Genomic DNA, 72,089 nt, shown 5'->3' on the forward strand with positions numbered 1-72,089 from the left:
ATGGTAGCAGGGGTAGAGGCAAAGAAAAAATATCTAATCCCAATGAGACAACCCCCCAAAACAATTGATTTTGAAGGCCCAAGGAGAACTTGGAATTTTATTGTCTGGGAAGAGGAGGGGATGGAGGATTTGTGTCTAAAGAACAGAAAATGGGTGGCTCTATTCCCAGAGGAGGGTTGATTATACCACTTGGGACTCTGACAGGAGACAGAGATTTTTGTGGGCTTCTGGGTCAGAGACCAAAATCTCTCAATTCAGTGCCCTTGAGGTTGTGCCACCTCCAATGGGGGATACCTGAATGGATGCTTGTGGGAGCTGGACACTCATCAGCATGACCTTGGCAGGTAGGCTGGTTTCCAGGATTGGAGAGATTGACAGTTCAATCTCATTTCAAGTTGTCTTCACTTCAACTTGCTGTTGAACCACCAGCTAACATTCAGTACCAAGGAAATGCACCAGATAAAGATACAAGAGTGGAAACAGATTCCAGAGTCAATGCCATCTGTGTGGAGTGAGGGACCCTCCAGGTTGGAGGAGTAAAGTAATCATGAGCTCCATGCCTTTTGCCATTAGGCTGGGAAAAGGGCCACAGGTGCACTTTAAATGGCCATCAACCATATTATGAAGCAATTCCTTTCTGAATCTCAGTTATCTACTTTTTTGTCAACTGGTTGAAGTGAGACCCAAGAAGACCCCAAAGTGGCTGTGCCAAAGTAAGTGAGGAACTAGCTACTGATTGCAATAGTGGGCACCAAGAGGAGTAATGATAGCAATACTCAAGCACTGACAACCACAGAGGGCTTGCCCTCACTTTTCTGGAATACTTGAAACCTAGGAAAGTTTATAACTCAAGGGAGCAGTAGAGCAACAGGGAGACTGACGAATATTGGAGCCAATGGAGACTCACGGCTGGATTTGATTTGATCCAAGAAAGTAAAGAAATATGTTATCTCTTGGACCTGAGTAATATAGAGTAATTTGTTCTTCCTATAATAATCATTCTACTTTTAGTACTTTATTCTAATGAATTAAACACAATTGTATGAAAAGGTTAGCTATAGGGATGTTCATAATACCACATTACAGTGAAAAGTTGAAAAGATGTGGATTTTCATCAATAGAATACCAGTTAAATACACTTTAGTTCATTTACACAAGGTGGTATACACACTATAAACATGATTTTGTGGAACTATCTTTAATTACTAGGAGAAAGTTAATATATATTTTAAGTGGAAAATAGGTTAAAAACAGTACGCATTTTTGAAAAATAAAACGGAACCAGCTAGATACATATACATCAAAAATGAGTCTGGAACATACATATGAAGGGGTAATAGTAGGAATTTCTAGTTGGTGGAATAATACGTTTTTAAATTTTCGTCCTTTTTACTTTTGTGTTTTTATTCTGATTTCTCTACAATGAATATATGTTGCTTGTAAAACAAGAAAAATACATTTAAAAACAAGAGACAATAGGTATTGGAGAAAAAAGGACAAATCTCACCCCATAGTATTTGACAATATTGAAGAAATGTGGCTTTCATTCACCCTTGGTGATTGCCCCTTCTCCCTTGTTTCTTTGGTAGAACAGCCATTGTTGATGGATTGACAGTGGGTTCTTTCACTTCCTCTAAAATCATATCTTCTTTCAAGTGCTGCCCATGGAGGCTACTCTGAGCTGACTGAGGGGAAGCATTTTCATTAGAAAGATTGCCTCTGTTTCTCAAGGAATAAAAGCAGGAGGCACAACCCCCAAATTTTAATCCGCTTTGTTCTCTCCCTCTTCGGAAGTCCTAGAGCATTTATTTTTACACTGTACAATTTAGCTGGATCGCAGAGCATTTTACATTGGTCTCTAATGGTGTGCAAGCCTTTTCCTCCCGTGGGATTAAACCTCAAATCCAGGCTCCCTCTTCTACATGATTTTTGTGTTGTTAGTCTTTTTCTTATTATTAGTATCATTAACATTGTTGTTGACTGGCTTAGGGAGAATCCCCCAGGAGGTGGAGTTTGAGTTTTGATGAGATTTGGCTTTGGGATTTGATGATCAAACTACATTCAACACACCCAAGGGCAAGTGGAAAATATAACTCAATAATTAAAATCATAGTAAAAGTAATAATGTACATGTGAACCCTGTATAATTGTTTTGGTCTTCCAAGTCATTTTCATAAAAATTCGTTAATCCTCATAGAAAACCAGCAAAGTGAGTAGGGTCAATGCGTAGGAACCTTCTCCATTTCTACAGATGAGAGAAAAAAAAGTACAGAGAAATTGTGACTATCTGAATGATTTACAATGGATCCATAGCAGAACTGAGGCTAGAATGCAGGTTTCTTGCTTTCAGAACTGAAACTGTTTTCCTATCGGTACAAAACCACACTCATGGCTGAACTTGAATATGTGCTCATGCGTTTTAGGTTTTACAAGTCGTATAAACAATATTCCTCTCCTCTAACATTTGTAAACTGTGGATCCTTGGTAATGAAGACCAGAGAATTTAAAGGTAGAACACATATTAGAATTTATCCTTTTCCATAATTATGGACCAAGGAAGAATGAAGAATATACACAAGAGTCACTAGTTCAGGGTAATAACAGGAACAGTATTTTTAACATCCACAGAAGCAACTCAATAATCCACCAAAGACAGAGCAATCTAGAAAAATGGACGGAGAGAACAAACCCTGGACCCTATGCTGGTTAGGGCCTCCTCTTCCTTCCCAGCCCATCGCTTCCACCAAGCCTTTGGCAGAACTGGGTCTGCAGAGCAGTCCTTGAGTCCAGCTGCAGGGGTAGAATACACCAAGGGAGAACAGCCAGCTTGCACAGTAGGGGGACCCCTATGAACCAAGTGCGATTGTGTCCACGGTGACAAACAGGAGCAAACCAGTTTCCTGACTTGGAGGTGCAGGAACCATTCCTATTTTCAAAACGTTGTCCAGGGATGCCAAGCGGTGACTGAGAAAATCAGTCCTCCCTTCTTCCTTGGGTGAGTAGGAGGTGGTAAGTATTCATTTCAGTATTTTTTGTTTCAGGAAACCCCGAAAGTAATACAGAAGTGAATAGATGTTATCTGCTGGTTACTCACGAAGTAACTTCTTACAATGGCCTATGAGGCTGTACTGTAGTGATCCCCTGTTCTCTCTTTGACCTCATTTCTTATTATGCCCCCTCTCCCTCTGCTCCAGACACACTGGCCTCCACAATGTTTTCCAATCATGATATACTCCTGTCTCAGGGCCTTTGCACTAGCTGTTGCTATTGCTTAGAGCTCTCTTCACCCAGATTTCCACATGATGCAACTCCTTGCTTACTTCAGGTCTTTATGCCAATATCACCTCCTCAGTGAGAGCTTCCATATCCACTTTTTATTATATTTTAAATTATACCCTACTTAATACTCCCTTGCTATATCTTACTCCATAGCATTTGTCACCATCTAACATACTATGTATTCTACTTTGAGCTATTTTGCTCGTTGCCTCTTCCCCCCACTATCATACACACTTCATGAGAGCAGACAGGGATTTTTGTCTGTTTTGATCATTGCTGCATTCATATGGCCTCTGTGGAAGGCATAGAGTATTCATTCAATACATGTTGTTTAATGAATGAGTGAATAAATAAACTATTGATGTGATATATGGGCAGAAGAGGCCCAGGGAAATGAAGTAACTTTTCCAAGATGACTGGAGAAGTTCCTTACAGAGAGGATTCATCACCCATTAGAACCCAGGTCTCGTGACTCCTGCTTTGGTTCACACCCTCCCACCTCATGATGTATTTCCAAATAGGGAGTCCTGATGCTATTAAAGGCTATGCATTGAAAGATTATAGAGGACATTCTACTTTAGCAAATTAGCATAAAGACAAAGGAAGAGTATAAATTCGGTTCTCCAGCTAGAGCAGGCAGCCCCTGCTGGTTGGACTTTTAAAATCTGGCTTTTCTGTTCTACACCTACACAAGTACTGCTTTTGAGCAAGGGAAATGTAACTTTGCATGACAAAGAGAGCTCAGTAACTTTCTCATCTGGTAGAGAACCTCAATAGCTGTTTCATGAACAACGTACAAACTTGTAAACTAGGGCAGGGATTCCCTACCCTTATGGGCTTTTGTTTGACTTCATGGTGCTCCTTTCTTCCTAAAACCCTCTATAACATAAAGGAATCATCAAATTACAGAAGCCTAGCCCTTTAGAACTGCAAGGCCCCCAGGAGGTTGTAGGCTGTGCACAAGTGGCAATGAGATGCCCTCTAAGAATCTGGAAGTTAAAGATATAGACTGTTCTCCCAGAGCTAAGTACCAACATCTATACATACTGGATTAGTATGGAAGTTAGAGAAGCTGTCATAAGAGAATGGAGTATTTCGCAAACCAGAACATGATTTGATGGCTTTTTGGTCTTTGACTTCCAGAATTTTTCCATTTGAGATTCAGTTCTCTCTTAATATCATAGCACCAAGTAAAGTCAGCCGTTCTATTTCCCTGCATAAAACACTCCAACGGCTTCCCAGTGAGATACCTCATCAACCTCGTCTCCTTCCACCCTCCTGCTCATTCTCTCTGCTGTACCCTTGGTGACTTTCCTTTAGCTCCTTGCATAGCCCACCTAGAGGTGGCTACTCTCTCCCACCTAGAGGCCTCCCCACAGGCTATTTCCTCATGTGGCCATCTCATCATGCTCTTAATCTGAGTAAGTGATCCCCAGTTTTCAGATCCTAGCTGAGGTATTGCCTCCTCCAGGGAGCATTTCTTCTGGGCCTCCAATAGTATAAGAGCCATGGTAAAAGTTATCATGGTTCTCTGCTGTGCTATGTCTCTTCAATTTAGCCCTTCAGATCCACTTTCACTCTTCTCCATCCTCCTGTGTGCCACAGAGGGCTCGTCTTCGGGGTCTACTTCAACAGCCTCCCTGACCTGCAGTTTCCAGTTTGGTTTTCCCTGGCAGAAGATGGAGTGTGGGAAGAGAGTGAGGGAGAAGGTGGTCTGTTGTGGGTTGTCCGTGTCTCTCTACCCAAGGCTGTAGCTTCTGTCAGGCAGCTCTCTCCACACAGCTACCCTCATTGGTAATCACTCTTTCCTCCTGCCTCTTCAGGCTAGGGATCCCAAGAGCTCCCAGCTCTTACTAGCTGCAGGGGCTGCACTATCCCTTGTTGGATTTCCTCTACTCATGCCTTTGGGAAACTGTCTTTTTACTGCCCAGAAATACATATACAATTTGTTTCTGTGGGGACCAGACCGATGTTTAAGTATATTGCCATTTGCTGATTTCTTGTCTTGTCTCTCTTACCCTTCCCTCCCACCCTCCCCTCCCTCTAAGTAGACAGTAAGTTCCATGGGAGAAAAGACCTTTCTTTTTCCCTTTCATATTTAAGATACTACTCTAATGCCCAATGCATTGTAAATGTTAGATAAATATTTTTTGAATAAATCAAATTTAAAACAAAATCTAGTGGATGCATTTATGTGTTTATATTTATCTACAAGTGAAAAGCTTGACGCTTGAGTTTTGGTTTTATTTGAAGAGAGTAAAGACGGTGATGTAATTGTCTTGAAACAAAGATGAAAAATTAAAGTAAAAGAAATAAGGAGAACTGTGGGTAAGGGAAGAGATTTTCGTTGTCATTTAAAGGCCAAATTAGGGAGGAACAGGAGAAAAGATACTACGTGAGAAATGTGAGAAAGACCTTGAGAAGCTAAGGAAATGTGGTGAGAATAAGCCATGGGTGCAATACCCAACAGTGAGTGGAGAAATCTGAGTTTTCGTCTACCTCTCAGGGGCATTTATGAAAGAATTCATTATCAAACTCATCTCAATGCACAATTTTTTTCCATCCACAATAAAATATCTTTAGGAGAGTTGAATTAATATTTTCTTAAAGTGACTTATTGAGTTTGCTAATAGAAAGTGTGCTTCATTCAGTCTTTGGAGAAACAAGGACAGTTTTATCTTCTCTCCCCATCAGATCTTTTATAAATTTACCTTTTCACAACATCCATGTTCAATAAAGTGTACTAGTCAAAAAACATGTAAGTATGTATTTCTCCAATAAGGACTATAAGCAGGTAATAATCTAATGCAATTATTTGAACTATTTTGAGGGTCAAGAATTAAATTACATACTTTTTGAGCTAGGAAGAAAGTGGGATAATGTTGTAAAGCTCAATAAAATGTCATGCAGTTTTGTTAATGATTGTTCATTCATTCGTTCATTTGCTTCTTTTATTCTATAAATACTTACAGAGTGTGTATTTTGTGCCAAAGGGCCAGGCTTTGTGAAATCAGCGATGACTCCTGCCACATGGACTATGCAATCGCATCATCCACTGAATCTCTGGAGATATTTTCCAAAAGTTCCCCAGGAGATTAAACAACCACTAATTGACCTCTGCAGAATTTTGGCAATTCGTGGACTAGAAAGTTGGTTTGGAGGGGAGGGTGGGGGGAACTTCTACTAGAAAACACCAACAATCCTGGATAAAATACAAGAAAATTTCCTTAAATACACGGTTGATCTTGCAGACTTTGAGGAAAATACACAAGATCTAAAAACAAGGATCAAGGTAGGAATCCAAACTATTAAACAAAAGAATTAAGCCTGAAACAGTAGCTGACCTCAGGGACACTAGGAGACTCAGTCTTGGGTTCTAGCAGCCAAATCAATGGCAGGAGAACAGGCCTTGTATCTATACCTGGTGAATATTTGGTAATGAGATCCCACCCTAACCCTTACTTGGCAAACTGAAGATTCTCAATGGGAGGGTGATCACACACCCTCGCTCACGCTCACCCAGGACAGTCCTGGTTTATGCCTGTTGTGTCTGCATTCTTACTAATAGTACCTGCTTCCCTCTCAGAAATACTCAGGTTTAGACAATGAGTTACATTGTCACTCTATTCAAGGGCTACTTAGTGAAAGGAAGGGCAAGGAAAAAGAAGAAACACACAACAGTGAAGAGAGGCAAAATGTAACATTCATCTTGGCCTTGATATGGGTAAAAGAGACTTAAAAATTAATAAAATATGTCTCCTGATAATTAATAACTATAGCCGTGCCCTTACTCAGAGTGGGGGTCAAAGTTGTTTATATACCTTGTATTTAAAACCTGGGGAATTTAAAAGAAGAAAAAATCACTCATCATTTCTTTTACCAATTAAAAACAATGTCAATAGTGTCTGTTTTTTCCCTATCCAATCTTTTTTTTAGACTAGTTTATTTTTTATTCAGTTTTATATTGGATCATATTTTACAAAATAACTTTACGTACTGAATTTTCACTAACCATAATAAAGAGTTTTATTTCCATGTTGCAAACTTTGCAAACAATATTTAGAATGCCTGTTTTTATTCTATTTAGTGATTGTGATTTAAGCAAAACCCTATGTTGGACATTTAAATTGTTATCAATTTTTGCTGTTAGAATAAACATCATGATGGACATCTTTGAGTATAAATCTTTCTTGACATTTAAGATAAATTCTCTAAAGTGAAATTACTGAGTCAAAGAATAACATCACTGTTAAATTTCTTGACACGCTATTGCCAATTGGTTTCCAAAAGGGTGTATCAATTTCCATTCTGTTTCCCTTTGACAGGATTAGACAGCCATTCATTAAAACATCTTCCTGCACAGGTTATCACTATCCAAAGCGCTTTTGAATCAAACACTCTTCCTTCACCACTGAGGGCTCTGTCCAGGAATTATCCATAAATAACTGGCAAATTCAGGGCCACGAATCTGAGATGGGGGAAGGAGGAGGGAAAGAAATCAAATGAGCCACAGCCTGTCACTGTGAATCTTGGCAATAGGAATCCTGTAACTCAGACAGCCAAGATATAAAAGGGATATTAAAGCTGTAAATAATTTCCAATTAGTACTATTATCTACATCCTGGGCTGCTTAGCTCCAGCTTTCTCTTGGTAACAGGAGAATTGGGATGCTCCCTCACCATGCTGAAGACGCCCTCAGGCCCTCTCTGGGAAGAGAGAGAACACCCATAGCTTAGCCCAAGGGTAATCCTTGGATGTTATAGAACATAGACCCTATTCAATGAATAAAAAGCACCCACTTTATTTGGGAGAATCCTGGGGCTTAAAGACATCTTTGAAGATGGATTTTCCATTATAGAAATGGAAAGAGCAATGGCTGTGAGAAGTAGTAGATTAGGGTTTCAGTTGTTTTTTCCAAAGTAACCACTTGACATTGAATGAAGGTGAGGAGGATGATATGATGATGATAAATATTTATTTGGTAGATATTTATTGTGTGCCTACAATGCATCAGACATTGTTCCTGACTCTGGGGATACATTAGTAAACAAAGAGACAAACACAGTGGAGCTGGCTTACATTCCAGCGGTGCGGGACAGACAAGAAACATAATAAGTAAGTATAGTATATAGTAGGTCAGAGGGTGAAATGGTGGTTAATTTTGAGTGTCAACTTGGCTGAGCCAGAGTGCCCAGATACTTGGTCAAATATTATTCTGGATGTTTCTGTGAGGATGTGTTTTAGACGAGATTAACATTTAAAGGGGTGGACATTGAGTAGAGCAGATTGCCTTCTATAATGTTAGTTTCCCACATCCAATACATTGAAGGCCTTTGGAGAACAAAGATTGACCTCCCCTGAATGAGAAGGAGTTCTGCCCGCAGTGGGCCTTTAGACTTAAACTGCGACATCTGTTCTCCCCGGGGTCTCGAGCCTACTGCCTGCAGAGTTTGGTCTTGTCAGCCTCCATAATTGTGTGAGCCAATTCCTTAAAATAAATCTCTGTCTCTCTCTGTCTGTCTCTCTCTCTCTATATATATGTATGGTTCTGTTTATCTGGAGAACCCTGACTAATACAGGTAATGAGCACTATGAGAAAAATAGAAAGTTGGGAAATAAGGATTGAGAGTCTATTGCTTTTCCCCTCAAATCTCCTTAGCTCTTTCCCCTCCACTTCTATTCCAAATACGTGGGTTTAAACTTAGGCATTTGTGCATGTGTTTTGCTTTATAAGCAATATGGGTGACTTTAACATGCAGCCATGATTTGGTTTCTTCTTTCAAAATAATGTCTGGATTTTAATCCCCAAGGTTTACTTATAGGTGGAAATGATGATTATTGTCTTTTCAGGAGCAATGACGTTTTTATTTTACCTTTAGAGCTTATGGCATCTTGGAGCTAATAGGAACGCCAGAAGTTACATAGTACAGCAGAGCTCAAACTTTAATGATTATAAGAATCAGCCAGGATGCTGGTGAAGCTATAGATTCCTAGGCTCCCACCCCAGGATTTTGATATCTGGGCTTGGTCCAAAGAATATGCTTTTCACCAGCATCCTGGGTGATTCAGTTGCAGATGAAAAGAAACACGCTTTGAGAAGCACTGATCTAGTTCAGATCTCTCAGCTGAGGCCCAGAAAGGTGAAGTGATGCACTTAAGGTTCCTAGGTGTACCAGTGGTAGAATTCCAATCCTGCTTCCTCCTCTTGCAGCTTTGGCCTCTTAGCCTTCACCAGTGTCTTTCCTGGACTGGCAGAATCAGCATCACTTGCAATCTTGTCAGAAAAGCAAATTCTTAGACCCTGACTTTGACTGACTGAATCAGAAATGCTAGATGTGGAAATCTGTATATTACAACTCTGTATATTACAGAACCTCCAGGTGGTTCTGATGCAGACTAATTTGAGAGCCACTGCTCCACCCCGCATTTCTTTGAGGGTTGCTTGTTTCAGAAAGTGGTAGTCAGAATGTAACCACGTGCCCCTTATCAGAGGCGCTAGGAATTTCCTTGATGACATGGCAGAGCTTCCCATCTTGGCCAGGTGCTGCCCGTTGGCATTTCTGAGGTTCTGTTTAACCAAAGCCAGCTGGTGGGTTCTGCCGTTCTTGCCTGCACCCTTCTACCCAGTCCTCTCTGTGGGCCCTCGTGCTTGTCCATCTTCTCCCTCAACATGCCTTCACCCTCCTTGCCAACACCAGAGTGAGCAGCCGCTGGTTGTTAGATGTGAAGGGTGTATAATCTGTTAAGGGGGACAAGAACTTGAGTCAGAACCTGGCCTAAGAATTTCAATGCATTCATAAAGGAAGAATAGGTACTTTTCCTATTAACGGCCTTGGGCGTGAAAAATCAAGTGTCAAAATTTTCCTCCTGCTGCATTTTCTGCTATCAATGGACAGGGACCCATACAGTCATTTTCTTCACTAGAGGAAGGAGAGGGTGTGGAGACAGAGCTCTGCTCATCTCGAACAGTTGCTTAATGAAATGATAATGATCTGCATTTATACTGGGCCTTTCATCCAAATAACTCGACAGGCTGAATTTATGCTCTCCGTTGCTTAAAACATACTTCATGAAGTCCCAAGGGTATATCTCTCGGAGCCCAGTAACCCCTGCATTTGTTAAGTGTTCTGCCGTCTCTCTGCTTACACAGCCTGCAAAGAAAGAAGGATAACAAGCAATGGTGGTGCTATAATTAAGGCTGCAGACTGACAGAAAAGAGATTTGATGTATTCTGACTTTCTGGTGTGTTATTGGTCCAATTCATTGATGTGTTCTTCCAATTCTACATCTTTGTCAGGGGTTCTCTGGGGAAGACTTAGTGTGAGAGTGTTGGAGGTGTGCAGCTGATCTACTAAAAAGCAAATCTGAATACTTCAGACCCTTTGTAAGAGAGGTGCTCTGAGGACTCGCTCCTCTCTGATGAGTCTATTGCTAGGACTTGGCTTCCCAGCTTGCAGGACTTGGGGAGAAAACCATGCTGAAATGTGCGGACTCCTATGGTCAATTAGCAAGTTGGGAGAGAGTCTGTGACCATTAAGCATGTTGCTCTTCCAAGTTTCTAATAACTCAAGGCAGAGTGGTGATTTGGGCTGTGGGGTGCATAGCTCTGTTTTGAGGCACGGGGAGGGGTGCCATTGGGAAATCTAGTGGGATCGAGGAAGAAGACCTGCCTTCAATAGGAGTTTTCACTTTGTTTGCTTATTAGAATGCCCTGTTGAGCAAACAAGAGGGCAAAGGAGATTTGATCTGTGAGGTTGTAATTCTTTTCAAAAAATACAAATCCTAGAAACAAGTATGAAAATAGCCTAAGCTCTAGATGGTAGGTACAGAAGTACTTTTGTAACATTCTTTGTGCTTATCCCTAACTCCCTAAATGCTCAAAAATAAAAATAGGTCTCAGTGACTCCACGTAGAAATACTGTACAAGGTCTCCTTTCTCCTACGGTATGGCCCAGAGACTCACAGTATTAAAAGTTCCTCTGGAGTTTCTGATGGATGCTTCTGCATAACTTTGGTACTCAGTCCATGGAAACCTTGTTTTCTGAGTCTGCTTCTAACTACAACTCTAAGTGAAGATTTGCCTAGCAAGTATCCATTCCACATCCATTTTTTATTGTTCCAGGTCACTCATGGTCTTTTTGTTATTCAGGTTTGGTTCCTGACTTGGGCCAATTAATAGAGTGGAGATGATAATGGCTACATATCCTGAGCATTTGCTGTGTAGCAGATCTGGGTCCTGAGTTCATGCATTGCCTCCTTTAATTCTCCCAATCATACATTTTATACTTGAGGAAATGGAGACTCAGAGCTTAAAATTGTTTCAGATCACGTAGTTGAAAATGATGAAGGCAACATTTGAACAAGTATATTTGACCATAGAGCCTGCGCTCTTGATAACCATGACCTATCAAGACTCATTTGAGATTTCTCAATTATGTAGATAAAGAAAGTGAATCCAGAAGAGGAGGATCCGATGCCAGTAATGTTAAAGCCAGTTATGGAACTTTCTGACCCTTGTCCAGCTCTGGACACTCTTCTCAAGATGCTTGGTCTCTATACTTTCTAGGCCATTGACAGCTCACCACAGTCTCCTCTATCTCCAGTCTTGTCTTCTCTAAGAACCCAAAGGCTTCTCATCCACGTGGTCTCTTGTTTCAGTCTTCAATCCCAGCGTGGAAAGAGTCCTCCTCTCCATTCTTCACCTCCAGTTCAATAAGACATATTTCAGTTGTCTTGATACAACCTTTCTCTTAGCAAGTATGTGATCAGGCTAAGGGTTCTGGCTTTCTTAGGCTGCCCAGCTCCCTGTAGAGAGTGTGACTGAGTATAAAATTAATTGCTAGGCAGGGCATCATTAAATGGAGAGAAAGATGACAAACTGACAAGGAATTCATGTGTCATTGGTAGTTGGTTTCCTGGAATTTTTCTTTTGCTATGGCATTTTTCCTAACAAAGAGGACATGCATACCTATAGGATAGCAGATATGCCTCAAATGACCCTTGCAGGCTACGCTCCTCTTTTACTTGATTGGCAGATTCCCCGTAAATCAGAGTCAGACCTTTTCACCCTTTAAGGATATTCAAAGAGTCATAACATTGGAATGTGAAACCCTTGGATTCTGGCACACAGCAGGCACATGTTGAATAAATAAATGAATTGATGAAGGCACTTTCCCAAAAGAGAGAATGAACACCACAAGTAGGCAAGATGAGTCAGAGTGATTTGTGGACATTTTCCAAACTTTAATAGTTATTGATCTTTAATTGGTGTTAGAACAAAAGAAATGAGCACATTAAGCTGTACACTAGAATATAAATTTAAGTAAAAGTGAGTTATAGAAAATAAGAATTGAACAAATATGGCATATGCATGTTTTACAGATAGAACTATATCTTCATAAACAATAGGTGAATTTGATACAAATTAAATTTGATAATCTAAAGTAGAAGTAGGAAGAATATGTGGAGGGCAGAGGAGGGAGGTGTCACCGAAATGAAGAGGAGTCCCTTGAAAGAAGAAAATGATGCGCGAGGAACTGGCTGACATTACACAGTTACAGAATGCTCATCATTCCATGTTTGTCTATAAGTTTATCCTGTCTTCTTTCTCTATTAAGTTCTTATCATCATCCTGTCCAGGAAGCCCCTTTGTCAGGGGTTAGAAGGATTTTGTTGAGAGAAATCCCATCCTAGTTTAAGAAGAAAGAAATATAATTGTTTACTTTTTTCCTCTGAGTCGGGGCTAGATGGGGAGGGAGGGATTGCAGGAAATCTCAAGGCCCATTTTATCCAGTAAAAGCCATGAAACTGTCATGGTAGGCTGAGGGACAGGTATCATTTTGTAATGACCTCCTAGTCTTATGAGATTTCCAGAAAGACCTTAGAAAATCATTTCGTTCAGGACTGCTTCGCTTCTTTGAAGATGAGGGTATCTGAGGCTCTTAGATAAGCAGTAACTTAGTGAAGCAGCACAATGACAGGCAAATTCCCCTTTTCATCAGTTTGGGAGCTGATAGATTCCATACAAGCTGTCTCAGAGTAGCCCAGGAACTCACAGGGAGAGAAGGAAGTGGGGGAGAGAGACATGCAAAATTCTCAATAAATCTCATATTGGCAGGTGAGGAAGTTGGACTGTATATTCTCCAAATATGGTGCAACTCTCTCTTTTACGGAAGTAATTTAAAAGCTTTTTTTTTTCAATCAAAGACATTTTGGAAATCTAAGGGAAACCATGAACCTCTCCCCAGAAAAACAGATATACAGATAATTTTGTATTTAAAGAGATAGAGCTGCCCCTTAAATCAAAAGTGAGGACCCTTGTAGTGGGCTGAATGATAGCTCCACAAAAAGATAAATATACATTCTAAGCTCTGGAGCCTGCAAATATCACTGTATATGGTAAGAACGAATATTACCTTTTGATGCCAAAAGACGTGATTAAGGATTTTGAGAGGAGGATTTTATCCTGGATTATCCACGTGGGCTCTAAATCCAATGGCATTTGTCCTTGTAAGAGTGAGGCAGCAGGAAATTTGACCTACAGAAGTGGGGGAGGCGTTGTGATGAGGGAAGCAGAGATTGGTCTGATGTGGCTGCAAATCCAGAATATCAACAGCCACCGAAAGCTGGAAGAGGCAAAGAATGGATTCTCCCCCAGAGCCTTCAGAAGGAATGTGGCCCTATGGGCACCTTAAATTTTGGACCTCTGCCTCCAGGACGGTGAAGGAATCGATATCTGTTGCTTAAGCCATCCAGTGTGTGGTAATTTGTTACAGCAACCACGGAAAACAAATACAAACCCCCACTCCAGAAAGTAAACATGAAGCTCTTGAGCGTCCACACTACCGTGATTAAGAAATGTGTGACGGGAAGGAGAGAGCCTGATTTTCACTACAGTGCTATTGGTCACACCCACAAAACTCCCCATGCCCATGATCTTCCGTTTGGATTTTTCCATACCTCTAGTTCCTTTCTGGCTACCCAGTTTGAGTTGGAAATGTCTGATTTGGCAAACTCAGGTCATGTGTCCATGCTTATACTGAAAGAGCTGGGGGGAAAAAAGATGATGTCACATTTTCAGCCTCTATATAGGCAGGCCAACTCTGCCTTACATGGTTGGAACCCCTCAAACATGGGAAAAGGTTTAGACACTGGGCAGTCCCCCTAAATTTTAATTCCAACTTCTGTCTTATCTCTACTGTGGTTCTTACCATCCTTCAAGTGCCAGCACAAATTTAGCTTTCTCTAAAATCTTCTTAGTGACTCAAAACACATTGATTTCTCCCTTTTCTGATCTATCACACTAACAGACTGAGTCACACACTACAAAATCTAATTATAAACCATTTTGGCCTGTTTGCCGATTGTCTCATGTGCATATGTCTGTTCTCCCCCAATCGATCAACAGCAACTCTAGAATAGACTTCGTATCGGCGACTCACAGGGCTGGGTATCGGGAAGCATGTGTGGCCCTGTTGGAGGTCATCAGCTAAGTCTTGTTACTTAGTTTCAGTAACTCATATTTTTGTGTGTACAATCAATTGCCTGTGGGCTGTGAGATGACTGTAGGAATAATAAATATAATAGTTAAGAGGAGGAAGATCAGAAGCAAACATAGCATCAACTCAGCCATAAAGGAAATAAACTTTGCAAAGAGACTTAGGAAAATGTTATCTCTTCTAACTGGAAGATCACTTTCAAAGTGACTGGAAGACAACATTTACATAAGAGAAATATGCTTCTGGCCTAGCAGCAGACCATACCTGAAAATTTCCCCCAATAATTTTCCTGCGCTCCTGGAGTAGACACAGTTGGGGTACAGTATATGTGGATACTTCATGCAAAAGTGATTGGTGAGCTTGTTTTTCCAGTGGTGTCCCCTATGCAATGGTACTATCTATCAGGTTCTGTCTTTGGTGAAATATTTAATATATCTCTACCTACCTCTACAGTGTCCTCACTGTTTTACCAAGTGATTGGTATCTGATTTCCCATTTAAATCTGTCGTTAGTAAAGGACTGATATTTGAGTCACCTTGGGTTCCTAGATCATCAGCCTGTGAGAACAGATGAAGTCGTGCTAATTACGATTTGACAAAATGATAGAATTTCCTCCACCTCATCTGCCCTATGGGAAAACCCATCTTAGGCACTCTATAACCACTGATATCTCTTCCTCCTACTCTACCTATGCAGAGGGTTTTCTTAAATCCCCAGGAAGACGTGCATGGTTGCTCATTGTTATTCCCAGTCTGCAGGGCAACAAGTTGCAAGGGGCACATTAGCCAACGTGCTGGGACTCCCTGGAGCCATGACTGCACAATAGTGTGTGGTCAAGTGAGGGGAAGGCCCCTCAGCTCGTGGCATTTTACCATTACATGGTCCCTAAGCAATACAGCTTGTACCTCCCAAGTTTTTTCCAATAAACTAATCACACAGTCCTTTCATCTTTCAGGGTTAATCTAGAAACTTTTTCCTGTTCCTTCTCTCCCTTCCTTTACTCTCCTCCCTGACATATCTAAGATCAGGTTAAGTATGGATCAGTAACATCTCTCATAGAGTGTGCAAGCTCTGGACTTCTCCACTGTAGTTGACTTTGTCACTGCATCAAGATGGTTCTACTTGGTGTCTTCATTCCGTGGGACATGCAGTCCTGCAGGAGGCCCCTCTGCCTCCTCTCTTCCCTCTCTGTCTCCACTCAAAGGGATTCTCAGTGTCAGCAAGCTGGTGGAGGAGATTTGAATGTGTGGGGGCAGGAAAGGAAGCAGGGGAGACAGACCCTTTCAAGTAGTCCTGTCCTGATTAGACATCAGACTTTTAACCTAAATGAGACTGTCCCTTGCTCCCAATCACTTGCTTAGCCTTGATAGTTAATTTGCTTCTAAACTTGATCAAATATATTGTATAGAAAGTACTACTAGTTAATAAACCTCTGCTTTTGTATTTCTCCAACTTATTTTGCCATCTGGTAGGAATAGGCTAATGCTACAATCTTTAATCCCAGAAAACCGGCCCTGAAGACTTTTAATGCTATAGTCACTGAGACGGCAAATCTCATCAGGAAGATGTTAGCTGTAACTGTCTTGTTCCTCATGTCTGAGCCACATAGTCATGGAGTATTGATTCTTTGAGCTGAGGGTTTCTATCATCTCTGAGTTCTGGTTCTTCCAGTGGCATCTTTGCTCCAATGGGTTGGAATCCAATGGACTTGACAATGTTTATGGGTGTTATAGGTAGAGAAGCAGAAAAAGTGAGCCCTGGGAACTCAATGCAGTTTAAGCAAAGGCAGACTTAGCCGAAAGAGACTAAACCTGATGAGTAGGAGAGACCCCCATCTGAGAGGGCTGCAAGAAACCAGGAGAAAATTCAGGGACAGAGTAGGTATGTCACAAACTAAGTTCTGTTTAACAAGCACTTCTAGAACATCTTTTATGTGTGGCCCTTACACTATGTCCAAGCACAGTGGTTATTAATTAGAGCTGGGCATTGGAATCATCTGTAGGTTTGTTGTCCTTTTGAATAAGCTTGCCCATGCCCTGCCAGCCCTAGCTGTACCTCATCAGTTTCTTTGAGGATAGTCTGCAGATCTAAATGAAAACAATAAAATAACCACCAAAAAGTTCCTGTGTATTTGGTTTTATTTCATCCCTGTTTAAGAGCTAATAATCTACTATGGTGTCCAAATAGAAAATGCACATTGCTTGCTCTTGAGATGGTAACAGCCTAGTAGGAAAGACTGGTATCGCAACAGTTAGAACAAAGTGATTGATCTGTACTAGATTAGAATGTTCATGAATATTTTGCTTGGATTCCCCGCACCCCCAAATCTCTTTTCATCCATGTGAACAAGTCAAATGGTCTAATTTTCTTTTCTAAAAACTTCTTTGGTTTGGGGTCAAGCTGTACTAGTCTATAATAATTGGAGGTTCTCTCTTTTTTTCTGTTTTCTGAATCTAATTAGATAATTAAAAAGAATGTGCTCCTTGCTAGTTTGTGTCATTTAGGGTGGACGTAAAAAATTTTGTTTTTTAAAGGTTGGCACCTGAGCTGACATCTGTCACCAATCTTCTTTTTCTTCTTCTTCTTCTTCTCCCCAAAGCCCTGCAGTACATAGTTGTATATTCCTAGTTGTATATCCTTCTAGCTCTGCTATGTGGGACATTGCCTCAGCATGAGCTGATTAGTGGGGCTAGGTCTGCGCCCAGGATACAAACCAGAGAAACCCTGGGCTGCCAAAGCAGAGCATGTGAACTTAACCACCCAGCCACAGAGCGGGCCCCTAAAAAAATACATACATTTTTATTGAGGTAAAATTGGGTAGGATATTTTTGATTTTTTAAAAATTACAGTTTGTTTCAATTTTTTACTGTTTTCATAACGTATTTTTCTAGAAAATTACCCATTTTGTTTGTTTTCGTGTTCATCTTTGTCATTCAGACAATAGGTAGAAACTCTGTCCTAGCTCCAGTTATGCATCTTTGTTCTTTCCTAATATTATTTATTTATCCCTCCCCCTCAATAAGTCTAGCTAAAACTTTGTCTGTTTTCTAAAGACATAGCTTTTGGCTTTATCTTTTCTATCACTTGTTTTCTATGAGATTAATTTCTGCTTCTATCTTTATTTTTTCTCCATCTCTCATTTGGTTTGTTATATTATATTTCAGCTTTTGTAGATGGATGTTTATCTTATTTTAAGCCTTTTTTAAAATCAATTCAATATGGCTATAATTCTACCTAAAAGTACGAGTTTACCTGTTTCCTATCAGTTGTGATATATATTTTGGTTGTCATTTAGTTTAAGAATATCATTTCCAGTTTGATTTTTATTTGTATTGCATGGATTTTAAGCTTTCAAATGTTTTTTTGTTTTTTGAGGAAGACTGGCCCTGAGCTAACGTCTGTGCCCATCCACATCTACTTTATATGTGGGACACCTGCCACAGCATGGCTTGACAAGCAGTGTGTAGGTCCACATCTGGGATTTGAACCGGTGAACCCTGGGCCACCAAAGTGGAACATGCAAACTTAACCACTGTGCCACTGGGCAGGCCCCAACTTTTGAATCTTTTTAAGGCTCTCCATATTGATTTCTAATATAAATGTATTGTTGTCAGTGATCCTTTGTAATATAGTTCGTACACAGGCTTTCTATGAGTACTGTGACTTTTGAAACATGTGTATTACTTACTGGGTGCAGAAATTTGTTTGTCCAAGTGTGTTAGCAAATTTTCTTATAAAATTGCTTGAAGCATAATTAACTTATTATAATACAAGTAGATGAAATCTATCACTAAATTTTTTCTTACATTTTATGAGATTATGCATGTTTAAGAGCATGCAAGAATTTTTTACTTTTTATTTCAAAATCATTAAAACTTCCAGAAAAATTCAATAATAATAATAAAAATCTATACAGACTTTGCCTAGATTCACTAACTTTTAATATTTTACTCCATTTGTTTTATCATTTATGTGCAAACTTTGTGTATGTGTGTGTATATATATATACATATATATATACACACACACAATTTTTTCCAAACCATTTGAGGATAAGTTACTTACATACATCATGGCCCTTAAAGCTGAATGCTAAGTATATATTTCTTAAGAATAGGGATATTAAATAACAAGGGCAGTTAATACCTTCGGTATGCATAACATTGGTAGAATACTTTAACATACTGTGCATATTCTATTTTTGTCGATTGACCCAACGTCTTCTATAACATTTTTCCCGTTTAATACAGAATACAGTCTAGCATCAGGTATTGCATTTATTTGTCATGTCTCCTTTAACTTGGTACATTTCTATAGCCTTTCTTTATCTTTCATAACATCAACATATTTAAAAATAAAATCTGCACTCCCTGCCATTTTTAATGGGATGTTTCTCATTTTGGATTTACCTGTTGTTTCCTTAAGATTGGCTTTAAATTGTGCCTTCTCAGTTGGAAAACTACATAGATGGCATGTCATTCTCAGGGTATCACCCTGGAGGCATACCATGGGTGTCTGCAGCTCATTAGTGATACCAACTTTGATCACCCAGTCAAGGTGTTGTCTTATTTCTCCACTGTATAATATATTTTCCCTTACAACTAGATATTTATGACTGAATAAACAGGAAGAATCTTGAATTAAGGATTCAATCCTGAATAGACATGGTGGACCCCATGCAAAAATTGGGTTTGGGTGTTGAGATTAATGATGCCACACACATGTCAAGAGAGTATGGAAAGATGTATTACTCAAAGAGGTTTTTTTTCTTTTCGTGGAGAGAACAGGGCAGGCTTCCCAAACTGATCTAAATATGACTTGAGAGAGAGTGGGGAGAGGAGATGGCATTTTATTGTTAGGGGATGCAGCCTGGATAAGGGTTTCTATAGGTGGGCAAGGGCTTGATTGATTTGAAACTCATGCCAGTCCAAAGAAGGGACCACCTGGGCTTTCTTATCAGCTTACCTAAACGTGGGCCAGAAAGGGAAGAAAGAAGGACGGGCTCACAACCTGTCAACAGTTAAACATGAAATTATAAAGTCAGGCTCTTTCTTACAAAAATCATACGTGTTCTGACTCTCAGCATAATATCCCCCATTAATGATTCTTGCACAAATCAGTCCATATTATGGTCAATCAAAATGCTGATTTCTTCTGATCATCCTAGCACATTTATCAGTCAGCCCTCAATATTTTACTGTAAACAAGAACCCTCCCTCTTAAGCTCTCCCTCCTGAACTAATCCTCTTTCTTGTAATCACGTGGTAATTCAAAATAAAAGTTTAATTAAAACAGAGAATAGTTATTTTTATAATCACCTAAAAGTTTACTGATATGTTAAATCAAAACTGTGCTCACTGTACTTTTGTAAGCTTGGTGCATTCTCTTTGGGCTCACTTTTCTTTAATACTTTCTTGTTTGTGTAAATTATCTTAGTCCTCGTATTTCTGTAAATTCTTTATTTTGTCCTGGATTTTGAATGATTGGGAAACATTTCTTAGTCGACTCATTATCCTCAGCACTACCCCGAATGGACAGCTATAATGGCTGATGAAAAGTCTGCTTTCAGTTTAATTGTTATTCCTTTGAAGATAATTGGTCTTTAATCCCTGGTAAATTGAGGAGGGTTTTTTTAATTCTTTTTGGAGGATGATTAGAATGTTTCTATATGTGAACTTAATCTATTTATCCTCTTGACACTGGCAGTTCTCTTTTAATCTGAAATGTAATTTTCTTTCATTCTTGAAAAATTTCACTGCTTTATTCAAATATTGCTTTTCCACCTATCTTTTTTCTTTGTTCCTTTAGAACTTCTATCAAATACATGTTAGGACGCTCAGTCTATCTTCCCTACCTCTTCCTTTTGCTTCCATTTCTGTCTCTCGCTTTCCCTTCTCTCTGTTTATCATTGCCTACATGGGCAGTGTTTGGGATAAAAGGATGTTTATAGTTCAGGGAGTTGTATTCCCTTTTTTAATAATGAGAAGTTTTTCATTTGCCTTTTATTTAACCCAATAGAAGAATGTATTTTGGTTTCATACTCAGACAATGATGCACTGAAGATTTCATCTATGCTAATTAATTAACAAAGTTTCCAGGATAGCAAACGACTTCAACAGTAGTTCTTTTATTGCTCCCGTTTTCTTTTTTACACTTTTACCTTCCTTAATACATTTTTTTCTCAAGCCTCCATACTTTCATGGCTTGAATATTTCTTCAAAATACATCCAATGCGGGGGTCAGCCCCGTCGTGTAGTGGTTAAGTTTGCACACTCTGCTTGGGCAGCCTGGGGTTTGTGGGTTCAGGTCCTGGGTGCCCCCCAAAAACAAAAGCTCATCAAATCATATTGTGGCAGCATCCGACATGCAAAGTGAAGGAGGATTGGCACAGATGTTAGCTCAGGGAAAATCTTCCTCAAGTAAAAAGGGGAAGCTTGGCAATAGATGTTAGCTCAGGGCCAATCTTCCTCACCAAAAACCAAAAATACATCCAAGGGTAAATTTCATTTTGGGAGAGGAAAAAACTCTGGTTGACACTCACTTTTAACCCTGAATGTTATTTTGTAGTCTCTTACTTGGAGAATGCACATATCCATGAAATTGTCAGTGTTTTATGTTCATATAAATGTCAAATTAAATGACTGATATATCACCTACATTGAGGTTTAAATTAATTAGACTTTCAAGCTCAGTACAAATAATGAATCCAGTTCTGAGTTTAAGCCAGTAGTAATATCTAACACTATGAAACACATTCTCCATTTTAGCTGCTATTGAAAAAGCTAAACAAAGTCCTGGATGTGAATAAAGAAACAAAAAGAATTCTACGCACCATGAGCCCACAACTAGTGGCGTATAGGTAGCATAGGAAATATAGTTATAAGGACACTTAGGTTTTCTTTTTGAGAATAAGTGTTTAACTATTCTGATATGAATGACAAGTGTTTCAGTCAATCACCCACCCAAACTCTCAAAGTTTTTTATATGAAGACTCTATTCATAATGATTTTTTTCAGTTGTTTTCATTCAATTGTGTTGTCCTTAAACTTAACCACTTCTATATCTTTCCCCTATATAAGTTCTTTGTGTATAGACAGCCAATTGATGTTTTGACTTGTCAAATAATTCAGAGTCCAACTATTTATGTCTGTCATCCCAACTGTAAGTGGCAAGTATATGACCAGTTTTGTGGAAGAACCACCAAACCTGGAATATTAATTTGGTCAGGAATTTTTTTAAAGGAAGAAGAATTTCAATAATATTACAAAATGCAAATGTATTACCTCCCTAGCCCACCTCCATCCCCGTTCATTTTACCCATTTTAAATCCAGTGTTCAGTCCTGATTAGGCTGTTAAGCCGTCTGTTATAAACCAGCTCTTTAGTCTTTTCCCCTGAAAGGTGTTCTTTTTTTAAACTTGCATTCAAGTTGCACCTGGCTTTGTTTACTCAGTTATTCTTGCTTATGTTTGCCCAGGCTGGTGGCACTTCTCAAAGCGGTGAAGATGGCTTTTACAGGGGCGTCTGAAGTCACAGTGGGGGAGCTGGAGACCACAGAGCACTCTGAAAGCAAGGCTGGTGGCAGGTGAAAATGCGATTCTGAGAGGTGTGACGGTAATTTTGAAGCCAGAATGCATTGTCGTCTTCCTCCCCAAGTGACCGTGTGCACCTGCTCTCTCTCCAGATATTTGCATTTTCTCAGAATATTACTGTTTACAAAAAAGATAAAACACCATGGGGTCTGTCATATCGAATTGAGTTTCAGAAGTGGCTAGGGCAAGGATAACAATGGTGATAAATGTGCCGGGAAGAAAGCTAGCTGCTTTTTTCAATAGACTCACAGGATTTTCAGTTAGGAGGTGTTAAAGAGGCTCATTGTTTGCTCTGGGGAGTCCTAATATCCAAACAGAATTGAGCTGACTCTTGCGGATTCACAGAAGCCTTTAGAATTGACCTCTCTGTTGGAGCTCAGGCTGATGAAGAATTCTATTTTCTCCTGGGCCTAACAGTCCTATGCATTCCCTTTGTTCTCATAATCACCCCTCTAACATCAGGGGAGGAAACTATTGAGGCCTTTGTGTTCCCTTTTGTTGGAGACCCCTGTGATTAGGATATAGGTAAGGCAAAAAGGAAGCAAGTATGTATCTATGATAATTGGTAGTAGCAATTATTATTATGATGTTAATAAGAGCAGCCATCATTTAAGTTAAGTATGGCCAAGCTCTTTGCTGAGAGATTTGCCCACACTGTCAGTGAATTAACAGAATCTTATGAAGTCATTATCATCATCATCACCATATTTCAGCTGGGAAAAATCTCTCTTCATTAGGTTAAGCAGTTGCCTAAGGTCATATTGCAAGTTAAGGACCATGCCCACGTTCAACCTATTCCTCTCCAACTCCAGAGTTGACGTTACTTTGGCAAGCCATCGCTTGAACCTCTGTCCATGGTATAGTGAATCTATTTAACCTAAGACTTTCGAAGCATGGACATCATAAACTGCGGGTAGGATACGCTTTTGTTTATTGGAAGTTCAGGAACCACTGTAGGCCTCTGGAATTGGAGTTAGTGAGCATGAGATGTCAAAAAGAAGCAAAAGTATACAGCAGTGAAGAAGACTCAGGGCCTGTTTTTAAGAAACTTGTAGTTTTGTAGAAGGGACACTGACCAAGCAGTTAATAAAATAATTATGTGATTGCTATTGCTGGAAGTATTATGACGAAGGTAGTGGGCTGGGAATGCGTATACTAGGAAAGCTCAATCTTGCATAAATACACACACACATTTATATACATATATTTTCTTCCTAGCAGAATCTGGCTCTCATTTTAGAAGCTAAAAATATCATTTGTTTCCCTACTTTCTTTGCTGTTAGCAACAGGACATTAACCAATGCTGGCCGGAGGCAGCTGAGCAGTCTGTAGAGGTGCTTCTTGGAAATGTTTTACATCCCGATTAAGCAGACTTGGAGGCAAATGTCTCCCCGTCCTATGGAAGCTAAGGGTGTCCCCGGGATGCCCAGTCCTGCTGTAGCTGTCCTAGGAACATAAAGAGCGAGCGAAAGATGGAAAGAACCTAGGAACCTGATGAGATTACTGAACACCTGAATTAGCCCTGGAATTCTCTGTCTCCAGATGGCTTGTTACGTGAGGAAGTACATTTCCTTTTGTTTAGACCATTTAAGTTACAGTGTTCTCTTGCTCACAGCTGAAAACTTCCTAAATGATAAGGAGGGTTCCCTGAGGAAGAGGCGTTGGAGTTGTTAGCATATAAAGGATGAGGAGTTGTTGGCTAGATGAAGAAGGGGTAAGAAGTGTTTCCCGCAGAGGGACAGCAGGACAGAAGGCCCCGAGGTTGAAGTGGTTCGAAAGATTTTTAAGCTGGAAATTAGAACAATATGGAATAGAGTTAAAAATTAGAGGGAAGGTGGTGCATGAGGAAGCTAGAGAAGTAAGCAGATGCCAGATCATGCAAGGACTATAAGCCATGGCAGGGGGACTGAACCTGATCCTAACAGTGGGAAGTTTTTAAAACGTTTTAAGTAAGAGAGTGATCTAGTCTGATATGCACAATGGCTTGGAGTAGGTAGAAGCATTAGTGGAAGTGGAGAAAAGCGAGGAAGACCAGAGAGTGGAAGATAAAGAAGAGGCGGATTTGAAAGGTGACTGTGCAGTTAGGCAGGAGGGAGACCAGGCACGGGTTTGTAGATCCTCTCAAGAGTAAAGACAGTTCTGCCCACGTTGAAGTCGGCTTGGGGGTCTGCAACTCTGCCTGTGGACTTTCTCTTCATCCCCGACCTCAGCCCCACAAGTACAGATGTCTGACCACATGGATCTTCAGAACACTGGTTAGAATTAGAATACTGACTTTTTCTTCTCTATCACTCTCCCAAACCCTGCTTTGTTTAAGAAATGTGCCAACTGAGACTTAAAGAGGGCCAATGGCGTATACCTGCCCAAAGTCTCATGTGATCTTTTAGAGACGTATCTGGGCCTGGAACGCTGGTCTCTTGACTCCCAGTCAAGAGATCTTTCCAAATGGCCACCTTTCTCAGAAATAGTTCCTAGAAGATTGGCAAGACTTGAGTGGAATCATTTAGAGTATTTTTAGTTTATAAATATGTAGCATTACTGCATTAATTGTTGTCTACTGGACAGCTATAACATCTGTTTTTTTTTTTTTTTTTTTTTCCTGTTCAGAGGGTAAAACACAGCATGTGAGATAAGGAAGATGAAGGCGATGGGGGAAGGATGTTGGGCAAGGCCAGAAGCTGATGACTTTCACATCCAGGGGCTAGGTGCGTATGGTGAATGTGAGCTGGCTGGGTGGGAACCCGAGAATATGTATTGCCAAAGGGTCAGCTAATATTCATCATCAGCCAATTGTTGTCCTGTGGGATTGTGGGTGCTAGGTTGCTGGATCTTCCCATTTTTCAAGAGAACATGAAAGTTTGGATTTGCATGTGTTTTATTTCAAAAGGCAAAATTATGCTCAGACTGACACTGTCTACGCTAATAGTTTATTTAACACCGGTTCACTATGGGATTTATAATAGTTTCACAAGCCAGTAGCACACAGGATAATATCTCTTAATAAGGCAATAAAGAAGTAACGTAACATACTGCAAACCAATGATGGACTAATCACACTCTTGTTCCAGGCAAGGGAAGATGAAAGGAATAAAGCCCAAACTTAATCAAAGTGTGCCTTTTTATAGGAGGAGGCACTTGTGAGAGATGGCTAAACCAACCAAGAGCTGACTTTCAGCTGCCAGAGCAAAATAAAAGTCCCTTGTAGCTAGAGCACGTTGCTAGGGAAGGACAGCGCCGGTGTTGGCGGGCAGGCTCATCTCCTTCATGGGGTCACTTCACAGGTTCTTCACCACTACCATAAAGGAGTTGCCCTTACCACCATAGGAGCTAATGACTCCAGGGCTCAGAGAGTTTATTAGGCTACCAAAGCGTTGCCTTGCCCAGACCAAAATTCTCGAATATTCCTCACAAAGTCTGGGTATTCATAGTCTAGCTGTCCCTTTGTCATAGTTGCTTCTGCACGTGTTCTTACTAATAAGCCCCCAGCAGTGTTTGTCATCAGCTGAGCTAGTGAGTGCTTATCAATGACAACAGATGAGACAGTGACATCCTGACATAATTTACTTCATTCTTATATCAAAACAACTTCCTTTAGTCTTTGTCATAAACAAGTGGAGTAAATAAACTTCGCTTAAGTCATAAACAAGTGGATTTGAAATCATAGCAAGTCAATACACAACAGCATGTGACATGTTATTTAATGTTTTTAAATGTTTGGTAAAGTGGTATCTGATGTTTGCTTAAATTGTTTTAAAACATTTTGTAGGCAACAAGAACAAAAAATTGCAAGTAATTTCCATTTCCGGGGAGGAGTGGTTTTCAAGTTTTTTAAAAAAATCATATGCTTTTTGAAGAAAAAAAAATATTTATAGATCATATATAAAAATGACTACTACTATGTAGGTTACTAAATCTAAATAGAGTCCAAAAGAAAGTTAAATGATTAGTTTCCTGTGGCCGTTATAACAAGTTACTGCAGATCTGTTGACTTAGCTGAAATTTATTTCCCCACATTTCTAGAGTTCAGAAGTCTAAAATGAGTTTCAGTGGACTAGAACTGACCTGTAAGCAGTGCTGTGCTCTCTCCATAGGCCCTTGGGAAGGATCCATTCCTTGCCTCTTCCAGCTTCCGGGAGCTGCTGGCATTTCTTGGCTTGTGGCCATGTTATTACTCTTGTCAAGGCTGGCATCTTCAAATCTCTCTCTGCTCCATCTTTACTTCACCTTCTCCTCTCTGTCTGTCACGTCTCCCTCAGCCTCCCCTTCTAAAGATACACGTGATTGGATTTAGGGTCTACCCTTTGAATCCAGGATAGTCTCCTCATGTTAAAATACTTAATCACATTTGCAAAGATGCTCCTTCCATATATGGTAACATTTACAGGTTTCATGAATAAGGACATGAATATCTTTTGGAGGGACCATTTTCACCCTATCACATGAGCATTTTACATCCTCTTGCTCTGAAGAAGGTTTTATATCTTTAACATCTCAAGTCACAATATGTACATTTACAATGATATCCGATGTTAGTAATTATAGGCACCTTATCTTTCAAAAAATCCTTAATGATTTCAGTATATTTTATTGATTTCTTAGCAGAATTGATTGGTTCTTTACTGTTACTGTGGCAGATAAAGAAGCTTAACAAAAGTAGCAATTCTACCATTTTTTTTTTTTTGATGTTTGCATGTGTTTGCATCGCTACTGTTATTTTCAATCTGTGATTTCTTTGCAAGGTTTCTTTTTACTTCTCTTTTTTTTTGGTGAGGAAGATTGGCCCTAGGGTACCATCTGTTGCCAATCTTTCTCTTTTTGCTTGAGGAAGATTAGCCCTGAGCTAACAACTATGCCACTCTTCCTCTATTTTTTGAATGTGGGTTGCCACCACAGCATAGCTTCATGAGTGGTGTAGGTCTGCATCTGCGATCTGAACCCGCCAATCCAGGCGGCTGGAGCGGAGCATGCTCAACTTCACCACTACGCCACTAGGCCAGCCCCTGCAAGGGTTTCTTAATGCCACTTGTTCATTCTTTAAAGATTAGTTTGACTAAAACTATATAAGATAATCTTTAAATCCACTTAAGCTTACATAGTGTATTGCAAAATATTGTACTTCAACTGAGAGCAAAAATTGAGTGAGGTCATCCTTGTCAACTCCTCTGTGTCACAGAACTCCCTGCCTTTCCTTAGATTGCCTGGATGCCATGTGTGACTTACAATCTCTGACATACAGGACAGGATGACTGTGCCAACATTAACTCACATGCTAAATATGTGTAAAATTTTATTTCTTAATTTATATTAATGATATATCTAGGTCTTGGGTTGTGTTCCTCAGAAGCAGACCCTAAGATGAGGATTCTGGCAAGTGATTTAAGGAGGATGTACTCTGAAGAGAAACCAATAAGGGAGTGAGGGAAGCAGCATTGTACAGGGGAAGAAACTGGCAAGGACTTGATTTCAGAAGTCTAACCTCAGCCTGATCTCACAAGGAGCTCTGGAGTATAAACTGTACCACAGTGGTTGTATCACCCAGAGGTGTGGGAGTCTGGAGTGTTACACCCCAGCATCAGTGATTCATTGTGACAGATACCCCCAGGAAGGGCCAGGTTGTGCCTGCCAGTCAGGGCAATCCTCTGGACTATAGTATAAGTGGGAGCTATTAGCAGACATTTACAGTAGCTGGAGGACAGGCATACCAGCTAGGTTAAAGGAAATCTGGGTTAGACAGCATCAGTATCCATTACAACATATGAATAGAAATTTGGCATTCCGTTCCAGTAGCCAACTGGAAGACCATTGGCCTAGAGCAGAGCTTCTCACTCTTGGCACTACTCATATTTTGGGACAATAATTCTTTACTGTTGCAAGATGTCTTGTGCACTGTAGAATATTTGGTAGCATCCTTGGCCTCTAACCACTAAACGCCCACTAGTAACCATCCTGCCCTCCACCACTATGATAACGAAAATGGCTCCAGTGTGGAGGAAATAAACGTACTACCAGTACAGACCTTTCCACACCTACATGGAAAGGAAGGAAACTGGTTCATTACTGAATTAGCGCAGCAGTCTATATGCATAGAGGTAGCCTGTAAGAGACCACAAAGACAAAGAAGTCACAAAATTTATACATACAGCAAAGCAAGCACAAAGTTCTCCTGGGAATTAAAGTAGCTCTTTGTTTAGTTAATTGTTTCCCTCTGAAAAAATGTCGTATCTTCCCCAAAGACATGTTAATTCTCCCTGAAAAATGCTTGCATCTTGAGATGGTCTCCTACATTAACTCCATTAATGTTTTTACATTTCAAGGGGTTGTGGACCTGTGGCTTTGTAGACATCTCTGTACTGTCGATGGGGCTTTTCTAGTCCCTGGAGAGATCTGTCTACAATCCATGGGTTAGAGAAAGGATTTAGGTCCGCTGTGTCTTCTAGGAGACTCTCAAGAGAGGAAGAGGGGGCAGCTGCTTCTTTTCCCTTTATAAGCAAAGAAAACTTATTTAAAAAATTTTTCCCTTACACCAAACATAAGACTTCCAAATGTCCCCTGGGGGACAAAATGGTCCCGAGTTGAGAACTGTTAGACTAGAGCAAAGGGTGACAAGGTTAGCAGTCAGGTGGCAATGTCAAGTTCTCAGAGAAGAACTTGGAGAAAGCCATGGGAAGAAAATAAGCTTTGCTTCTACCAGTTTTGTCTCAAATGTGTTAAATTAAACAAGGAGGCCATCAGACTGAGGTGGTTCTAATGCCCTGGCGGCCTATGTAACCAAACCAAAATCTAAGCCTGTAAGTGCCTCAAGATTACAAAATTGACACCTAAGGGTAGTCAGTCACAGCCAACTAGGCTTTAAGCTATAGCCAAACGATAACTTTCTTACTGTGATTCTGCTTTTTCTCTAAAATGTCTCTCCCCGAGCCCCTGTTGGTATAGTGATCCTAATCACTTCCGGTTTGGCACTGCTTGATTTGAATCAATTTTTGTTCAAATTCTTAAATTTTTAGAATATATTTTGGTTTATCTTTTAACAATTAAACTATTCTTTTTATTATGAGTTCATTGCATTACTATTAAACCCTAATATTGCTATTCTTACACAGGCCCAATATTAAACAGAAGAGTAGTGAATTTCAATAAAGGAAAGAAAGTTTAATACATCTTCTTCCTCATCCTATTTTTCTAGTTTGGAACCAGACAATGGAGATTATTTCCTCTGGTCTGAAATAGACTAAGTGGCCTATCTTTTACTAATTGTCTTTCATTCGTCTCTTTGTTTTCTTAGGAAATTCCTTTTGAATACCTGACTTCCCTTTTGTTCTTTTTTCTCTATTTTTACTTTATTAGTGTCATTTTATGGCTGCCTGATAGAATCTGGTTGTTTTAATCTGATATATTTAAGACCTAGTTCCCTTTATCTGCTATATAAAATATTCATAACTTGAGTTCTTTAAAGCACAATGCCAGATTTAAATATGGCAAAAAAACTGGTAAAGCTATGGTGCCTGGCAATATCCCCCACCCTCATGTCTCAGTTATGGGTGCTGTAAGTCATGGAATGTCCCAAATAGCCTGGAAAGGCAAAACCAAAGACTTTATTCTGATCATTATAGGGCATGGGTCATTACAAAGATGAAAGGGCAGTGAAGTTGGGAGGAAGTTAGAAAAGACATAGTGATATTGGGCAGTGAATAGTGCGTGGAGTCTTCATGGACATCCCTGCCTTTGAATTGGGGGCTGGGTATTTTCTTCCCCCATTCGTGCCAATAAAATCTCCTGAGATAGAGTTGGTCTCTGTCTTCACTTTTATAACATTAAGATATGACCGTAGAAGAGAGGTTCTTGGTATGGGTCCTTCCTAGAGATTCATGAAATATTTGAGTATTTGCATGGCATCTGTACATGCACAGCAGTGTTGGAATCCTAAGTTTGTGTCTGGATGGTTTGCTCCATGTATCTGTCACATTTCAGTGCAAGTAGGAAAATGCCAAGTCCTAGTTCAAGCAGTAATGACTGAGGCAACTGTGGGATGGAGGCAACAACTAGTTAAGATACAAATCACTAAGTACAGACTGAGCAGGTTGCCTGTTTACACCCAGAGAGAGTGTTTGCAGCCTAATATCTGCTTATTCCATCTTTCTACTTCTTACTTTGTGCTTCAGTGGAAAAGTAGGCATTATCGATAGCACACCCTTCCACCTGGCACCTTATATGCTGCCTCTAGGGGAACTATTTTAAAATTCTCTAAACTGTAGGTATCTAATAGGCATGCAAATTCTGTCCAGTCTGGTAGGCATTCAATTGACTTCATTCCCTGCTTCTTCTCTGTGAGGGATGAGCACATAAACAAAACTACCAAAAACAGTTTTGCCTCCATTTTGTAATTCATTTCTAGATGACTTTACTTTATATAAATGTATGCATCTGTGCCTTTTCCTTTGCGCAGGTTATAACATCTGCTGGTTCCCTCACGAGTTGAATAAAATCTTTAACACGTGTTCATTTTTCTATCTGTATAAGAATCATGATTTTATCTCTTCCTGAAAATTATCTTTTAATAATTTACCTCATTTTGGCTCTGCAGTGCTGGCCATATATGTTTTGTAGTTCTTCAAAACTAGCATTATGCTAGAATCTGGATATTTGTGTCATATAATTAGAATCAGAAATTAGGTTTTGTTGCCCCAATCCCTCCCCCACCCACTATATTTAGATGTGGCCAGTTGCCTCTCTTTCACCAAAAACATTTGTTTTTTGATCAATCTACTCGTATGGGCACAGTTTCTTTCTTATACGTACCTTAGAAGTAATGAAATGGCCGATTTCCTATAAATAAGAGAGAAATTATGAGTATTAGCCCATGGCTTTGACAGTTCAAAAGACCTCAGGGCTTAAAACATTGGTTGGGAGAGCTAGGTTTCCTGATCTGAGAACAGTTTGTTCCCTGGAATTACTTACTTGAATTATTCTTATTTTACACATGGATGAACCTACCAACTATTGAATAATAAATTCATCAGCTTAGATGTTTGGCATAAAGGGAAACTATAGGTAGCAATACCAAGATAAGTAATTTAAATCTAATGTTTCCCTGATTGACAGAGCCATTTTTCCTGAGAATATGGCAGGATCAGTTAAATCGATGAAAATCAGAAATGTCATTCTAGCCTCTCTCTGCTTCTACAAACCTCTCCTTCGCTGAAGAATCACACCTAAAGAAATATATCTTCTTGGCAGGACCATTATCTTTCTAGATGAGATATGAGCATATTAGAGTTGATTCTCATGTGAAATTACTCATGGTGTTAGACTGAAAGATAAATGAATTCACTTCAAACTAACACGATATAAAATCAAAGATGTGGGAGATCAATGGATATAAAACTTATACCTTATTTTTAATACATAAAGATCACAAACACCTGGGAGATGTCTTGTGTTCAGGTGGGAAGTAAAAGAGCAATATGTTTAGAAGCGTCTGGAGTCCTGATTGCATTTATTTTCGGGAGGGCGAGGAGCTGTTAATATAAATACTGGTAGATTCCCAGAGTTTCAAAACAAGCATAAGGTGGTTTCACATATGAATCATCTCCCACATCTTGAGATGCTCTTGCCTTGATAATAAATAATAATAATGGAGAGAATCTTGTACTGAAATGTGTGCCTTTTTAAAATATTTTTTTAATATTTGGTTTGGATTCCATACTTGGGCTAAAAATAAAATTTGATCCTATTGGGTCAGAACAAAAGTAGAGACTTAAGTAGAACTGTTATTTTGAGCACTCTTCCCTTTCCAGCTCTCAAATTCTCAAACTCCTTTTCTTTATTGTCTATCATTATGAATATTCTTTTGTTGGTTTGTGTAATGGATTGATCCTTGCATCAAGGTCCAGGGATAAAATTGAGAGTTTATGTAGGCATCCTATGAGCCTGGGGAGTCTGAATAAAGTCAAATCAGAAAATAGTTGCCTGTTAATTTTACTCCCCTTAACAAGGGGGGATGACAGTGAACAGAGAAGAACAGTCTTGGCAAACTAAGCCCCCTGCTCATTCGTTATTTTGATGGATTTATTGAAGACCTTATGTTACAAATACTGTAAGAACCTGGGGATTCATTGGTGAACATTTACAGTCGGATCTTGTTTTCCTGTTTAAAGTTAACAAGCAAGTTGGAGACTAAAAAAATAACATGAGTAAATCACAAAATATCTACCTCCTTCACATCAATACCAATACAATCACTGAAAAAGCTCTTCTTAACCACTTGTTTCAGGGTCCTTTCTAAAAAGTTATTTTCCCATATTTTCAGTGGAGGAAGCCTAATGTCAGCAGGCATGATTTTTGTAATTTTCCCCTCCACTGTTCTTTTCTGATAGAACCACTGGCTATTAATGATGAGGATAAAGGGAAAATCATTAGGAAAGAGGGGTGGAATAGCAAACAGGAGTTGGGGAGGAACTCATGCTTAGGGGAAAATTATACAAAGGGATTGATAAGCTGCAGAGCTGTTCTTCTTGACTTTAGTGCTGTAAAGAAATAGGCTGAGCTCTCACTGCTGTCATGATGCGTGGTAGTAAAATCAATCATGATTATACCATTATCTTAAAGCCTTACCAATAAAAGAAAGAGAAGCGTTTCTATTAAAAGGAATTACAGCAGCCTTAGCTGTTCTTAGAAATTCAGAAGAATAAGTATTGTTTTGTTCTCTGCTCACATTGGAGTTCTCCAGCAGTAACATGAACTTCACTGTAGAAAAGACACATACAAGATGAACCTGACTTCCTCTGTGCTTCTGATCCCTTTTTTTTGCTGACCAATCAACTTGATGGCCCGGTGAAAAGGAAGTTTCCTGAATTGGGGACATTGGCATTTTATCGTTTTAGAAGGCCTATTGGCAAGATCATGTTAAGAGCTCTTACATAGGTGTAATTCTGGAATAATTTTTCTCCTTTAAAGCCGCCATATAAATCAGTCTTAATGCCCCATTAAAATAAATGAACATGTGCTAATGATAGCAATTCATGGCTCTTTCCTGAATGGCAAGTGAGGCTGGGAATACGCAGCTATTCTGTGTCCAGTGGAATGTGTCCATGGAGACTGGATTGCTCACTGTCATGGACAAGCTAATCAAACACAGCTCAAACAGAAATCCAAATCAATCTCTTAGTCAGTGACTCACTCCAGCAGTTCCCAGCCCCTGCAATCAACCTGGTAATTGCTTCAGCTGGAACTGCCTTGCTGGGGCTGGAAAGTTGGGGTCTGCAGCATTTTACAAAGCTTGATGCATTTCAACGAAAACTGTTTTGCATTGTTGACGGGAAATTTAACCCTCAGAAATTTTCCTGTGATTTTTTTCTGGGTGGGGTTCAGCCTTATAAGATAGGGGTTACCTCAGTTTTTCAGAGGAGGAAATTAAGGCTATCAAGTTATTTTATCCAAGTCACGTGGGCATTACATATCACAACCAGAATTCAAGTCAAATCTGTTTTATTCTAAAGCACATACTTTTAACCCATTAGTCTATAGTCTGTGCTCATCACTCAGGATGGAGCTGAGATTGATGGGTTGGTTGCATTGCATCAACATCCTAGGTTGGAAGAGCATTCCAAAACCTCAAATCGATGCCTTTGCAGCTATTTACAATTATTTGTTTATACAACTTGTTTACATAGATTAATAATGACAATTACTTGTTATGAGACTGTCCTACCACATTAAACCCCCAGGATTTCCACTTAGTTCTGGTGATTTTTCTGTACTCTCTTCTTTCTTCTCCTATGCCTCTTTTTTTTTTTTCTCACCCTCCCAGCATCTACTCTCTGGTCAGTGTTCCTTTTTTGTTTGTTTAATTAAAAAAATTTTCTTTTCTCTCTCTGGCCTGGCAGGATAATGGATTTCCTTCTAAATAAGAGCAGGTAAAATGCTGTTTGCGTTTGTTTGCAAATTTTCGTTTTTCTCACTCATCTGCTGAACATCAAGCTTCATCAAGGTTGTGAAATCTGATGGGTATCTGGAGAGCTAATGTTCGAAGGGAAACAACCTTAAATAGAAGAGCATATGCTAGATACTTCTTACAAAGAAATTAACGGACAATCATTGAACACCTGCCTTGTGGGAGGCTCCAGAGGCTTTCAAAGATGCAGAAAGTGATGAATCCTTGTCCCTCCGATGAGGTTTAATCCTCTTGTTGTATGTCCCCATAGCCTGCCTGTGTTTTCCCCTTGATGATATTTCTCACAGTTCCAATTACTCGTTGGATTATCTTCTCCTAATAGACTGTAATTTCTTGAAGGTGAACATCATGGCGAATCTGTTACCTACTGTGCCTTTAGCACAGTGCCAGGCACAGGATTGCACTTAATGCTATATTTTACTTAACCGAATTGAATCCATCACCATCGTGGTAGATTCAAGTATCAACTGAACACTTATCTTCTTGCAAGGTATGGTGCTCAACCCTATGAATTAGAAAAAGGAATAGCAAATCCCTCTCTATTGAGCTCACAATTTAGTGGGAAGATATCAAGAAGATGCATAATATTGATTGCACTATTAAAATATGACAGTAGTATATACAGGGTTTTACGTGTTGTTAATAACCATTAACGATAATGTAGTCACCACTGATGGAAAACTGACCAAGTGTGTTACATGCATCATGTGATGTCAATCACATGTCCTGCCCCAGGTCGCAGTCATTTCATTTTTATAGATGACAACTGGAACTTTTCTAGGTCACATAATCAGTAAGTGGCAGATCTGGGATTTGAACCTAAAGCGTCTGACTCCAAAGTCAGAACACTTGCTCTGGAAGCACACCACTGTCGGCGGCAGTCTCCACACCTCCGTAAGAAGAGACAGCTAACACAGATTCGAGGAGTGGACTTCAGCAAGTCTTCTGGAGGAGGTGACGCCTCTGGGAAATTTTCAAGGGTTTGAGATTCAGCCAGATGAATCTTTCAATTAGTGGGAACTTCATATGCAAAGTGGAAAGAAAACACATTTTAGGAAGTGTGAGTAGTGGAGGATAGATATGAGGCCAGATCACAAAAGGCCATATTTACTAGACGATGGAATTTGTTTTTATTTTATAACTCTAGGAGGAGTTTAAGCTGAGGACCTCATGTAGTCAGATTTACATGTGACCAGAGCAGTGAGGCTGGGGTAAGGTTTTGTAGACAGGAGTAGTGGAAACTTTACTCACTTACATTCTCAACAAATGTCTGTTAAAGGAGTGCAATATGCTTCTATAATGAATAAGGGCTCTGCTCTATGGAGAGAGACAACTAACCAGTGAGTACATAAGACAATTAAGGACTGTAGTACATGCCATGATGGGAATGAACAAGATGACAGATGTGGTAGAAAGCTACGCTGGGAAGCTGCCTTTAGCTAGGGAAAGCTGAGAGTGCTCCTGTGAGAAAGTGCTACTTGAGGTGTTATCTGGAGGACGGGGACAGGGCTAAGTACACCATCAAGACACTGAGACCAGCAAGTGTGAAGGGAAACATCCAAACAAGCATGTGGAACTGAAAAGAGGTGCCCAAAGCTGTGGTGAGAAGGGAGCTTGCAGAGAGATTGGTATGAAATTGTTCAGGGCCGTGTAAACCATTGCAAGTGGGTGAGAAGATGAATGATTCACAAAACTTAGTGAGTGGGTCTGATTTATCTTTTAAACTGATCACTTTGTATGCTTGATCAAAGAAGGTTGTTTCAGTTGCAATGACAGTGGTTCAAACATATCAGGGTTAGTTGCAACATGGAAAAAATGTAGAGAAGGCAGTCTGAGGCTGCCATGGCAACTTTATGAAATCATCAGGGACCTAGGCTCCTGTATTTTTGTTCTGCTATCTTTAGCTGTGGCCTGCATCTTCAGCTATACAAGACGGCTGCTAGAGTTCCAGCATCGCTTCTATCTTCCAGACAGGGGGTAGAAAGGAGGAGAGAAGGTCACTGGAATCATATGATAGCTGTCTGTCTGACCCTGGTTCCATTTCTTGGAAGTTTTGCCCACTGGCTTCCAAATAATTAGCTGCTTCTAACTATAAGGTAGACTGCGAAATATAGCCTATTAAATTGAGTACATTTCTACCTAGAAGAAGATCAAGTGTCTGTTACTAAGTAAGTCTGCTTTCTGGGAAGGCAACAAGCAGTTTCTGCCACAAATGCTGTGTGGCGAATGGATTAGAGGTGGCAGAATATAAACAAGAGAGGGACCATGATGATTTAGAAGACTGAAGTTTTTGGCTCAACTGGAGAGAGAGTGGTGATGGGATAAAAAGTTAGAGATGAAGAAAAGGATGAACGTGAGAGCTATTTTGAAGTCAGAACTGACATGATTTACTGAGATTTTCCTTTTCCCTATTCATGCAGTGGAAGAATGAAGAATGACTTCTTGATTTTTAGCATGATACTTTCTCTCTGGTGTTATGTAGTGAGAAAGAAATGATGCAGAAAATTAGCAAACAGGGTGGGGAGAAATGTGCGATTTATTATTGATTTGACTTAAAGTAAATATCACTTGTTTTTTCATGAAGGAAGCTACCAGATAGCTAAGTTAGCTGCAGATCCAAGTGCTTCCTCTGTGAAAAGGCTCTCAGGAGAATAAAGGGAACTATTTTTTAATTTTTTCTTCAAAACCTGAGATTCATGCCATGCTGCGTTTTGTGCATTTGACAGCTTCTCAATGTAGATAAACTCTGTAATTGCTTTGATAACAGACTCACCAGAGTTAAAAAGGAAAAAAAAAAAACCGCAATGCTATGCAAATTTGTGGAGAGGGGGCCGTTTTAGCAGCTTTCAATCTATTTTACTAAATGTATTATAAAATTTTCTTATGTCAAATATAGCCCAGCGAATACTAAACAAATATTGTCATGAAGCAGAGAAAATCAGGTTAAGCCAGTTTATGAGTCTGGGTAGATTGACAAGCCTTGGAATTGGAATTCAAATATTTACACGCAATAAAGCACGTGCTTCCAGATCATGATGACTCTGAAGGGGCTTTTGCAATGTAGTGAACTGAAATATTAGCCAAGAAATTAATGCACACACAATACAGCATAATTTGTTTTCAGCACAACATTTGTCAAACTTCCACCTGGGGGCCTGCAGGACCAAATAGTCTTTTTCAAAAATGAATATTGCACACAGAGCTCTCCTAGATTTACGTTAATTTAAGGCAGGTAATTTCTGCAATGCCCTAGACGTAATGACACAGTAGCCAAAGGGCACCAGGTGAGCATTCAGGAGACTTGAATTTGAGCCTTGGCTTCATTTCTTCCAAGCTTTGTGACCTTGGAAAAGTCAGGTAAGCTCTCTGATCCTCAGTTTTCTCTTAGGGAAATTGGAAATAAGCTTTTATTACTGATCTCTGTAACAGTAAGCTTACCATGGATACTTTGACCCGGCGAAGCAATATTGAGTTATTGGTGCTATTGAGAAACTGCTTAGGACTGAGTAGGGAGAGAAAAGTCCTCTGAAATAACTAGTTTCCCCACCTCCCTTGTTATAAGTAAATTTGATTGTGTCTTGGTTGAGTGATTAGAATAAAAATGATAATGTAGCCTCCTGATGGGTGAATTCAGCCTACAGACACACTCACACGTCTGTTTATACACATACATACACATGTACACACACTTGCAATATATACATACATAAATACATACACACCAACTTGACCAACTGAGCCCTGATTTTACCCACAAATACACATCCACACACACACATGTATTTCTGCCTATATGATGTTGCCTTGTAATCGTTTTTAAAAATTAAATCAATTGCCAATTAATTTCATATAAACATAGAGTCCTGGCTTCACTGAAAAATTGCATCTTCCTGAATGGCATCTATGAGCAGAAGTGAGAGCAGAATGGCATCTATGAGAAGAAGAATTCAGGAGTATATGGTTGAGTGACAGCCATAAGAAATGATGAAATCCGGCTATTCGTGAGAACCTGGTTGGAACTTGAGGTCATTATACTAAGTGAAATAAGTCAGAGGGAGAAAGTCAAATACCATATGATCTCACTCATAAATGGAAGATAAAAACAACAACAATCACATAGAGACAGAGATTGGATTGGTGGTTACCAGAGGGGAAGAGAGGAGGGAGGAAGGTGAAAAGGGTGATTAGACATGTGTGTGGGGATGGATTGTAATTAGTCTTTGATTGGTGAACATGATGTAATCTACACAGGAATTGAAATATAATGATGTACACCTGAAATTTATACAATGTTATAAACCAATATTACTTCAATAAAAAATTAATTAAAAAAAGAGTATATGGTTGAGTGAGACTGATCATTTCAGTCTTACAGCAAAAAAAAAAAAACCCAACACACCCATATGTGATTTGTTTATAATAATGAAAGAGAATTTGAAATGGCCAAGAAAGATGATTCTCTATTATAATAGCATCATCTCTGTAGGCTTTTACATCAAGGGAAATAGTTTGCTGAACTTTCTTGAAATTGGCATAGATCTGCCTAGGGCCATCCATGCTCTGCTATATCCTTCCCCTTGTTGAGATAAAGGGTGGAAACTTCTGAAGCTAACACATTCATAGTGTTTTTAACTAATGACCTTGACCAACTGAGCCTTGCTTTTAAGCTTTGACTCAAAGTTGCACCAACAGAGAGATTCTCTTCCCATGTAGTACATTAATATTTATGTAAAGCAGGATTTTTTATATAACTGAAAAACATTATCTAGGGAATGAAATGTATAAGCAGCATAATATATAAACTATTTTCCACTGAAAGTGAGTTTATTACAAAACAAAGATGCTGCATATTTAGCATCATTTAAAGTAGTGGTTCTCAATTGGCAGCGATTTTGCCCCCTAGGGAATATTTGGTATTATCTGAAGATATTTTTGATTATCAAGACTGAGGCGGTCCTACAGGCATCTCGCTGGTGGAGACCAATGATGCTGCCAAACACCCTACAAAGCACAGTACAGCTGCACATTACGAAGACTTGCCCACCACAAAATGTCAATAGTTCTGAGGTTGAGAAACCCTGTTTAAAGAACATATCCTTTGCACAAACTTCCTTAAATTTAGGAGAAATTTAGACAGCGGACATTATCATAGGTTTGCAATTCTGGCTAAGGGTGAAATGTAGTTTGTGTATTGCACACCATTCCCTATCTCACTTCCAAATTCCTTAATGATGATTGAGGTCAATTTGTATTGTATTAACTTAGCTAAACTGGAACTTTGCTTCCCAGAGTTTCCTTTCTTACATAGTTATGGATTTCTATAGCCCGCAAGAGACATTTTGCACGGGATTGGGAAGTCACAATTGGAACTATAACCTTTTAGGCTCAGAAAGTGGTAGCAGGACACGAGGCACCACTGCAGCTCACCCATGTGGTTGTGTGTCTCCTGGATCACCTGGTGATCTGAGCCTGCGCCAACTAAAACTGCTGGATCCTCTTTCAGCTTCTGTGACTTCTGGGCAGGGTGCATACTGCTCCATGATGAAGGGTGGACATAGGTTTTCATTTCTCTTGGGTACATATGTATGTGGGAATGGAATTGTGTCTCTATGGTTAACTGTTTCAGGAACTGCCAAACTGTTTTCCAAAGTGGCTGTACCATTTTACATTCCCACTGGCAATATGCGCTTCCACCTTCTCCACGTCTTGACCACCTCTTACCTGTCATGTTGATTATAGTCATTCTAGTGGATAAGAAGTGGTATCTCATTGTCGTTTTGATTTTCATTCTTCCTCATGGCTAATGATGCTAAACGTCTTTTCCTATGCTTATTGGCTATTTGTAGATCTGCTTTGGAGAATTTTGTATTCAGATCCTTTGTCATTTTTAATTGGATTTTTTTTGAGTTGTAATAGTTCTTTATATTCTAGATATGTCCCTTATCAGACATATGATTTGCAAAAATTTTCTCCAATTCAGTGGGTTGTCTTTTCACATTCTTGATAGTGCCTTTTAAAGCATAGAATTGTTTAATTTTGATGTCAAGTTTGCCTTTTTTTTTAATTGCTTTTGCTTCTGATGTCATATCTAAGAAACCTCTGCTTAATCTGAGGTCATGAAGATTTACACCTGTGTTTCTTTCTAAGAGTTTTATAGTTGTAGCTTCTACATTTAGATCTTTGATCCACTCTGAGTTACTTTTTGTATATAATGTGGAGGAGGGCTTCGACTTCACTCTTTTGCTTGTGGATATCCAGTTGTCCCAGATCATTGTTGGAAAGACTGTTTTTTCCCTCATTGGATTGGCTTGGAATTCTTTGTTGAAAATCAATTGACTGTAAATTTGAGGGTTTATATCTGGACTCTCAGTTCTATTCCATTGACCTACCTATCTATCCTTATGCCAATACCACACTGTCTTGATTACTGTAGCTTTGTAGAAAGTTTTAAAATTGGGAATCGTGGTCCTCCAACTTTTTCTTTTTCAAGATTGTTTTGGCTATCTGTGTCAGTTGAGTTTCCACATGAACTTTAATATAAATTTGTCAGTTTCTGCAAAAATTGTGTGTTGTTGGGACCAGCTCGATGGTGCAGTGGTTAAGTCCACACATTCTGCTTCCGTGGCCTGGGGTTCACCGGTTCACATCCTGGGTGCAGACCTATGCACCGCTTGTCAAGCCGTGATGTGATAATCATCCCACACATAATATGGAGGAAGATGGGCACGATGTTAGCTCAGGGCCAGTATTCCTCAGTGAAAAGAGGAGGATTGGCAGCAAATGTTAACTCAGGGCTAATCTTCCTCAAAAAAAATTGTGTGTTGTTTTAAGCCATTAAGTTTTGGGGGAACTTGTTACACAGCAATAGATAACTACTATACAGCTAATCCAGGGATGTTCAGGTACAATCCTCTTTATGTACTGGAAATGAGATACTTGGCTAAATAAGATGTGAGGGCAGAAGCCACAGTGGGAATAAGAGATGGCTTTTGCTGTTCTGTCTCTTGTTTCACATTTCTGTCTATTTTTAAAATTTCTATAAAAATTGATATAAATAGTGAACACATAGCCCAGATGTAAATGAATTATGGACTTTTGTTTATTGTGCATTTAAATAGTGGGTCAGAGGACTCGGACAGGGATGTCCGTAAAGATATCTGGAAATATACTGAAAAGTTTTACAGGTCAGTGAGGACTCAGTGATCACTCTAATTTAATGCCTTGTCTGTTTTCAGACATGTTCTAATGAAAAAGTTTGCTTAGTCTTTCCGAGGATATGGAACATTCATGTTGAAATTTCAGGCTCTGCAGTCAGAGCTGGAAATTGAATTCAGTCCTGTCTACCATTTATCAGATGTCCAATTAGGCCAAGGGCATAGCCTGTCTAAACCCAGCTTCCTTCTCTGTAAAAGGGAGATTCGAATAATACAAACCTCAGAGAGGTATTTCTGGAGATTGAGCCAGACAGCGCCCGTAAGCACATAGCAGATGCAGTCCATAAATAGTAGGGGTTACTCATGTTAATAATAACATCTACTTATCCACCCAAACTAAGATAAACCCACTTTATAAAAACCGAGGTGGAATAATCTGATCTTATGAGAGAAGAAAATTTGGAGATGATTTGCCTAGCCAAAGAGGTCTTGAAACAGGGGGCTCCACTTAGGACACAGATGTTGTGTGATACAATATTTCAGGAACACTGAAATCTTGTGTAGGCTCTGTCTTCAACTGTATTGTACACCGAGAAAGTTGCTTCCTTTATTTATGCACTTCTTTTATCTACACATTGAGAGAGTAGGACAGCAGCCATTTCTGAAAGCCTGTCTAGCTCTAGAATGCCATAATAAAACCTGCTTGTAAGGGTGTGGGGGGCAGCAGAGAAAAACAGAAGCCTTAAGCATTGGGAGGTATTGCCTACTGAAGATCAATCAGAAATGCAGATAAAGCGTGTTGTGAATTCTGATGGAAGTCAATTTGTTTTTGCACACACATTGATTTCATAAAAAGGGGCATGCTGTAATGTTACTTAATTACTTGTCACACACCTCAGAGGAAATATATAACAAGTATCATTTTAATATGAAAAGACAACTTGAGTAAATGAAATATTGACCATGTAGTTTTTCATGACATGGATGAAAGATTGACGGATATACTTCTTAAGAGAAAAGGACAGAGACTCGGAATCAGGCCTCTACCATCCCTGTCTTCTGCCATCCTAACATATCTGTCCTTCTGTGTTTATTGGCAAAACATTGCTCTCCTTTGTGAGGCTAGGTAAATACATGATAAATCAGAAGGACTTGAAATGATTTAGAGAACCTGGATATATTGTAGTGATTGACGGCAATGCATTTGTCAGGGCTCTTGGTTGTAAACTCGAACTGGCTTTAGAAAAAAAGGAATTTGTTAATGCAGCTTGAAAAAAAAAAGCCGGGGAGTGTATTACCTTAGCATAGCTGGAAGCAGGGGTTCAAATGATGTGAACTATGTTATCAGATCTCATCTCTACCCCAGGATATTCTGGTTCTTCTTCCTCTGTTGGCTTCCTTCTCCAGCGAGCTCTCTCCATGTAATGCATTTGCCTTAGCTGAGTACTGTGTCTGTCACTGAAGCAATTTCTGTCACTTTGCCTCTTCAAGCCTGGACTCAGCCTTCCCTGAAGCTGGAGATATAGGACGAACCCACCCTTCCTCCTTCCAACTGAACAGATTACACAACTTGGAAGTGGAGAAGATGGGTTCTTTTGGCAGGAGATGTGAATGGTGGGTGGTTAAAACCAAAGAGTCACTGTAAAGATTGTATGTAGAGCATTTTGTTTGTTTTTTCTTTTAAGTGGGCTTTCAGATGCTTTTGTATATGAGGTACTTACATAAAGTTGCACACGGGTGGGAGAGATGGAAAGCAAACTTACCTCTGATTCCTAATCTGAGGGTCTTTTTACCACTGTACACTGTTTCCCCCAACCAGACATCAGAGGAGTTTTGTTTTCCTTTCTGAAGGAGTACTGATAACTTAGGGCACGGGTAGAGAAAAGTAATAAGGATCATCAGAGAGCTGGAAAACATACTGTGCAAGGAATAATAAAACCAACTCGAGGTATTTATTTGAAACAAGAGAAGACTGGAAGATCTGAGGCAGATGGAAGGGGATGGAAAAGGATAGTTGAAGGTCACTGTTGGAAGGACACCCCTGAGTACCATGATTCCCAATGGGTAAAATCTGCAGAAAGACAGATTGTGGTTTACCAGAAATAACTGCTTCCTAGTAGTCAGATCCATCAAGCAACAGAATGGAGTTTCTCAAGAACCAGTGAATGTCCAGTCCGTAGAGGTTTTCAAGAAAGCCCAGGTGAACATTTATCAGGAATTCTTAGAATAGCGTTGTCCAAAGGAAATATAGTGCAAGCAACACATGTAAATTTAAATTTTCTAGTGGCCACATTAAAAAAGTAAAAAGAAACAGGTTATATTAATTTTAGGAATATATTTAACCCAATATATCCAAAATATTATCATGTCTATTATTAATATAAAAAGTTTTAATGAGATTTTACATTTTTTGTTCATTCCAAGTCTTCAAAATCCAGTGTGCTTTTTATACTTAAACTTTTTACACGTCTCGGTTTGGACTAGCTGTATTCCAAGTGCTCAATAGCCAGATGTGGCTAGTGACTACCTCACTGCAAAGTGCAGCTATGGAGGTAGAGGGAGGGTGCTTATAAACTCGGAAGTCCCTTTCAGCTCTGAGACCGTCTGAATTGTGGGAGGAATAGCTATGGTCAAATCATGCCTTTCTTGAAAACCTTCAGTAGCTTTCCAGAACCTAAAGAAAAAAGCATAAACTCTGAGTCCTCTGATTCATGATCTACTAGATTGTAAGGTCTTTGAGGTCAGAGACTGAACACATCGTGTTCATCTTTGTTCCCCAAGACTATACATGGTACTGAAATGTCATGGTCATATGAAAGGTACTGAGTGATTCTTTGGATGGGTGGATGATCTGGACTTCATCTTGCTCTCCAGCTTATCTCTCATTTTTCTCTTGCATGAACTCTATATTCTACTCAAATGTACCTCCTGTTATCTTACACTCTTACTAATGAGAATCGTTCTCCTAACATCTTTCTTTGGAAGGAAGGACATGCCAATCTCTTTAGATAGGCAAACAAACATGATGTTTTGATACATCTGCCAGGATCAAATTTTATTTAGAATTGGGAGCCCAGCACTGATTAGGTGTTGGATGGCCCTGAGCCTTCTGACTCTAGAAATGATCTACTTTCAGCTCTTGCTTATACCCGAGCATGTTGGCCAAGTCTAGGTCCAGTCTGAAAGGACCTCTCACCTGACCTTGAAGCAGCAGTTTGGACCAGGTGATCTCTCTAAACACCTTCTCTTTGAGTTGTACCAAGGTGAGAAGCCTTGGCCTAGTGGAAAAGTGAGTTGGATTTACATCTTAGGGATTTCGGTGCTATTTTAACTTCAACACTCTGGACTATATGACCTTGAATGTGACTTTTAACCTCTGTGGGCCTCAGTTTCTCTATTTTCAAATTGATTTTAATTGGAACAGCTATTATTATAATAAGAGTTATGACCAGCTTATCCTATCTTGACACTAAATCACTCCGGTTGAATGCCAGCTATAGAGTCACATTGCTTACATTCAAATCCCTATTTCTATCTTTTTTTGCTGAATAACTCACTTACAATGAGTTACTCAACCTCTGAGCCTCAGTTTTACCATTTTTAAAGTAGGGATCATTGCTCCAAAAATTAACTATGGTGTTGCATGTAAATGCGTAGCATTTATAAATGCTTACTGAACATTTGCTGTGTTTTGTTGCTATTGGTGTTGCCGAAAGAACACGACTTATGTGATTTGTGGCTAGTTCTTTTGGGCTCTGAGCCTCACTTGCTTCATTTTAGAAAAAGGGAAATCTTAACATTTATGCTATTCTTACAGGTTTGTTGGGCAGATGACAAAAATATGTGTGAAAGGACTTTGTAAAACATGACATGCCACAATATGTGCATTGTAATAGCAAGGCAAACATCTCTGCTCTGTATAATCTGGTCACGTGTTCACACTAGACTGCCAGTCCAGGAGACAGGCCCTTCCTGTTTCTGCTCCATACTTTACCCCCCAGCACCAAGCACTGTGCCTGGCACACAGTCAGAGCTGGTTGAATGAGCATGGGGCATAATTGCCCATTTGTTATTTGGCAGCCAAAGTGGAAATTTCTCTCAATACAAGAAAACATCCAGGGTCTCCTGTTATTCTTTTCTCTGAAAGTACAATCAGACCATTGGAAGAGCTACCAAAATAGAAAATGAAATCATTTGAGTAAAACACTTTCTATGTGATTAGAGACCTTTGTTTCAGATTAGCTGACATCCTATTAAAACTTCGGAGAGGGAACTATTTTAGAAGCCAGGTGGCATTCTGCAGTCTATGTTTGCTTATCTTTTCATTTCCTCTCTTTTTTAGTGTCTAAAAGTATTTGCATAATAACAGATTCATTGTTTTCCTGGAGTTCAGGTTTCCAACTTGGGCCCCACATGAATTCAAAAATCCTGGAATTGTGATATCAAAATGATTTGTGTGGAAATGCCTTGATGACTCTGAGCAGATTTGTGCCCTGTCTGGCTCAGAGACTGTTTTTATGCTAATACTGTTGGTGATTCATCTTGTTTTTCATTTTCCTAATGGTAGCCGTGGACCCGGATCTCTATGGCATTGGCTTTCTATGGGAGTTTGGAATAAAGAGGGAATGGATATAAAACAAATATATATGAGAACAAAGACGTAAAAACTCATGCGTTAGGGTAAAAACAGGCTGGCACGGATGGTAGTTTTGGGGAGGGGGACACAGGGAGTAGGAGCCAGTTTCCACCTTTTTCCAAATGATGTCCACTATTTATGAATAGTTGCAGTGGCTTCTTGTTGTAGGAAATGACATTACAGGGAAAGCTGTTAACATACGTCCTGATTGTAACTGGAAGTTTCTTCAGTGATCATCTCACTACCCCACTCCTTTTGGACATTTCTTCTTAGCATTCCTGAATGAAGTTTATTGCAATAGTCAGTTAAAAATATTTGAGTTCTTATAATCTCACAATGTCTTGGACACTGTACTGTGCTTTGTGATATAACAGTGAACAAGAAACATGGTCCCTCCCTTCAGGAGCCTCCTATCTACTGGGGCAGACGAGTATTAACTAAATCATCATATGGATAAATATACAGAGGTTATCATGATATTGTGGCATAGAGGAAGAGTGAAAGGTGCAATGGGAAAGAGGAAAGTGTGGGCCTCAGTTACATCGTGCGATCGGAGAAGGCTTTTCTGAAGGTCCGAGTCTCCTGAAAGCCAGGTGAGGAATGGAGGGTAGACCTTCCATAAAGGCAGAAGCGCCTGTGTGAAATCCCTGGGACAGGTGTGTAGCTCTGACCAGGAAGAGGGCAACCTGCATGGCTCAAGAGGGTGCAGACCCTGCACAGCAGTGTACCAGATGAGGCTGCAGAGGTAGGCAGGGGCTAGATGGTGCTGAGTCTTGCAGACAATGGTGAGGACTTTGAGTTTTATTCCAAGCGCAGTGGGGAATCATTGGAGAGTATTAGGCAAGGGGAAAACATAATCAGATTTGCTTCAAAAAGAATGTCAAGTTGAATCTCCCATAGTGAGGTTACTTCTGCATGGAGATATTCTGTCCCTTCCTGAGCAGCTTTTCCATTATTAGAAAATTTAGTTGAGTGCCACATGTTATATTCACCTTTTGGGTTTCCTCCACTGTGTTGCAGAACGATGGCTCTCATCTTTTTGATGCCCCTTTATGAGCTGGGACAGGGTAGCATAATAGACAGATCCCAGCTTTGAAGACAGACAGACTTGGGCTCTGCCACATTTTACCTGTGTGACTTAAGCAAGTACCTTAAGTTCTCTGAGCCTTAGTTTCCTCGCTGGTAAAATAGGTTATTCTGAAGATTTAATACAGCAATGTGTCTAAGGCACCCAGCATACATACCAGAGACTCAGTAAATCTCAGCTGCTGTGATGAGGTTTGACCTGCAGGCTTAAAGAAATCATCTCACACAGCAGCCTCTTGGCTGGTATCTAGCCAGGTATTTATCCATTTACTTAGAACAGAATTGTAAACTGTCAAGAGTTCCGTGGCTCCTGAAATGCAGGTTGGCTTTCTTCCCCATGCTTCTACTCCTCAGCCCATTTGCACTGTCTTTCCCTCCTCCCACCCCAACGTGGACTGGAGACTCCACATGGATCTCTTTTCTCTTTCTCCCCTCGTTGAGTGTAGTCTCTCTTTTTTCCTCTCCTTTCCTGAGTATTCCATCTGTCCCTCTCTCCCTCATTCTCTTCTCTCGTCCTCCATTTTCTCTCATCTTTCTGTGTGGAGTGAGAATTCGGGTGCTTGTTGACAGTCCTGCTCACCTGTTGCTCAGCTGGGCACAGAGGAGGTGGAGAGGCCCATTATTCCCACATAAAACCACTGTGGATAGCGCTTGAGTGTGCTTATCCTTTGCTTTGATCCATGCCATATCAAATGATGGCTTCACTAAAACCAAAACAGATTTATTTTTCCCAGATGTTTCACAACAGGTGACATAGTCTTGTCTCCTTGGAGAAAATAAATTTTTCCCCTATAAATGTGCAAAGTGGAATTTATTCAGCTACTCGGTTCTTCTTTCTGGGGCTTAAATGCAACTACTTCTCTAATCTTTTTTTAAATTCTTCACAAAATGCTGTGCTTGATGTTATTGATACAGACATTAATAAGATATAATTCCCCAAGGAATTTACATTTTAGTGGAGAGAGACATATCAAATGTATAACCATCAAAATGACTTCATTATAATTAAGAATTGTTATAAAGAAAACATAACAGGCGTCTCTAACTTGATCTTGGCAGATCAGGAAGTCAGTCTGCACCTTGGGAGTGATATCCACTGTTTGATGTAGATTAAGAATAGGTATGATGGGCCAGCCCCACGGCCTAGTTGTTAAGTTCAGTGCACTCCACTTCAGCGGCCTGGGTTCGGTTCCCAGGCATGGGCCTGCACCACTCATCTGTCAGTGGCTATGCAGTGGTGGCAGCTCACATACAAAAAGAGCAAGATTGGCAACAGATCTTAGCTCAGGGTGAATATTCCTCAGGAAATAAAAAAAAAAAGAATGAATATGAGATAGGAGGCTTGCAGAAGTGGCACTTTTCATGGTCCAAAGTGGGTAATACCTAGGCTTGTGTGAATAAGAAAGAAAGTGCAGGTGTTTCTAGATCTGGAACATAATGATTCAGGGAGGAGGTTGGTGTCATGAGTAGAGGATGGGGAAGGAGGCAGAGGCTGGACATTGGTTCAGTAAGACTTTCTCTGTAAATTCAGTGCTGTCAATGGTAAACTGGTGATGAAGGGCTAGCCATCCAAGGGTTTCTGAAAGGGAGAGTGAATATTAATATGAGAAGCGGTTAATTATGGCAGCAAAGCTTCTATAGCTTGCCCTCTCAGCCACGGAAGCACAATTAGGAGAGAGTGTTGAATGAAAAATGAGAGAGCTTGTGTTCCCGGAGATGTGGTACTATTTCTTTGGTTCCCAAAGAATCAAGAGCCCAAAAGCTGATGAAAGAAAAATAATGTGTTTTAAAAATAAAGGGATAAACTACATGAGCAGCTGGAGAGAAAGTTTGAGTTTCCATGGAAACCTCTCCTAAAATGTCTCCTTCAGGCAACAAAGCCAACTTCCCAAATGCCAAAGAGAAGTAGAATATGGGCTGAAGCAAATCTCATCAGGCTGTCACACTGAGTGTGACACCCGGTAGCTGGGAGGGGAGGACTTTGAAATGGTTCAAGGATTCCTCAGCCAACATTTCTGCAGATGACTGGGGGGAGAGGAACAGGGGATGTAGGGTGACATCAGGTATTTTCTTGCAAGGTGCTAAGGCTAGGATGACCTGGATGAAATCATGTCACAAACAGCAAATAAAAGGAAACAAAACTAATCTTAGAATTCAGCCACCAGGAAATGATGTATGGCTTGATGGTGAAATTAGAGGCACATGCTTGGAGCCTGACCCTGCTTATAGCCCTATGAGATACGGAGCCTGCCCACTTCTCCGAGAATGTCTGTAATTTGTGTAATTCTCCCTCACTCAGCTTCCCAGTTCTCCCTGCTGTTCTTTAAAGACAAAAAATGAGTCTCTTCTTCAGTGTTGCAACTTGCTATGCCTTTGCCCGTGTTGCTTCCCCCGTCAGCTCTGTGCACGGCTGGCTCCTCCTCACGGGTCAGGCCTCATGTCTTCAAACAGTCCTCCTTGCCCCCTCTGTCAAATGCAGCTCCATATCTATCCCACCCCAGGGTCTCTCTGTCATATTACCTGGGTATTTCATTTATACCATTTGCCATGAGCTGCTTTTTAATTTTTTACCTGCTGATCAGCTGCCTCTCCTCAGAATGGAAATTCCATGAAAGCAAAGGAAGCCAGACCCTCTGAAAGCCCCAGGTCTGAGAAAGCAGATGGCAGAGAGAAAGCCCTCAATAAATAGCAAACGAATGATTCCTGTCCTCAAGAGGCTTGTGATGTAGTGATGGTAATGATGATTACAGAGCACACAATACTTGACGTTAATGTTACACGGCTCTGGATGACCAAGGGTAAACTAATCTCCGTGTCATCATGGAAAAATCTCCACGTAGAGTTTCCTAATAACAATTTTAACAAATCATATTAAAGCCTACAATAACAAATTCCATTTATTGGACAACTTCTTTATAGTAGGCTCTAATAGATATTTTACATTCTGTGTATGTTTGTATGTACCTGTAAGACAACCACGGAAGTAGGCCTTGGGATCCCAATGTTCTGGTTAAAGAAACAAGATCAGAGAGGTGAAGCTTGTGAAACTGGATTTTGAACTAAAGTTGGTCTAATTCTTAACTCCATGAGTATGCAACAATTTTTTGTACAGATAGAGAACTGTTGGAGATGAGACTTGAGCCTTTCTGACACAGATGGATTTGGGTAGAGAACAGATAACATGATAGTTCTGAGTGGTAATGGGGGGGAGCATGGTCCATGGGGAATTTCTATAGGGTTGCAGGCAAGAATATCTGTGGGATTGGGTGAGATAAAGAATAAAGTGCTCAGTGTGTGGACTGAGTTCCCAGTCATCCATGGATCCTGACTCTGGAACTGGAGGCATCAAGGGCTCCTGTTTGTGGTTGGGATGAGACATAATGGGGATGAGATCAGCTGGATAGGGTTGGTCTAGATGATGTAAGATCCTTGAACTCCAAAATAAGGAGTTTAAATTTAGTACAAAATATCTTATATACATTTATAGATTTTTCAATCATGTCAGCCTACTTTACATTATATATGTGTCTGTGGAATGCTTGAAATATGCAGAGAGAGAGTTCATAAATACTTACCTCCCTTTTTATACCCAGGTATTATTACAAAAAAGGAGACAACTGAGGCTACGAAGATTGTTTTCTGGCGAAGGCCATAATGCAATGCTTGTTCTAGAATCTAATATCCAGACTCTTAGTGTTACATTATTTTCTTTAGGTGAATAGTTCTTGAGGTTGAAAAGTTCTTTATAGTGACCTAAAATATTACCCTGTACTTTTATGTTTTATAGCTGAAAGTTAAGGAGAAAAATCATGAATTGTTTCCGTGAAACAGATGTGGATGTCTGTATTGATTCTTCGAAGCATGAGTAAATTTTGCAAAAAATAAAAAACTTAGATCATTTTCTTCCCCCCCCAACTATTTATATTCTATTGAATTTAATGTTTTTGTTAGAGTGTTTTTAGAGAAAAAAAAAAACCACACTGGTTTTATTGTGTTTTCTATAAAGGATACACTGTCGACATGAAATTTTTCCTGTTTTTTCATAAATTAATGAGTCATTCTTCCCAGTGCTTATTTTTATGATGATATCGGCAAGTCATATAACCTCTGAGCCACCATGCCTATTCATTCATTTTCTCTTTCTCCCGCTTACCTCCCTCCCATTAATGGTATTAATAATACCTCTCAGCCTACCTTTGGAATTTATTGTGGGCTCCAATGACATAATGGATTTGAAAATGCCATGTACATTTCCACATGAAATTAAATGCATTGTTCAATTCTAAATAATAATCTTTCTTTTATCACTAGATTATACCATTTTATTTATATCTGTTCCTAGAACTATGCCTCAGTGCATTTGATTTTAGGTCCCTTCCGTGTCCTTTGATCATGATTGAATTTGTCAATGCGCCCCTTAATTGGCAGTTTTAGAAATCATACTTTATTGTTTTACAGTGTATAACAGAAGGAAAGGCACAGATATTGGTCTCATTGGGTTCTAATGGCTATGTCTCTGTGGTATGAGATCTGGAAAGGCTTGAGGCAGAGTCACAAATAGGCAGTTGGTGGGACCTATGAGAGCACAGAAATGTGTTTAATTTGGTTAATCTGTTTAATTTAAAGATAAACCTTGAACCAACTTTATAAGCCAGGAAAATGCACATAAACATCCATATCTCTGGCTTTTCTTGGAAAATTAGAACATCTGGTAATACTGTGTTCTTATTTCTGATTCCTTACTCTTATTGCTAGGGCATAGCCCTTTAGATGGGAAATAAGTTCTCTAGTCTTCCAGATGCCCCACCACTTCCAGTTGTCTCCCTCAAAACAAAGTCTTTTGTCAACTTTCATTTATCATTGAATCTGGCCTGCTGTCTTTCCTCCTGTGAAGAAATCTCTCTCTCTCAAGAGTATGAAAATGAAAGATAAATGAAGAAAACTGTTATGTATCCAAAAACTGAGACAGAATACTTGGTTTGTGGAAATGAAGACTATTCTTGAATTTAAGATTCTAGCAAAGTGTCTCTCTGTCTTTTCCTCACACCTAGCCAACTTCATTCATCTACTTTACTTGCCTGCCTTCTGGAGGTATTTGAGTTTACCTCCCTCCCCCATACCATTTCAGCCTTGATCATCCTCTCATTGGGTGTAGGGGGTGTATCTAGTCTGCTACATTTATTCTCCCACGCCCGGAAAGTTACCCTTTTAACTGCGTCATGCCTCATTGCCTCCATATTTCCTTCCTCGGGAGGGGGGTGTGTGTCTGTTTCCATCCCAAGCTCTAGGGCACTTATTCACATCATTGCATCTCTACCTCTGCCAGATAGGATGTAGGGCTCTATCCTCTCTGGAAACCAACAGGTGAACTTTCTCCCTCCGCTTCCTTTGCCTCTGTTTCAGCAATTCTTCTGTGGCCAGGGCACCTCTCCTGACTGGACTCAAGATCTATGGATGTCTGTTTTTGACTTTCAATACAGTCATGAATCACCTAACAACATGGAGAGATGTTCTTAGAATGCATCATTAGGCGATTTCATCATTGTATGAACATCATAGTGTGTACCTACACAAACCTAGGTGGTATAGCCTACTAGACACTTAAGCTATATGGTACTAATTTTATGGGACCACTGTCATATATGCCATCTGTCCTAGACTGAAACATGGTGCATGACTATTCCAAACAGTCCATTTCTATGTTTTGAGGGAATCAAGCAGCGAGTGAAGTATCTTATAATAAAAATGCACTTTTGTAGAAAACTTTATAATTTAAAACACTTCAGGAGAATTCAAAATAGTAGATACATCCCCAACAATAATTTTCTTTGGATTGAGAAACTGAGCACAGTGTAGCTGGTTTCTCCTTTGCTTGAACTTCTTTTTATTTTCTACGTTAACTACGCAACACAGAGTACTTTTGTAATCCAAAAATAAAACTGTGATTGAAAAAGATTAACGGCACTCTGCATGATCTCGTTTGATCCTTATTAAGACCAGGTTTTAGGTTAGCAAATAAGGAGTGGAGCATGAAGCAAAGGCAAGGCGTTCGACACCCCTCCTCCCCCCGGCCTGCACCTCTTGTTGGACCCTGACCCGTTGGCCAGAATCTTGGCTGCTTATGTCGTTATTTTTTGTCTTCTTTGAGACTCTTGCACCTTAGATCCAGAAAACTTTTGTGATGATGTAGCGGTAAGATGTGGATTCTCATTTTCTTTGCTTTGTGCAGTTTCTGGAGGGAGAATGGTACAGCTCAGCAGCCAGGCAGGTAACATGAGCGAAGATGGTAAAGTGAGAGACAAGAGGGTGCCAAGGACTGTTGCCAGCTGGGCCTTGTGGCCTCTGTCTCTAGAGAGTAGTCAGCCTGGCTCTAGTAGGTCATTACCAGCAGGAGTATAGGGCTAGCTCAACTTAATTTCATGACTTTCAAAGAGAAGCTGAACACCCGGGTTAGAAATAAGAGATGCCCTGCTTATTATTACGTGTTGCGTTCACAGGCAGCAGTCTGTGTGGCCTCCAGGACAGTGTGGAGAGGGGTTGCTCACTGCCAGCAATGTGATTTATAAGACAATTAACTTCTCAAGGCCTCATTTCCCACCTGTTCAATAAATTTAAAAAATTTTCTAAAAAAAGATGATAGCTGCCTGGCAAAATTAACATGAAGGGGGGGTTGTCAAAGAGGCTAATATATTTAAATAACTATTTATGGAACACCTCCTCTTTTGGGGCTAGTTAGATGACTAAGATAAACAAAGTCAGAGTTCTTAGTTGCAAACAGCAGAAACCAACTCTCACTTAATGGAAAAGGAATTTAGTAAGAAAATGTGACTCTCCAGGAAGCTAGAATAAGCAGGCTCAGAGGCTGTGCAGCCAGAAGCATCATCTAAAATCAGGCACAGGATTCGGCCAAGATGTTGCTGTCCCTGGGCACCATATATATGCCTTACCTTGTGCTGTTGAAAGCAGCAATCCTGCACACGGCCCCCTGACCCCTCACACGGGGACCACCCATCATAGAAAAGCCCCCGCTTCTCCCATCGTTGACATATGGTTCAACATTTGGGGCTGATAGGTCTGGTTGGCAGAACCTGGGCCTGGTGCCCACACCCTAACCATGAAAGAGGTTAAAAGGAGACTATTTGGATTTTTAGCTCCTGTGGAGGAACTCAGGTTGGGTTTCGTGAAATACAGGATTCCCTAACATAAGGAGGAGGTTTAGACACTGAGTGCCAAAATAAAAGAAAAATGTCCCCTAGAGTTCCTACCCTCAAGGAATTTACTATCTGACTGGGAATAGATGACTGCATGTTAAATATGCTACACAATGGTAACCTATGACTGTTTTATATTAACAGACATTTACCCAGCTCACTGCTCTGTGTTTGCCTAGAAAGATGACCCAGTGGAAGAGCATCACTAGGTTTTCTCTGGGGACATCCAGTTCCTTGTGGCTCCAGAAGCTTGTGTTTTCCTGTTATCTCTGGTCTTTCCTCATCAGGAAGTACTGAGAAGACCGGGGTGCTGTGATCATCTCTAAGAATAGAAAGCTAAAAATACCCTGGGGAGAAGGCAGGCTCCTTCCTGGCTGTACAGGGCCAGCCAATCTGCAATTCATCTTCTCTGTCTCCCCTCATTTCCACACCTTTGTCTTTCCCTGGAGATTTGGGAATGATGACAATGTTTTGCAAGTTAGCAAACTCATGAAAAAGCCCTTGAACTCTTTTGTCTAATGGATCTTACTCTTGTATTCTATGCCTCTGTGGAAAGATGGGATTGAAGTATAGGTGGTCTGGAAGCTTCTCTCCTACCCATTGCAGAAATCCCATTACAACATCTCAACAATCCCCATGAGACTATAAATTCCTGAAGGCAGGGACTATATCTTTCATTATCATCACTTTCTCCCCAGTGACTAGTACCATTCATGCTCATGATTGGCACTCAAATATTTGTGGAATAAATGATAATGCTTTAGTCAATTTTTTTAATCACTTACAAATGAAAGAAACTCAACTGGGTGAAGCCAGAGGGGGTCTTAAGTAGAACATGTAACTGTGACATCTCCAGGTGCCTTCAGGCACAGGTGGATCTAGGAACTCTCTGCCCTCTTCCACTCCTGAGTCTTCTCTACAGGGATGTGTTCTTCAGACATGCCTTTCCTCTAACTTTCCCATCAACTCCAGGAGATAAAAGTTTCATCCCCATTACTTCCCCAAAAATGACCCAAGACTGAATGTAACTGCACAGCTGGGTTACAGGCCAATCCAGGCACGGAGGCTGTAGGGATGGGCTACTGATTGGCTCAGTCTGTGTCACAGTTTCACCTCTGGAGTCCGGATGAGCCTAACCAAGTTTTGTGGGTTGGAAAGGAAGGGACTGGGGTCCTTTAAAGAAAATTGAGGTGTTATTACCAGTAGACAGGAGAATAGATGCTGGACATATGAGCTGAATAGTGCCCCGCCCCCCAAAGATGTATCTACCTGGAACCTGTGAATGCGACTTTATTTCGAAAAAAGATCTAGGCAGATATAATTAGTGATCTCAAAATGAGATCATCCTGGATCAGGGTGGGCCCTAAATCCAATGACTGTCATCCTTAGAAGGAGAGAAGACTCACAGAGAAGGTGATGGATGTGAAGATGAAGGCACAGATTGGAGTGATGCCTCTACACGCTGAGGACCAAGGATGGCAGCATTCTCTGGAAGCTGGGAGAGGGGCATGGAATGAGTTCTCCCTCAGAACCTCTAGCGGGAACCAAACCTGCTGACACCTTGACTTCAGACTTTTGTTCTCCAGAAGCGTGAGAGAGAATAGGTTCCTGCTGCTTTAAGCCACCAGGTTGTGGTAATTAGTCAGAGCAGCCTTAGGAAACTAGTGCAGTAGGTAAGGAAAAACAGCAGAGGTTTACTACAATCACCACGGCTTGGTGGTTCTGGTCTGGAGTGTTACCCTGTAAGGCAAATGACTGCCAAGAGGTAGGGCTGGGATTGTATTTCCTTTAGCCTGCGTTGACTTCCCTCTCACAGCCAATCTGTTAGGAATCCAGCTGTGCTGTGGGCCTCGTTGGATATACCTCCTTTAACAGACAATATTGGATTCAAGCTACCTGTTTCATCAGTAGAAAAAAGATAACAAAGTCCTACAGGACTGTGATGTCTGTGTGGCAGCAGGCACACAGCTTGGGGGCTGACAGAACAAGGCTGCACTGTCCTCTTTGCATGATGACGTTTCTCAGCCATCCTAAGGCTCCTGAGATATAGAAACTTCCCCTCTGGACAACCTAGACAGCAGGTTTTCCTAAGTCAGTAAAGAGTTGCTGTGCAACAACTCTTTCACAATGCCTCTCCTGGTGCTATGGTAGCGGGACTGAGAGAGAGAGAAAGAGACCCAGATTGCTACTACATGTGGTGTGATTTTGGGGGGAGGGGAGAGTGAGAGGATGTTCTTTCTCTGAGTTCTTTTTCCTTTTCCTGAGAACAGGAAGCATGAATCCCTATGCTGATTCTTACAAGTGTGCTATTTTTCCAGCTCATTAGCTGCATTTGTTCTCCCTTTTCATCTGGGCTGCTGGCAGCCCTGATGGAAGCGAGGATGTGGCACGCTTTGTCAAAGACTGGCAGCCAAGTGCAGAGCAGAGCCCCAGTGAAGCCAGGGCCTGAACGCGCAGTGTGTGGCTGTCAAGACCAGGAAAAAAGGCGCTCATGGAACGCTGGGTTTGGTTTATGGTTTTTTATGGGGCACGTGGGATGATACACTAAAAGATGGATTTAAAAAAATGGTATGTGAATCCTAGTCCCGTCTTCAGGACAACACAAGGCTTTTCTTTTGTCAGATTAAATATGCTCAATTTGCTTTAGAACCCCGTAAGGAAGGAAGGAACCCAGGAGGGAGAAAGAAGAAGAGAAAAAGCAGCTTTTTTTCCTTTGGTTAATGTAGAAATGACCAGAAGTTAGCTAACTTGCTTTTCAATTAATTTCAAGTCTCAACACCATTTGCATGTGGTATTCACATGCACCAAACACACTCATCAAGAACTGAATTATTGAAAAAAATCACACAAGAGAATGTCATTGATTTGTTCAGTCCTATCAAATACAGAGTCGAAAACTCAAAACAAAGGAAAAAATATCTTAAGCCTGTCAAGCAAAGAGCATTTTAGTTGAAAAGCAAAGTCAACCTAATATTTCATTTTATATTTTTAAATATAACTGCCTTGCATTGATGTGGAGTAAGAGTCCCATTGCACAAGCCAAAACAATAGTCTAATCAGTTTGGCACTGTCCACATCACCCCAGGCCTTCAGCTTCCAGCAGCTGTTATGATGCTGAACTCTTTACCAAGCCCCCTTTTGTGGATTTCTATGCTTTTTCTTTCTCTGCGCCCTCTACTTGCCTCTCTCCTCTCTCCTATCTTCTACTCTTACCTTCTGCAAAAGGCACGTCTAAGTAGAACTCTTTGTGGCCTTGATTTAATGAAGACGTAAAGTCCTTCTAAGGACAGCTCCCTTTTGACCATAAGGTGCTAACGCCTTGTGACTCATTGGTGGCAGAGATTTCTGGACTGGTTCCCTGGAAGGCATGAGGCAGCAAGTGGCTGAGAGACCTCAGGCAGGTCACTGAGCCTGCCTGGGCCCCTTTCATTTTCTGGAAAAGTGCTACACCAGATGATTGCTAAGGTCACTGAGGTCTCAGCAATTCTACAATTCTATGACTTGAGTTATGCCAATGAAGATTATTAATAAAAGTAATAGCTCCAATTTATTGAACACAATTCTGGTAATTGTGCTAAGCATCTAGCAGTCCCTGTCCGATTTAATCGCACCAATCCAGTAATTAAAAAGGTGCCATTATAAACCCCATTTTGTATGTGAGAAGACTGAGGCTGAGGGAAGTTAATCGACAGGTCATTCTTACCTGAGTCCATGTTCTTCACAGCTGCACTATATTGTAAATTTCATTCTAGCTTATGTTCAACTTATCAAAGGGGATTTGAATTAATGAGATTTTACTGAACTAGGGAACATTTCTCGCTTAATGTCTTCCCATCCATCCTGCTAATTGGTCTTATAATTTTAGGCTCAGAGGCTTTCATCCTGCTCGACTTGGAAGGATGAGAGATGGCAAAAAGGGCATGGTATCTGAAATGCTTATTTTGACCTTTCCCATCAGGATCTTTACTCATAGTTAAATTTCCTCTGTATCAGACAGGAAGAAACGTCAACCCTGTTAGGCTCTGTGACTCACAGGATTGTTCTCTTGTTCCCAATCCTAACACGCCTGGATTCGATTCCTCCAATAAGCTTATTAATGACCAAATAAACTGACAGCCTATTTTTGTCTCCTGTTCAGGACTCCTAAGCAGCTGCACTTCTGGGCATCTACTTAATGTGCTTTTCTTTCTTGTAAAATAAAGGAGGAGGATGCATTATCGGTGCAGGTGATCCATTACGCACTCTTTCAGGGAGAAAGAAATATCCTGCAGGTTGCCCTATTTAGACATCAACATCGGTGTTCAGCCTTCTCATGCTCTCAGTCGCTGCTTGCTTTATTTCTCCCTCTCTCTCCTTCTTGGGTTCCCTCCCACTCATGTTTTAAGTGCCTGCATCCTCTGCCAGCATCCTAGAGAGAGAACCTTTTTATTTTTTTATTCCTGTGGCCTCTAGAGGAAAGTGCTGCCATTGGAGGTGTTCGGGAGCTTTTGCCAGGCTTATGCAGGACAATCCGTAGCCCCCTAGGGGCTTAATGCAAAGTGGTAGGTGTTGCCTTTCAGGTTTCTTTGCCACACTGAGTTCCTTGGGGAACATTTTAAAGAGCCCCTATGATGTGTTCTTTGGATTTTTTTTTTTTTTTAAAAGCAAAGAGAGGAAGGAAGAAAGAGCCCACACAGAGTCCTGGAGCATGAATTAAGCAGGACATATTGCGGTTACCTTCAATGCCACCCAGACTCTTACACTCATATTTTCCTTTACCCTTTTGTGAAACCTCAGCACAGAGAAGAAAAGTTGGCAATGACTCTTTGTTGCTAGCTTTTCATAATATTCATTTTTGCATTGGCTGGGTCATCCCCAAAGCACTTTGGGTTCTATAGCATGGAGGACCAAAATTTAAAAAATGCAAGACACTCATTGAGTGTTCCTAGGTGCCAGACGCTATGCCAAAGTGCTGTATACGCATCATTTCCTTTAATCCTAACAGTAATTCCAATAGGAGGTAGTAGTCTTACCCCCATTGTATATACGTGGGGGAAAGAGACAGAGAAATTTCTTGCCCAGGTTCACACTGGTAGTAAGTGGAGGAGACAGTAGCAGAACGTAGGTCTCTAGAGTTTTTCCCCACCATATCTGCACCAATTTGAAGAAGATTGATCTCTTTACTGGACCTCCTTCAGAAAATCATTGGGCTTCTGGGAAGGAGACAACACTGGTTGGAGCATTATCTCCTCCATCCAGGAGTGAGCATTTTGGTGCAGCTCACAGAAGATGGTGTATCATGCACTTAGAACAATTTGGCAATGTCTAGTGAAGATGAAAATGTGCACACTCTACCAGCTGGCTATTGCACTTCCCGGTATAGATCCTAGGAAAACTAGCACCCTCTGCGTAAGGAGACACGTCCAAGAATGTCTATTGCCATCGCTTCCATGGTGAAAACTGAAAGCAATTTAAATGTCCGTTAATTGATGAATGGATTAATAAGTTGTGGTAACTAACTTCAAACGACAAATAGAATGTGGCATTTAAGATAAAGGAACTAGGTCCTCATACGTCAACATAGATAAAACGCAAATCCTGTTGCATTGCAAAAGCAAATGGTAAATAGATGTGACTATATGAAGATTTTAAATGTATATCCAAAATATTAAACTGAATATCTGTTATTTATGGGTATAAGAACGTGGGTGAGAGAGACTCACACATGTTTCAGGATAGTGGTTTCCTGCAAAGAGGGAGAGAATGGGATGAGGAGTGGTGGTGGTGGAGGGGCTCCATTGTATTTATAACATTTTCTAAAGAAATTATTTTATCGAGGTCCTATTGGTTTATAACATTGTGTAAATTTTAGGGGTACATTATTATATTTCAGCTCCTGTGTAGACTGCATCATGTTCACCACCAATAGTCTAGTTTTTATCTTTTTATCCATCACCAACATACGTGCTTCTTTAGCCCTTTGGCCCCCTCCAACCTCTTCCTGTCTGGTAACCACCACTCTGTCCTCTTATCTATGTATGACACTTTTTTTTCAAGTAGAATTTCTGAAAAAGGTATGGGAAAGTGTTTGATAGGTAAATTCCAGATGTTAGGCCTGTGAATACCTCTTATTAGTCTCTGATTCTCTGTGCTTTCCTATGTGTTAATTTAGTTTATAACTAATTTTTTTCAAGTAAAGTAGACATGAGAAAAGCATCTGGAGAGTGTGTTGAAGGTTGTTTATAACCTCCCCCAGACCCCAGGGTGTCAGGATTTTTCCAATGAGCTCCCAAGGACTGAGCAGATGGCAAACGTACAGGATGGGTCAACGAAGATTCTAAGCATTCTAGGAGACCCTTCCAGTCAAGTCTTCACCTCAGTGCCAGTCAGATGGCTCCCCACCAGTGGTCCCACTAATGCTTTCTCATCCGCTTTCAAAGGCAAAGGCTCTTATTACTCCTGCATCACAGAAAAGTCAGCCGTGAGTTCATTTCTCTTGCTGTCTAGACTAAACCTTTTTGCTCTTCTGCCTCCTCTCCTGTCTGACGTGCCTGGAAAAGCCCCAGCTCTCAGGAGAAGGGGGCCTTTCCCAAGCAGGGTCAGGGAAGGATCTTTCTGCCCACTAGCCTCCGGAAGTTCTTCCTGACCCTTCTGTTGGCAAACCTGCCAGGCAGTGCGGTCCCCTCCTTCTTGTGCTTACCACCTACACTTAGGGGGCACTTTACTCCAAACACACACATCTTCCCTCCTTTAGCCCCTCTCCCCCACTCCTTCTTTCTCTCCCCCTCCTTCCTCTTTTTCCCTCACTTCCTCCTCCCTCCTCCTTCTCTCCTTTTCTCCTCCCTTTCCCTCTGCCTCTCCCTCCCCTCCCCCTCCCTCTCACCCCTCTCCCCTCCCCTTTACCCCTCTCCCCTCCCCCTCTCCTGCCTCCCCCTTCACCTCTCCTGCTTTCTCATCTTCTTTCCCCCTTACTCTTCCTCTAGAGGCCTGACTGAAGGGCTCCAGTAGCCTGCCCCACCTCTAGAATTCCAGTTGTAGGAACTCAAAAACTCCTTATCAATTAAACCCTGTCAGGTTTCTGTTCCTTCCAGTTGAAAAAGTTCTAAATGTCACAGATGTTTTAACCTGAGGACTAAAAAAATAAGCTTTCAGGAGGCCTGGCCCCATGGCCTAGCAGTTAAGTTCAGCGTGCTCCTCTTTGCCAGCCTGAGTTTGGTTCCTGGGTGCAGATCTACACCATTTGTTGGCAGCCATGCTGTGGCAGTGACCCACATACAAAATAGAGGAAGATTGGCACAGATTTTAGCTCAGGGACAATCTTCCTCAAGCAAAAAGAGGAAGATTGGCAGCAGATGTTAGCTCAGGATGAATCTTCCTCAGAAGAAAAAAAAAAAAAAAAGCATTTGGGGCCCTATTCAGCCTTGAATTAATTATCTGACCTTGGGCAAATCAAATGAGTTGACTAAGTAGGGGTAATACTCCTTGTCTCCCTCGCCAGGCATTAGGAGGACCTGAGATAGTGTTTGAGAAAAAACTGAGATAAACAGGAAGGGCAATACAAATGTCAGGGGCTGCTGCTGTATCTTCATTGTGAGGTTGACACAGGCTAATGACCAGGAGTTGAGGTGTGTTCACTGCCAAACGGGGCTGAGGATGATTCACGTCAGCATCTCCTATTCTTTCACAAGAGATGTCTTCTTCCCAAGGAAAGTACATTGGTTAAGAATTCCTCAGAGGGGATGTTTTAGTTTCATGTACAGATGTGTAGTTTTTCTTCCTTTTCTTTGACGTAAACAAGGGAGAATTTAGTCTATCCATAGCATATGAAGATTTTAGATCTGTGCAAAGAAAACATGTCTTCCTAAGAAGTCTTTAAGTGATTCTTTTCTGCTCATTTCCGATTCAGTAAGACTCATTCAAGTAATAATCTCTACAACAGGGTGAAAAACGAGGCAATAAACGCATAATGCAATTGATTAAATGAGAAAAGCTGGGCCATTTGTGGAGTGTGAAGCGCAGAGCTGGAGATGGCAGGACGATGACGTAAGAAGCTGAGGTATTTCTCTTTGCTGTTCTCACAAAGAAGGCCAGTGTCTGCAGCTCTGACAGCACTCACTGGGAGCAGAAGGTCTCCTGGGAAACCCTGCTCTGGAGACTTCATAGGCTCTGGGTTCAGCAAACCCTGTCCCTTGTTGACTTTATTTATTGCCATGGAGTCTTCTGGGAAGTTCCATGGGCTTCAAGTGAGCAGTTGGGTTTCTATTCTCAGGTCTAGAACTATTTCATGGTGTGATTTGGTCTTTGCCTCTCTGGGTCTTGGATTCTCAATTTGAAAAATGGCTAGAGTGGACAAAAGTCTTTTTTTTTAAACCTGAGGAAAATTGTGGCACTTTACCTCAATCTTTTCATTGTCTATATTTATGTGTACTTAGGACTTTGATGATTAATGCACTGCTGTTGGTTCTTCCATGGACCTCCTCCCCAAACTTTATCTAAAGGAGATTTGGGGCTACTTTGTGAGAAGGGAGCACTAGAGAAACTGGAATAGGTGGTGTATACTAGTCTTGATGTAAATAATCTGTAATCAATCTATAAATCAAAATTGGGGTGAGTTCATTATGACCCAAGTCTGAGGACTATAGCCTGGGGTCTTCCTTCCCCAAGGAAGAAAGGGCACCAAAGAAGTAGTGTGTACAGAGTGGTTATATACTGTCTTGGAACAAAGAGCCTATGTCACATATGATAGGAATGTCCTTTTTACAACTGTCACCAGATGCTTAGCTGGCACAGCAGATCGGTGGTCAGCAGGTCAGTGGTCACAATGTGAGCACAGCAGGTTGGTAATTAATCCTTAGTTTCCAAGAAGAGATACTTATCCTTAAAGAAATGCCAGTGTGGGGGGAAGCTGTATTCCTATCTTTAAGGGCATCATTCTTGTCTTTGGGACATACTAAATGTTTAAAGCAGATGTACAATGCATGCTCAACAAGCCACATCAGGACCTTTTGGAAAAAGAAAGGTCAAATTAGTTTTACACCAAATGTCTTCCTCATATACTCCAATATATCCTATTGATCTTCATTTATTTATCACTAGGTAAGGTTGAGACTGACACTGGAGAAAAGGAAAATACAGGCTGAAAGAGAGGAACCCCAGCTGGCAGTAATATCAAGCTGTTTTGGGGAACAGCTTCTGAGCATGAGGGTTAGAGACTGAGTGCAATACACTTTTCAGAAGCTTTCTGTGGGTTCCATTGGAGAACTCCTTTAATAGTCTTCCTGAGACTTGGGTTAATATTGGATTACTTATATCTTTGGTTGCTTGAATATGTATCTTAAATGCAATTCTGACCTTCAGAGGGCCACATGAGGCCCTGGGATTTATGCAGGTTACATATGCTAAGATTTCCCTAAAGGAAGCCTACTGTAATTGTGGGTCCTTCCAGATCTAAAGGATTGTGACTGTAGGGTATTTTTTCCTTCCTTCACCTGTTATGCAATTAGGTGGCAGGAAATTCAACTTCAGCATCTAGAGGGAAATGGAATTAAGGGAAGGGAGTGTTGAGGATGGGGCTGATCCCTGACTTAAAAATTGAAAAAGAGAATGATTGAGCCAATTTACTCAGGCAAGGCGAAGCCAAAGAAAAGAGTAAGATAGATTGTTTGATAAAAGTTTTTATGCCTGGTTTTGGGAAACTTTAGTATAAAGAATTTGTGTTGTATGAAGACATCCATTCCTAGGATTTGGGGTTTTGGGTTTTTGGTTGTTTTCCTAGAAAGATAACATGGTTTAATGGTTAGCAGTTCAGACTTTTAATGAGATAGGCCTGGCTTTGCTTCTCAACTTTGCCACATCGGTTATTAGCTGTTGGTCTAGAGGAAATTTCCTAAGTTCTCTGAGCTTCAATCTCATCTCTGAAATGTGAATCATAACTTTATGCCTACCTCATAGGACATTACAATATATATGATAATAAAAGTAACCTGCTTAACACAGAATTTGGAATATATAACCATTCAATACATGTTTGTTTCCTTTACTATTTTCCATTTAGTTTGTTCGTGTGTGTGTGTGTGTGTGTGTGTGTGTATTCCAGTAAAATTCTTTTGAAAAATCTGATTCCTATTCTACCCAACAAAGGGGAAATGGTATTTTCCAACACAGCTGAGGCAATGAGGGTGACTCAGATGTATATGATCACGGCAGTGGCTGGGTAATATTCATTTAGGAAATGTTTATTTTGAACCCATATTCCAGACACTATACTCAGGAGTCAAGAATTAGTGAAGCACAACATATCGTTCTCTTCTGAAGGGTGTTAAATTCTGGTGGTGGGGTTCAGATCCATGGCAGGAAATTCAAGCATAATGTGCTGAACTAGAAGCAAGATAGTTTGCAGGATTATTGTAAGAACTAAATGAGCTGATGCATATGGAATGCTAAATATGTATAATACTAAAGAGATCACGCTTCCTTTACTCATCCCTGTATACCCAGTGCCTGGGACATAGTAAGTGCACAATAAATATGTGCCAATTGAATGAATAAGTACCTGACACACAGCATGCACAAGTGTTGTATTACACATTATTGCAGCAATAGAGTTAAGCATGGGGCGCTGTAGAAGCATTTTGGGTTTTTTAGGTTAGGAGGATCAGCAAAGAAAAAGATCATATTTAATCTGAGACCTGATAAGGACAAGTAGGAATTAGTTTAGTAAAAGACAAAGGATGTTCTCAGCAGTGAGAACAGCATGAATAAAGGCCCCAAAATGAGAGAGAACTTGTTGTATTGATGGAACTGCACGTGGTCCGTTCAGTATGGCCAGAGTGCAGTGGAGGGTGGGGATGCTGAGCAACGATGTGAGCAGGGAGGGAGGGATTCGCAAGATCTTTGTGCACCACTCCAAGTCAGGGAATGTGAATTCGAATCTGAGAGCGAGGGGTCCACTGAGGGTTAAAAGGGCCAACTTACCTTTTATGTGGCCTGATAATGCTGGTTTCGGTGTCAAGAAGAAACTGGAGACGGGCAAATTTGAAGAAAAAGAGTTGGTTTAGGAAACTTTTCTAGGAATACAGGAGAGAGACACTGATGCCCCCACTAATTGGTAGGAGAGCAGAAGGCAGAGATTGACTTAAGAGAGAGGAACAAGACAAACTCTCTCAGGACGTAACTGGTAGAGTTTAGGAGAATGACAGCTCGCTCTTCCTGTTTTCTATGAGCCAGGCACTATCAAAGTGAACTAACTCATCTATCCTTCCCAGTAACTCTGAGCTAAGAACTGTTGTTATCCCCAGTTTTCAGATGAGAAAACCAAGGCAGAAAAGGGCTAGATAACTTACCCAAAATTATACTACTGCCAAGTGGCAGGGCCTTGTTTCATTTATAGTTGTGGGACTTCAAGTCCATGGTCTTCACACTAACCAACATGTCTCTTGGGTAAAATCCCGGAAGACAGCAAGTCATGGCTCTACCCTGCATTCCTAAAGGAATTCCTAAAGGAAAGTATCTGAGAAGCAGAGATGCTTGACTAGGATTTTGAGGCGTGAGAGTTATTATCTAGGTAAAAAGAATTTTCACGAAAGAAAAAAATCCAATATTGTGCTAATGACTATAAAATAGCTTTTTGTTCAGGTTTTCTCACGGCCACTATTAGTTCTTTTTGGCAGTACAGACATCATTAACTGGAGCAGAAATGCAGTACTTGGAGAGCTGTGTCCTCATTTTGTTCTGTCATCAGTTTCAGCATCTTCTTTTTAACCACTTGATTGACTCACTCTGTCAATATCAAAAAGAAAACAGTCTTAGTCACTCTCGTGTCCTTGAGTAATTTGCCTGCCGCCTACAGACTGGGATCGAAACAGCAGTGGACGTAGGCTGTGGCTGGTCTGTGCTGTCTCCAGAACCCAAAGCAGGCAGCACAAATCAATGTCTTCATTTCTGTTTTCATTTATTTTTTAAATATATTTTGATAGTTATTTTCAAAACGTGGAGAAGTAAACTTTGATATGAGGAAAATATAAAGTTTACCTGCATGATTTTGTTCAATATTAAAGATTTCTTGGAAATGAGAAAGAAGGGGGAATGATTAGAGATGAGAGAGGATTGAATGTCCCTTTACTGACATTGTCATTCAGTGAACTTTATGTACCCTAACTGGAAAAAGATTGTGTCAGCCTCTTGGATTAAGAGAGAGGTGTTTGATCAAAGAAAATTAGCATGAATGCCTTAGAATGCTAACCACCTCCTTGCTCCAAATCCTAGCTTAGGTAAGACAAATACCAGGATTTCTGCTTACCCAGATCTTTTGCCTCAGTTTCTCTCCCTTGAGAGGAAGAAGTCAAATATCACAGGGACACTAGATTTGTCACACCCTCTGAGGTCCTGGGAAATGAGGTGCCCTGTGAGATCAAGGTATTATTAGGTGAAGGAGTTCTCACAAAGAAAGTACATTCTCACTTGCTTCATATGCACTGCTAGGTGAAGAACACCAGAAAAACCCCTGCTAACTCAGCCTAACCCAAAGCAGGACTTCCCCCCAACTCTTTATTTTATCCCTTGTCTCCTTTCTCTTCCTCTGCTACTCTGCCTCATTTCCCTCCCTTCTAATCAGGATCTCAGAATTTAAATTATGAATTATCTCTCTGTATTTCTCTGTTTATATTGCTTAATAGTCTTAACATGCTCCTATGGTGGATTTTCCACATGCATCGTCTTCATGTTATTTTGCTCAAGTGGTGCAAAACACGACAGCAGACAGGGCTTCTCTCTAGCATGGGCTGAGGATGGCTTTCTTGAGAAGGGTGAAACATAGGGCAGGCAATTTGTGCTATGTGTTAAAGTGGACATTGTACTTTTTCCCTGATCAGAACCTATTCCCTTGGTAAAAACCATTCCTCTCCCCACTCTCAAGACATGTGGCTCAGGTAAGGCTACCTTCCATCCCCAATTCCAAGGATGGATGGATGGATGTCCTGGTCAATGAGTCTGCTCCATTCCTTGATCACAGTGATGAGTTTAGAGATAGGTATGTGGCCAAAGCCAGACCAAAGAGATGTGGTATTAGGGCTTTGGTTTGAAATATTCAGGAAGGAAAACCAAATTTCTACTGTGGTTGTTAATCTATGAAGATGCGAGCCTGGCTGTGCTTGGTGACTATCTTTGTCTCCATTTGGTGGGGAACCTACTGGAGAATAAAGCCTTCACAGTGGAAAAGTAGAGCTGAGACATGAAATATTGACAATATTTGCTTCTTTTGCCTCAGGAAAGGCTGAAATCTATTCTAACCCTTGAGCCTGCTTGTGGCTCATGAGGACCACTGTGGTTTCTCCCTGTATCTAGACCTGCCAAGTTCAACTTCCACTGCCAACTGTGTTATTCATGACATGTTTTAATCATCACTACAATCAAGAAAGGGACTCCTGTTGTTTTTGCTCATCTTTTTGAGTCAGTTTATACCACAGATTGTTGTCCAGACCATGGATTGCCTGCCATTGGGCCTGGAGTCAAACTCTACAGATGGGATCCAGAAATGTGTGTTTTAACAAGCCCTCTAGGTGATTCTGATACATGCTAAACTTTGAAAATAGCCATTCTAGGATAAAATTTATATCATTTGGTCTTCTGTTCAAGCCTTCCTGCCTCAAATTACTTTTCAATTTTATTTCACACTGTTCTACAAGATAGACCTTTTCTTTTGGGATTATCAACTTTTTCATTGTCTTATTGGCATGTATTATTAAAGAATAGCTAAGTTTTAAGTAACAGAAACCTAAGTAATGTTGGCTGGAATAAAAAGGGAATAGTTTGGCTTAAGCACAGTGACAGAGATATTCAGGAAGTAACTGTGGTTAGTGTCAGGCATGGCTGGATCCAGGTATCTGATCATCAGAAATCTCTAATTCTGATTCTCTCTGTGTTGGTTTTATCCTCAGGCCAGTTCTCACTAGGTTTACAATTCTCAGTATCTCCAGGTGCCTTACAAGAGCCTAGCAATCTCTGTAGAAAAGAGTAATTTTCTTTCCTAATACTTCAGAATTAACCTTGTTTTTGGATTAAGGCAAGTGGCCACAGGGAAGACATCTAATTTTGATCAACCAGGCCAAAGCCAGGGGCCATTCCTAGAGCCCAGAGCATAGTATCACCTGAGCATGAGTGAGGCAGTGGTTCTCCAAGGCAAAAGCAAGGCTCTATCCCAGAATAAAAATAATGGCTGTGTAGGCAAAAGAACAGATACTCACTGTCATGAATGATCATTTTAGACTGGAAACATTTGCTTGCGCATTCCCTCCCTCCTGAATTGAATGTTCCCATATTCTCTACTTTTTCAAAGTACATCTGTCCTTAAAAAGCTCTATTACTGTTCACCTCCTGCCATGAGCTTTCTCCTATGCCCACTGTCTGTACAGTGGGCCACATATCCTTGTGAGCCATATGACCATGTATGTGTATCCGTGTAGTCATCCCCTTCTATCTGTGAGCACTTCCAGGGCAGAACCCCTGCAACAAATTGCATCATTAACTCTTGAGTTCTCATCTGCATTGAGTGAAGGAATACATTTGTGAGTGAACGAATGACGTTATGAATGAAGGAATGAACAGGGAAGCCAAAATAATAATAAGCAGGTATGACAGAGTCTGGTATGATGGATTGTGTGAGTAATGCCTGTCTTGGCCTGCTTTCCGATTCTGAGATTTCTTCCAATGCTGAACCATGCATGAGCCCACACTGTAGCATTGTTCACTAGTTCTCTTCTCACGGAGGGTCAGTAGTCACAGCCCTTAAAACTATTGGCGAGGGAGCCTTGAATCATATGATGAAATTTCTAAGATAGCCTGTACAACACCAGGACAAAATTAAAGGCATAACATATTTCAGCTGGAAGCAGCCTGAAGTTTACTAGAATTGGAGTCTAGCATCCTAAACTTACAGAAGACAACACCTGAATCCAGATATCCATATATTCCCTCAGTTCCTTTACCCTTTCAGAGCCTTCTCTGGCCAGCCAATTGATGAGGAGGCCAGCCACCTCCCACACTATTAAACATACTATATATTGTACATACGGATCTAGTTTATTGATTTCTCCGCTAGGATGTAAGCCTGTGAGGGTGAGCATTTTTGTTCTGACTTCCCTCCCCTAATGTGGAAAAAGCCAATTTTGCATCCATTTACAAATCCATGAAAATACTGATGATTACTAAATGTGCCTGTTCTCATGGATGTTAGCTCAGGGCCAGTCTTCCTCAGCAAAAAGAGGAGGATTGGCAGCAGATGTTAGCTCAGGGCTAATCTTCCTCAAAAAATAAAATAAAATAAAATAAATGTGCCTGTTCTTTGCTCCTTTGAACTAGATGTAACGTCTGCCTTGTTCTTCGTTAGTAACGGGTTACATAAAATCATTTTGTATCTGTATGAGAGTCCTGATTTTACTTTTTTTTGAAAAGTATCCTTTAAAAGTTCACAGGTGTATCTCAAGAGTCAGAACCATACTTGTCACATAGTAGGCATTGAATAGGTACTTGTAAAATCTGAGAATTGTTTTAGTCCGCTACTTTGACCAAGAACGTTCGTTAGTCCCAAGTACAGTTAGGGCTGAATTGAGCCACCTTGTCAAATTTGGCAGGTTTTCCTTGGGCAATGCTCTTTGAAACGTCTTTTCCTACTTCCCAGTGTCACCTCCCATCAGTGTCTAGGAAGAAAACTTCCTTTTTGGTCAATAGTTCAAACACCTATTTAATTACATGCAAACTTTACACCAAGATATCAATAAAAAAATGGTAAAAATACTAATGTGTTAACCTTCAAGGGGTTTTATATTTTTCACAAAAATGAGATAAAGTATATAGATTTGTTACATTATTTAGCACCTACCACCCCCTTAATTCGAAGCTGCTACTAGAAGGCAGAATTATTTCTGGACTTGACCAGCCACTGCCCAAGAAAGTTTTTGATAACCCCTTCAAACTTGGGCAGCATTTTACAAGAGGCTTATATTTTTGCTTTTTTTTTTTTTTAATCTCAAGAGACCTGTGAGGTATCAGCCTCATTTTATAGATGAGGGAAATAATCCTGAGAAGTAAATTACTTTTTCCCAGGTGATACGACCAGTAGTTGAACCTTGCAACTGCTTTACATTTGTGCACGTGACCAACATGGGACAGCCTGGATTTTCTCATTTCCTGAGCAGAAATGAACGTCTAAGGATGTTTGATGATTGTCCAAAGCACTTTGGTGATATTGACACTTCCTTTCAGTCTAGTGCTTTTGGACAAATGGAATTGAAGAATAGAATTTTGATCAAAGGCATACTTTGATACTATAAATTTCGAGCAGAAATTGAGAAATTTTGTGAGTGTAACCAAAGGACTAGAAAGAAACATGTAGATCTTTAAACATGAATTTCAAAGAGACGTCTTAAAGCAATTCAGTACCTTTTTTTTGAGTATGTCAATGATAAATATATGTATTCTTACACATCCCACCTTTATATGAACCTAAAATTTCACCATTATGGAGGTGCCTCTCGTCTCTTCCATGGCATGTAAAAGAGTGCTCTTTGTGTGGTCATCCAATTCCTCCAAATTGTAGAATTCTGCCTAAATGTAAATAGGGAGTACTGCTTCCGGGAAGATAGAAATAATTTTCTGTATTCCTCCAACTAAGGACAACTGAAAATGCCTGGGAATTATATATAACACAAACCAGACTTTGAGAAGTGGAGAGAAGGCAGACCAGCAGGATAGGCTGCTCAACTAACGATACTGGAGCAAGTGGACGGGCGCAGGCGAAAGAATGAATGCTGCCCTAAGTGGCAGTCCTTAAACAGTATCAACCCAAAATGCACCATGGACTCAATATGTAAAACCATCAAACTTTTAGGGAAGAAGTAAGAGCAAATCTTCAGTCTTTAGGGCTGGGTATAAACAAGTTCTCAGATGTGACACAAAAATGCAATCCATAGAGGAAAAGGGATAAATAAGACTTCATCAGAATCAAAACTTTTGCTCTTTGAAACACTCTGTTAAGAGGATGAAAAGAAACTACACATTTTTGAGGAAATATTTGCAAACCATATATCCAAACAACTAGTATCTAGAATATATAAAGAACTCTTGAAACTCAACAGTATAAAAGCAAACAATTTAATTAGAAAATGGGAAAAAGATAGGAAGAAACTTGTCACCAAAGAGAGTATACAGATGGCAAAGAAGCCCATGAAAAGATATTTAACATCACTAGCCATTAGGGGAATGCAAATTAAAACTACAATGAGATATCATTACATACTTATCAGAATGGCTAAAATAAAGTAGAGGCAACACCAAATGCTGATGAGGATGTGTAGAAAATAGATCACTCATACATTGTTGATGGGAATGTAAAATAATACAGCTACTCTGGGAAATAATTTGGCGGTTTTTAAAAAAGTAATCATCCAATTACCATATGATCCAATGATTACTGGCAGAGGAATTATAGAAGAGAAATAAAAGCTTATGTTTGTACAAAAAGCTGTACACAAATATTTATAGCAGCTTTATTCATAATAACCCCAAACTGGAACCAACCCTGATTCAGTGGGTGAATATTTAAACTATGGTATATACATACCATGGAATACTACTCAACAATAAAAAGGAACAAATTGTTGATACATACAACAACCTGGATGAATCTACAGAGATTTATTCTGAGCGAAAAA

The sequence above is a fragment of the Equus caballus genome, chromosome 14, assembly GCF_041296265.1.
Source record: "Equus caballus isolate H_3958 breed thoroughbred chromosome 14, TB-T2T, whole genome shotgun sequence".
Classification (NCBI taxonomy): Eukaryota; Metazoa; Chordata; class Mammalia; order Perissodactyla; family Equidae; genus Equus; species Equus caballus.